The sequence below is a fragment of the Cupressus sempervirens genome, chromosome 6 (genome assembly GCF_028749045.1).
Source record: "Cupressus sempervirens isolate cs-2001-9-10 chromosome 6, ASM2874904v1, whole genome shotgun sequence".
Classification (NCBI taxonomy): Eukaryota; Viridiplantae; Streptophyta; class Pinopsida; order Cupressales; family Cupressaceae; genus Cupressus; species Cupressus sempervirens.
The window spans coordinates 220,814,951-220,887,039 of NC_143123.1; the positions used below are offsets into that span (position 1 = coordinate 220,814,951).

The 72,089-nt window shown below is 32.6% G+C and overlaps 1 pseudogene across 1 annotated transcript; it reads right to left on the reverse strand.

Moving 5' to 3' along the window:
- Window positions 1-16,671: 16,671 nt before the first annotated feature.
- Window positions 16,672-37,088, reverse strand: LOC149552062 (coniferin beta-glucosidase-like; annotated as a pseudogene). Its single transcript, XR_016353348.1, has 13 exons — window positions 36,752-37,088; window positions 36,589-36,654; window positions 36,436-36,494; window positions 36,271-36,346; window positions 36,016-36,175; window positions 35,654-35,906; window positions 35,441-35,554; window positions 33,446-33,447; window positions 29,494-29,746; window positions 29,303-29,405; window positions 29,095-29,189; window positions 24,514-24,527; window positions 16,672-17,122 (listed from the first exon to the last, which is right to left on the reverse strand). The product of XR_016353348.1 is annotated as a coniferin beta-glucosidase-like (transcript).
- Window positions 37,089-72,089: the final 35,001 nt, after the last annotated feature.

The window sequence follows — 72,089 nt, forward strand, 5'->3', positions numbered from 1 at the left end:
GAACTGGCATCCCCTATGTATCAAAAATGTAACTGATAATCTGCAACATATCCTCCAAAAAATATAGTGCCAAATCCATATGTGTCTGATGTTCTGAAAGAGCATGAACATCACCTAGTCAAGGTAGTCCAGTAGCTCTATATGCATAATCAGAGGAGGTTCCTGAAGTGCTACTAGATGCCTATGAAGATGGTCAACCAAGTGGATGAGGATGTCTACTATGAATATAATGACAAACATAATCAGATGAGATACTAGCGGCCACAAATGCAATGTGTCCAATAGTGTCAATTGCTCCCCTCTAGGAAGCAATGACAACTCTATCTGCAATAGGTGCATGTGCTAGAGTCATGAGAGGTAGTCTTTGTCCAACAAACTGTCTGACATCTAGAGGTGGTAGAAGATGTGCACTACAATACTAGTCATGATCTACGATCTGACCACGCCCCTGTCCGTAATAATTTGGAATGTCCAAGTAGTTGATAATGAGCCCCATGCGGAAGTCAACATACAACTACTATGCAAACTAAAGAGATATCTAGTGGTTATTATACCATGTATAGCTAAAAACTAAGGATAGATCATGCTAGCAATAATAGGATCTATGCATCGTGTGACTCGGTAGCCTCTCACCCTACCCTGTGCTCCCTCATATCTTGGAAAGAGATCTCTTTTGATGATGTCTTTGGGGGCCACCCTCTTGATGTCATCAAAAGATTGATCTCCTGAAATCTCAGCCCTAAGCTCCCTATATATGGAAGTTAATATGTTAGAAGTAAATGAATGGTGAGCTCTAAATCTAGCTGTCAGATCCTATAAACTCCTACATATAGTAGAACATATGTCTCTATAAAGACCATCATCAAAGCACAATATAGACTATTGTAGTCTAGCAACCTTCTACTCTAAAAATGCAAATAAAGTATTGATATTGATGCATAGAGGTGGTGCAACAAGACCCCTAGCAAGAGTTGCAATTGCAACTTGACCTAGAATAGGAGCCACACCAGAAGCCATGCGAGGACATAGACCACCTGGAGATGCACTAGGAGCCACACCAAGAGTCAGAACATGAGTTGCACGATGAGCCCTACCTTGAGGTACACCATGAGCCCCACCAAGAGCAACATGACGAGATGCATGAGGAGCTGGAATAGGAACTGCATCAGGTGTCATAGTAGGAGCCATAGTAGGAACTGCATCAGGTGCCGCACCAGGAGCCGCAACAAGTTGGTCGTGTGAAGCCATATGATCTGTATCTAAATGTATCAAGAGCTAAGTCTACTATACACCAATTTTTTATTTTTTATTAACAATTAAATACATGTAATTGAACATACATCACACATGTCTAGAGATAATTTGTAAAATGTACATATGATCTAATAAAATTTAAATATATGATTGAATGCATATACATACATACATGAGAGTTAGAGTTAGAGTTAGAGTTATTTAGGGATAATCGAAACTTGCTAATATGCAAAATTTAAAAGTTCAAATAATTCAAAATATTGCTCGATTTCATGTGATAATCTAAGTAAATTCATTTTGTTGAGACAAATCACGTGTGGTGTCACAAAGGTTGGTCATGTCTCCTTCTAAATTTAGTCTAAACATGTGTAATTAATTATAAATTTGAACACATTGGTCCATAAACCATCAATTAAAATATATATAAAAAGAGAGCATGATCTAAGGATATTAAATCTTGTTTTATCCCCTATATCAAATATTTGGAGTAGTTAAATTCTATTATATATATATATAGTTTTCCTAATATATTGTAGTTTGATTACTAAAATTGTATAAGAAATATAAAGGGTTCATCTTATTAGATATTTAAGTAATATGTTTTTTATAATTTTCTAAGAAGTGCAATTCAAAACATTGAGTTCTATACATATGAGACCAATTCAAGTTTTCTATTAAAATATATTAAATTATATATTATGAAATTGTGTTATTTCTATCAGGAATTAATCATATAGTTTATGAGCCAATCTCATTGACCCATGTTTCAAGAGAAGTGATTCACATGAATCCATTCCTCATGAGAATGTCTTCTAAGTTTATCAATATTATGACATGTTTTGAAAAGATTTTCTATATTTCATTTAACAATCATTTATTCACAATAAACTTTCAAACATGAAAATGTGTTAAATTAGCTATATATATTTACTTATATTAATTAAAAACTAGCTAAGTCTACTGTACACTTAAAATACATTATTATATATTATGACATTGTGTTATCTCTATAAGGAAAATATAGAAAATCTAACTAATTTAACACATTTTTAATTAATAATAAGTAAATATAATAAGTAAACTTAGATTTTCTATATTTCATTTAACAATAATTTATTCAAAATAAACTTTCAAACATATAATAAGAAAGTGCTAATATATTTACTTATTATTAATTAAAAATGTGTTAAATTAGCTAGATTTTCTATATTTTACTTAAATAGAAATAACACAATGTCATAATATATAATAATGTATTTTAATGTATGTTGTTTTCAAATAAGTGAAAATAGTATCAGTTGATTAAAGATGTTGTATTATAATTTAGATTTATGAAATAAAAAATGCATGTGCACTCAATTTTTTATCATACTAATTTTAACCATATCTCCAAATTTTCATAGATGTTCAAGTTTAGGTTAGATCTCAAGGAAAAAAAGTCAACTTTTTACACCTTTTTTAATCCTTATTTTCAAGCTTTTATCCAAACTAATTTTTAAATCATCTACAAGAATCTCAATCTTTTATCACGAGATATGTTGTCCAAGGTATAATATGATAGCTAAATAATTTTTTATTAATGTTTCTACTAATGTTCAAACAACCTCTGGGCTTTTATGATTTTGGTCCTTATGCCCTAAGAAATTCAATGTGCTTGCATATTTAAAACTTCAAGTTGACACAATGTTAGAGTTCATATCTAACTTAGTACTCAAATGCTTGTTGGGCTAGTATACCCATGGGAATTGTAACCCTAACAAGATATTGAGCTAGTGGATTAGGACTATTCATGTTAATATGATATCTTCACCTGAGATGGGATCCCTCATTTCAAACCTTAGCTAAATTGGGTTAGACTAGAAATTTCATAACAACCAATGACAAAGAAGATAAATAAATTGAATGCTATCCTCAAAACTAAAAATTTAATATCACATATTTTCCCTTGTTCTTCATTGATTTGGAGAGATAAATGGATTCACTCTAACCTTTGAACAATAAGAGAACATTTGACAGTAGACCAATTTGTAAATGCCCCAAGATAAAGAGACTTTGAAATTTATCCATTGTACAATGTAGGATAGGATGATGTAGCTGAACAGGTTAGAAAATTGAATAATAAGCCATGAGATTAGAACCTAACCTTCATGATTGCTTCTTGTGCTTCAAATCTAAGCAACTAGAGATCAACTCTCTCATTCAAGGTATCAAAGCATGAACTTACTGAATCTAGTTGAGCATTGAAGAAACTTATAGTAAGGAATTGTGAATTATGATCTTTGGTGAATGATCAGGTATATAAAATAAAACTCATGTGCATACTTCATTTTGACTATTATTTTTCTAGGGGCAACATAACACTGGTAACTTTAAACAAAATTGATCATTCAGAGCCATGGGTATGATGGTGATGACTAAGTTCTAGGTATAGATACAAAAGAATTAAAATGGATTGACAATGTTGTGAACCTTGCATGAACTTCTTGTATAATATCTTCAGGTTCTCTTTGTTAACATATTTAATAGAAGTAGATCTAGGTACCTCTCTTTGCTTTTGAACTAAGTTAGTGTGGACATTTATATATAATTGGTCTTAAGAAAGTGCACAAATATGTAGGAGTTTGAAATTAGGGTTAGCGTTAGAAATTAGGGTTACAATTTTCAAGTTAGGGTTAGAAATTAGGGTTAGAGTTTGAGTTAGGGTTAAAGGGTTACATGGTTAGAGTTATCTTTTAGCCTAGTTATAGTTAGTTTTAGGGTTATGTGTAGACATTGTTTATGTTTTCTTATGATCAAGTTAATGTTGTTATGTATATATATATATATATATATAATCTTTACATGTTCTTATATGATGTACATTCTTTATCTTTGTATATAATCAAGTTATGTTTTTGATTTGGAAAATAGGGTTTACAGGGATCCTGCAACTCAAAGTTTTACAGCATTAAACAACTTAAAGCATAATAGTCAGAAAAAAAAAAAACTGCCTCAGAAGGCCAGAAACAAAAAGGCCCGAAGCCTGGGAAACAAAGGCCAGGAATAGAGCTTGGCGGGCAGACTAGTGTCCCTTCTTCTCCATTTCCTACAGGATATCTGCAGCGTCACTTTCCTTCTGGATGGCCTCTTCCTCCTGGATCGTGGGGGGGGGAATGCATTTGGTCCCCCTGGCTTTCCTGGATTCTAGTCTCATTCTGAGGATCCTCCCGACTGGTTCCATGCTCTGTACTCTGGTGGACGGAATCTAGCCTTTGGACCTTCTGCTCGAGCCGGGTGATTCTGTCCTCCTGATTGTCACTGGGGTCCTTGCTTTTGTCTTTTTCTTGGCTTCCCACCTGGTCTTTACTACCTCTGGCCTCATGATCCTTGACTTCCCCCCTGTTGTTGGTCTAGTTGGACCTATCCTTCAGAGTCTCAATTTCCTGAAAAAGCCACTTAATGGAGCGAAAATTGTCAATCAGGTTGTTCTTTGCATTGTTGAGGAAGTTGAAACTCGTTTCTCGAGCATTATAAGAGAGAACCAAAAGAGTCAGGTCAAGGAGCTCGTCATAGTGGGTGCTACTGTCGAGATCCCCCAACACCTGGATTTTAGCAAGTTCTCTAACAATGCCCATACTAACACTATCTATATTGAAATTTTTCTAGGCTCTTCTCTTATATTTCCTGATGGCCTCCCCTCCCTTTTCAACCATAATTTCTATCATCTCTTCTGGGGGCAAAATGGGGACCTCCAAGGGGGAGGTGGGCGCAGTAGGGCTGGGGGGCAAATTAGCGTTATCGCTGAGATGATCATGGGTTGGGGTTTGGTCCAATTTTCTTTTCTTGGGGTTAACCTGGGTAACCAAGGGGGTCGCCTCCTTCTTGTCATTATCTTTTTCCTTGTCGTCTTCTAACTCACTTTCCTTCTCTGCCACCAAATCTGCCTCCTCTGACTCCTCACTAGACTCCTTAGGATGAGGGGTAGGGGGGTTAGGGGGAGGGCACCTGGGGCTCTTCCTGCTAGGGAAGCCGGGAGAGGGTTTGGCTTTTGGGGTTTTAGACTTGACAAATTTCACAATGCGCACTTCCCTTGAGTCTGAGCTAGCAGTATTAATCAAGTTATGTTCTTATAATTTACTTTTATTAATTAAATTTTGTAAAATGTATTCTTTAGGTCATATGTGTTCTTTATATGTTCTTATGTATGTATGTATGTTATATTCTTACCTATGCAAATTAATCTACATTAGATTATATATGTATAATTTAGGATCTCCCCTTAAGACGTGTCATTGAATATAGTTAATTATATACTTAGATTAAGGCATTAAAAATAATAACATATTTGAATATTAGAGAAGAAAGTTGATTTGTTCATGGTGAGTTGTGGGGTCTTACATATAGTTGCTTACAATTCAAAACAATGACAAGGGAGATGTTATAGGTACCTATCTCACTTAAAATTGAATGATTTACATTTATAGACACTAAGGGTTGTACATGTGGTGGAAGATGATTGGGTGGAGGTTGATTTTAGGGAAAGGAGGGCATGGGAATCCAATCGTGTGGGTAGTAAGTCCAATGATAAGCTACTCTATTTTGTTTAGTCCACATACTTGCTTATACATAAGCATTTCACATGTGAGATTCAAGAGGATATTGAATCCTTAGGCCTCTTTGATGTAGGGTCATCTGAAGTTGTATCTTTGTATCCTTAGGAGGTTGATTTCAATGTGAGGGCTTAATTCAATCTATTAGGTTAAATATAGTTAATTTTATATAGTTAATTATAATTAGATTAAATATAGTTAATTATACTTAGATTAAGGCATTAAAAATAGTAACATATACATAAACATGAATATTGAAAACATATAACATATACATGTCTACATTTAACATTCAAACATATGTATTTACATACATCTATGAAATAAAATATACATTCTTTATGTTTGTATTTAAAATCTAAGTTATGTTCTTATATGTATTAACTTAAATTATTAATTAAATGTTGTAACATGCATTCTTTAGGTCATAGTCTTTATATGTTCTGATGTACATGTATATGAACTATATTCTTACCTGTGCATTAGTCTAGACATTCTTATAACATATGGGTGAACCCACAATGATGGGTTCCACTTTAGTGGGACGAACAAAAATGAAAAAAATTGCAAAATGAGAAATTGAGTTTACCACATGTTCACGCGAACACACTTATTGTGTTCACGCAAACTTTTTTTTTAATTATGTTCGTGCAAACATATTTCGTATGTTCGCGCGAACATATGTGATATATATGTTCGCGCAAACATGATTTGCATGTTCGTGCGAACATACGTTCATGCAAACATGGTAAACGTGTTCGTGCGAACACCATGTTCGCACGAACATGCAAAATCACAAAAATTTTAACCTTTTTTTCTTTTTTCTTTTTTTTTGCTCTTTTGACTGCCATAATTGCAGGAGAATGATCTCCTACTGTAAAATAAAAAATTTCAAAATGTGCTACTTGGAGCAAGGTTTCCAACGACTATAATTTTATTACATAATTTAATCATTAAGACTTTCAAATATGAGTTTAACTCATTATAGGTTCATTACCGATTGAACATCAACCGACTTTGACACCTCAGGAAAATTAGTAAATTAGGTCAATTTTTTTTTGAAAAATATGGAGGCACTGGCTTATTGAGATACCTTTCTATTCAAAAAAAAAAAAATGGTTTATGATAAATTGACTTCAAATTATCTATGTCAAACGGAACGTATGTCTGAATTATGGTTCATGTCACTTCAAAACTTCATAAACTATACAATATTCAACAAAAATAAATCAAACCAAATGAAAACACTAGATATTGATGTTACAAATCTAGCGCCAAATGAATAACTTCATTATCATTTCTAGAAAAAAAAATTATGTGTGTCAAACGGACTGTCACTTTTTAAAATATTAAATTTTATTATGTACCACTTTTTGGAGGAGATTAAAAAAAATTGACATAATTTTTTTTTTTTTAAAGATTAAACAATATGGTTACAAAGTAGGAACAAAGTACTCAAAATCACTAGTTTATGTCATCTTGAAATTATTTATAGTTTTGGAGATATAGTCACTTAAACGTGACATTTGTTGCAAAAATATTGATTTCAGTGTCAAAATTGGTCAAAAAGTGGAACCCATTATTGTGGGATCACCCTTAAGTTTAGGATCTCCCCTTAAGGCATGTCATTAAATGTAGTTAATTATATACTTAGATTTTAAGGCATTAAAAATAATAACATATACATAAACATGATTAAATTGAAAACATACACATCTACATTTAACATGAACATATTTACATGTACATTTATGAAATAAAATATACATTAATCTACATTCTTATGTATAATTTAGGATCTCCTCTTAAGACATGTCATTAAATATAGTTAATTACACTTAGTTATAAGACAAATTAAGATCAATAGTTAACATATGTACATATAAAAATGTGAATATTGAAAAGATGTACATGTCTACTTTTAACCATGAACAAATATACATACATCTATGTTCAAAATAAAAAATACATTTTAATCTACATTCTTATGTACATAAACATGAATATTGAAAACATGAATAAGACATTAAGATGAATAACATATACAAAAACATGAATAAAACATATACGTAAACATAAAAGATTAAGATGTATTAAAAAATCAATAACATGTAAATTAACATTAATAAATTTATATGAATATTGAAAATATGTTTCTAAATTTCATTTTCTACACTATCATTTTTTTAATATTTTTAAATTGTTTTCTAATGTTTTCTAATTTTCAAGACTAATGTTTTTTAAAATATTTTCTAATGTTTTTTCTAATATTTTTCTAATATTTTCTAATGTTTAAATCCTAATTTATTTTCTCATAGTTTTCTAATATTAATTCTAAACTATTTTTTTAAAATATATTTTCTAATTTTTTCTAATATTTAAATTTAATGTTTTTTCGAATGTTTTTGTAAATTTTTTTTCTAATTTTTTTTTTAAAAAATCAAAAAGTGACATAACACTTATATAATATATTTATTAATAAACTAGTTCAAGGGCTCATCAGAGAAAGAACTAGTAAGAAAACTCTAAATCATTGCCGAAATACAAAAGTGTTAAAAACTGATATGTCATACTAGGCATACCTACAACAAAATACAATTTCCTTGCACTAAGCAAGAGTACCCAAAATATGATATATATCAATATTCAACAATGATCAGGGTCCAATTATGCCAATAAACCTTTCCTTCTGAAAGATTTAACTAAAATCAAGAGAGCTTTGAACCTCCTGTCTAATTGGAGCATTTGTGAACATGCACAAAGAATGTGCAAGCTAATAGCCATGTGTCGATCAAATATAGTACTAGTTTCTATTAAGCTTCATTCATCTTCTTTGTGTCCCAAATATGGCACTCTGTTAAGCATGGGAATTTCAAAAAAATAATCTCTGAATGGCAAGATTCAAATATGGAGCCTTCACAACCAAGATTAGCTAGACAAAATTTATTTTCTAATGTTATATTATTATAAATTTTCTAATTTTTTCTAATGTTTTTATAAATTTTATATTATTATAAATTTTCTAATGTTAAATTTCTAATATTTTTTTGTAATGTTTTTAAATTTTTTTTTTCTAAAATTTATATTATTATAAATTTTCTAATGTTTTTCTAATTTTTTTCTAATGTTTTTTCTAATATTTTTCTAAATTTTTTTTCTAAATTTTATATTATTATAAATTTTCTAATGTTTTCTAAATTTGTTTTTTAATTTTTTTTTATAATGTTTTTCTAATGTTTTCTAAATTTGTTTACTAATATTTTTTATATAATGTTTGTCTAATGTTTTCTAAATTAATATAATTAAGTTTAACATAAATAAATAATAAAAATATTAAATTAACATTAAAAAATGCTTTAAAAACATTAAAATCATAAAAAACATTAAAATAATAATATATAGACATACCTGAAGATGAGAATCTCAAGGAAAATGACAAGGCAATGTTGATGGAAAGCACACGTTCGCTCCAACCCTTGCTTCTACAGTAAACGTCGTAAATAATGAAAAAAATGGGTAAAAAATGACGTTTTAAAATGTCAAAAATTAATGTTTTATATGTTTACAGTGAACATATTTATTATGTATGTTCGCTACGAACATCCATCAATATTTTTAAATATGTTTGCTATGAACATATTTAAAAATATGTTCGCAGCGAACATATTAAGTATGTTCACAATGAACGTATGCTACATCCAATTTCACATTTTGAAATTTTTTTCCCTTTTTATTCGTCCCACTAAACTGGAACCCATTATTGTAGGTTCATCCTTCAATAAAATTTGAAATCTAAATGAATAGTATTAAAACCCTTATTATGTCTCCTTGTTGCTTAAGATTCTAATTTGATAGAATCTCTTGAGATTTACTCTTCAAATCCCTGATTTTTATCTTAGTTTTAACTGCAAGTGATATTTGATCATTCATATAGGTTGAAATTTGAGATATTCTTCTCTCATTCAAGTTTGTGACATTGAGAATGTTAGCATTCCCTTTAACTCCTTGTCTGATATTTATATGTGAATGGCTCTCTACAATATTGAGTTCTTGTTAGCTGCCTAGAAGCCTTTCAATGAGTCAAGCCAACAATATCCTCACCCTATCATCTAGTGTATCACCTCCTTTACCATTTTAGTATTTACTTTCAAGCAATCCTTCTATCTCTTTCCCCTTCAAGTTTATTTTCTTTTTCGAAGAAGTAAATCAGTCAAACATCAAGAGGAGTCAACCTATAAGTCGAAGGTTCACTCCTAACTTGGGTATTTCCCACTACCTAGGAGTGTTTCCATGTTACTTGAAGTTGACTGAGTTAGAATCCAGTCTAGGCGCAACTTTTAGAGATAATAGGGCCATCTGTAGATATGGTGATGATGTGGATCATTATGTGGATAAAGTGTCAAGAAATATAAAGTTTGTGCTCTCTTCTCCTTAATTGAAAATACTCATGATGTTGCTAGTCCTCATTAGTTGGGACATCATTTCCACTATGCACATTGTCATCATACATCCTTATTAAGAAAACAAAACCAAGCTTCCTCCTCTCAGGTGTATGGGAACTCTACTACTACTCTACAATGTGATGTTATGGATAAATAGCCATTGTATTTTGTTTTGTAGGTGATGGCTAATACTTCATTTTTGGGATGGTACTCTACTCTTCTTCAGTATATATATTTTTCCTTTTGTCTCGATGATGGTTATACTTTAGCAATATATGTAGTGCATATACTTCGCACCCCTACTCTTCTGCACGTCCCCTTCTTCTTCTAGTCTATAATTTTCTTCTTCTTTCTCTTAGGTTTCTAACTTTACTTATTCATCTTCCTATTTAGTTTATCGACTTTGATGTATTTAATCTGTGTGTGCGCGTGTGTGCGTGCGCGCGCGCGCGTGTAATTGTCCTTTGTGTTAAAAATAAATAAATAAAAATAAAAATAATTGTATATTTATTCTTATGCTATGATTATCTAATTTTTTTAATAAATTCATACTTTCAAATAAAATGATTTAAAAAAACATTGTTGATCTTATTTATTTTAGGTTATAAAATTGAAAATATTTGTGCTAAATAAGATTATAAATTTTTTTAAAATATATTGAAAATATTATCATATTTTTAACATAAAATATTATATACATGGTGACCTAAATGTGGAAAATTGATGATATATAGTGTAAAATGTGCATAAGGAAATTTTTGAAATATAATTTGATTTAAAAATAGTAGAAAATTTAAGAGAAAAAATGGTAGAAAATTTGATATAAATAAAATTTAGAGATTAAATTGTATATTATTGGATTGTTAAAAAGATTGTAACATTAAAAAAATTAAAAGAAAAAGTTAAAAGAATGAAATGTAACAATTTTATCTAGAAAAAAATTGGTACCTTTTTTTAGAAAATAGATTTGTCTTCAATTTAATAGTAACTCATCTCTACTTTACATATGATTTGGATAGTGTGAAAGACATGCTGCAAGAAAATTCATTGATTTAAAAAAATCTAGATACAATAAAATGTACAAAAAAATTGATTGCAAAAAGAGATAAATTTATAACAAAAAAATTGCAAATATTATTAAGAATAAAATAAAAACTATTGAATCTTATCTTATGGCTTATACAAACCCAAGGACAAAAACCTTATAATCATAGAATGTGAGCTTTCCAATATGAATAGTGAAGCTTGAAATTTTCAGACAAAAATTCTACATTTCCCACCCAAAATAATTCACAATGTCACCAAAATTTATGTAATATAATCATTCAACTGACAACCTTAAATTATCTACAAATTATGATAAACATTTAAACATAAGTGTCATTCACATATATATATATATATATATATATATATATATATATATATATATATATATATATATATATATATATATATATAGGGATGTATGACATTAACACAAAATTTTTTGTAATAAAATCATTCAACTGACAACCTTTATGATAAACATTTAAACATAAGTGTCATTCACAAGATTATATATATATGGATGTATGGCATTGACAAGTGGGTGGGGTATCAAATTTGTTGCCTCTATAGCCAACTTCACTTTGGAGGCTATACCACTGGAAATAAACTGAGACTAGAGAAAACTTTTTTCTATTCTGCATTGACGATAATGTCATTTCAAAGAAAGTGAAGGGCTCCCATGTGAAAGGATCCTCTTTCCACCTGATCATCCATGAGTTTACTACACTATTTGACAATATTTGAATTCTAGATCGATTTCTTCTTTAACTAGATGATAATAATATTTCTTTAATTTTCCCCTCTTCTTCCTCCTCATATATGGTATGAACCTCATAAAGCTCCTTTGTCTTTGACAGTCTCTTCATTGACTTTATTTATGCTAATTCCTTGGATACAATATCTGATGCCATGATTAAATTGAAGAAATAAGAAAGAAAGTCATAAAATTTCCTCTTCTAGAGAAATTCACTGATAGAGTAGAGTGAATGAATAAAATGAGATTCGGGCAAAAGCATATCAAGGCATGTGCACAAAATACTTGTACAAAATGTTTCTTCCCTGATGTTTTATTAGGCAGACGTTTTTAGTGCTCTAAAGTGGCAAAATAATAGTATTGGTGTATAATCTTAAAACTTCTAGAAATTAGGGACTTCTTGCCATTAGATTTAAGAAAAAATTTAGAACTCCAAAAAGAATAGAAGTACTTTGAAGTTGTTAGAGTTTGAAATATTAGAAGAATATTTATATTTTAAAATTGGTATATGTAAATTTAGAAAATCTATGTTTCAAAGGTTTATAGATTTTATTTTGTTTTGTTTCCAAGGATATGACTTTTCCTACTATGGACTGGTAGGGATTCCAAATTTTCTATTACCTTTCTTCTGTATTCAAATCTGTATTCAAATATACCAAAGCATCGCATGTGTTGTTGGTGATTTTGGCATTAAATAGAATGAATTCCTTTCTATTAATTAATTCATTAAATAATTTATATATTGATTCAACAGTATCACTCAAAAAATGACAGAGATGTAGGATTAAATATAACATAGAAGTGAAAGGAACATAGAAATGAGTAAAAAAATCTAAGTCCGACAAAGGTTGATATCAAGAAGATAGAAAACTCAAAGCTTGATCAAGACTAAACCAAAACATCTAAAAGAAAAGATATAAATTGAAGCAATGAAGTTGAAAAGTAGTAGGTATGAGGTTGGATCATTGTTCTTCTTCCCTATAATTATGCCTAAGAAGCCACTCGTGGACATAACCATTCATAGGAATACATTTTAATGGGATGTTGAATTTGATTGGTAGCTACTAGAGGCATTTGTTGGGATGTTGAATTTGATTTTTAGCTATTAGAGGCATTTATTGGAAGCTTCCAACTGATATGTTTATTAAATTCTTACCAATGTTATATGAACATATTTATCTACTATAATTATTTAGCATAGAAAAAACTAGAACTTTAATGTTGGGAGAGTTTTACTTTATAAATTATTATTTTTAAATTAATTTTTGATTTCTTATTGATTAGTGCTAATATTTCTTAAGTTAATTTATTTTAAGATTTTAATCAACATACATTAGAAAGAGAGAATTTAAATTTTAACTCATTATTTTTTTCTCATAAAAATTCTATCATAATCTATACATTATTAAAATTTAATTTCAAATCTAAATATGTAAGGTAGATACTATTGTGTTAAAAATCAATGTTTTTAAATGAGTTAAAAATATTTTTATTCTTTTTATCAATTGAATATTTTACTTAAAATATATCTAGATACAAATCATTTTACATGTTACATTTTTCTTTTAAATTTTAAATTATTTCTTTTTATAACTTAATTCAGGTTTAATTTAAATGAATTTAAATTATATTTGTCTTATATTTTAGTTGAATGAACATAATTCATTAATAAAACAAATTTTTAGATATTCAATAAATATATTTTTATTTAAACTAAATAAATATTAAATTAGTGGTATCAAAGAAAAGTTCAAAATAGATAAATTTGGGTCTTATAATAGATGTATTTGGTGGTTAGTTGAGAATACAAATGACATGTTTTGTTCTTTCTTGAATAAATACTTTTTATTTTAAGTATTGACAAATAAAAAATATTTAGTGAAGAATTATTGATCAAGTAGGTTGGATGCTATTCAAAATCATATTTATATATCTAAGAAAAAAATTGAGAATATTTTTGTTTGCTCACTTGTTTTTAAATTTTTTCCATGAGCAACTAAACATTGACATGTTAGAATTTCATGTCAAAGTTATATTAGAGTGATAGGGTCATTGTATGTTAATTATGATTAAATTGTTGTTTATTCATATAGAAAAAATATTAGTAATATTATAAATAGAGCAGTCATAATAAAGTTTAGTAGATTTTGCAAAGAAACATTAGAGCTTTGCATTTAAGCTTATATAGTCTTATGAAAAACTAAAATATTTAGCATCTAGTATGTTAAAGGGTTTAGGATTATTTTTAATTTTTAATTTTTGGATAAGTTGTATTTTTAGAAAATTATAGAATATATTAATGACTATTATAGAAAACCTTCCCCATAAATGCTCCCACAAGCATCTACCATCTATGAGCTACCATCATCTAAAATTTTTCTTTGTACAACACATAATTCATTATCATTTATAATAGATGATGAATATGTGCAAATTGCCACTCAAAAATATTATTTACCTTTGATTTAAGGGCACATCCTCTTTCTCTCATTTCTCAGAGGGCATACACAATCTCATGGCTTGGAAATAAGTCCGCTCTCCAATATCCAAGGAAAAATAACATTCATAGTAATATTGTACATTATAATTGATAACAATATCAAAAAAGTATCTATGTTGTCTAATAATCCACATTGATAGTAGGTGCTATCCAAGGAAAGTGGTCTACTAGAAATCCTCATTATAGAAAATATCCCTTAGTACAAACATCATTTGGAACTCTACAACTCATTCTACATTCCTATAGTACTATCATGGAAGTAGATGTGCACATATTGACATATTTGCACATTCATTTTGTAAAATTAGTCAATGCAAGTCCAAGGGCCACGGAAGTACCCCACTGCATACAATATATTCAAGACAATAAATGGACTATGGAACCCAATTCCAAAGATAACTAATTTTCTTTTTACATATTGTAGGTGTAATGTCCCTTATCTAGACAAAGAGCAGTGGATACACGACCGTATGTCAAACTTTTTGTGAATACGCAGGGATATATGAATTGTGGCATATGTACAGTGAAGAGGACCCTAGTATGGTGGTTGGTAGTGGAAGATCAAAATTGAAGTACGAAGGGAATGTGAAATGTATGGAATATGAAATGTAGAATATGGAAGTGTATGGAGGAGTTCAAAGGGGGTGGTATGAATGATAGATGGAGGGAGGAGTACCAATGGAGGAGGTATTACGATGGATGGAGGGGGAAGTACGAAAGGAGGGAGGAGTACAGATGGAAGGAGGTAGTATGACAGATGTGTGGGGGAAGTATGGATGGATGGAGGAGTACGGATGGAGGGAGGTAGTATGGCAGATGGAGGGAGGTAGTATAGTAGATGGAGGGAGGAGTACGAATGGAGGGAGGTAGTACTCCAGATGGAGGGAGGAATACTAATGGAGGGAGGTAGTGCAATAGATGGAGGGAGGAGTATGATTAGAGGGGGAGGTATAGAGGGAGGTGGACGGAGGAGTATGGATGGAGGTTGGCGGATGGAAGATGGAGACGAAAGTTGCAAGATGGAAGATGGTAGAAGGAGTACAAGGGGTAGGGAGGGATGGAGGAAGAAGTATAGAGGGGTGGAGGGAGGAGTACAGAGAGAGGTGGATGGAGGGAGGAGTACAGAGGGAAGAGTACGCAAGGTATTGTAATGGAAAGAGAATACAAACTCATATACAAGTAATATTAAAATACAACACCATCAAGCAAATGCAAAGCATAAATAGATACTGAATATTGATATTCTCCAATTAATACTCACAGAAAAAGATGGTGCGCTGATTTGCTAGATCCAAATAAAGTATTATAGTCAATAGAATAGGGTGAGGGTTGAATCCCATTGAAACCGGAAAGCCAAGTAGGGAAGATATTTCACTTTCAAAATGACAAACAATAGAGAACTCCAGCAAGAATTTGCAGTACAAAGAAAATAATCCAAATCTCATACCAACTACTACCTACAAGCCGTGCTTAAATACCCGTCGAGGAAACCTTTCTGAGGGTGTATAAAGATTGTCGACGATAATACTTACCAATAGAAACTAAAAATTAAAATAGGTCTGAAATATATAAAATCAATCGAAACCACAAATAGAAATATTAACTAGGGCTCATATTAATTAATTAAAGTAACTAACTAAAGATCTTTTTATATTATTTAAATTTTTGGACCATTTAATTAATTAATTTAATTTAATTATTACATTAAAAAATTTAGGAACATGACAATAGACTCTAGTTGCACCTTTTATTAATTAATTGTAATCAACTATATTTCTTAATTAAATATTCATTAGTTCACTTGTATTGAATTTTCGTATCGGCATAGTCATTTCATTTTGTAATTGTTCATCATATAAACAATAAAACAACCAATCACATTTGACTAGAATTATAACACTTTGTATTCATGATATTTATATATAAACTAATACAAATTGAATATACAAATCCTCATGCAACATCTAAACAGAAAAATAAAAATAATCAACCTGATTCTATTTACTTCTCTATCATCTAGTGCCTTCTCTGCCAGTGATTGCCGATAGCCAATAATGATGTTTTATTGCCAGAATTAGCACGTTACGAAGTAATGATAAAGTATATTTATACTTTAAATGGAATGATATTTGCTTCAATAATTGCTTGCCATATCTTACGCTTAAGTTGGCCCGCAATTTCTTATATATTCTCTTCAAATGGATTCACTTTTTAAAAAGTGATCAAACAATTGTTCTGTGTTGGTTGGGCTCACACTAATTGTCTAAATAGGATTATCTATTTCACTTACATGCATCTTAATATATTTCCATTTTCCAAGAGTTTAGCGGCTTGATAGTGTAGTTGTGCTTAATTTGTTCTGCTTTCGTCCTTTTGAAGAAATTGCTTTACCCATTGAGCGGATTTCTTGGGGTATCTATTCTGAGAATGCATATCCATGTAGTATAGCCCAAACCTCATTGTGTACCCAAATCGCCACTCAAAATTGTCTAGAAGAGACCACATGAAATATCCTTGCACATCTGATCCATTCCTGCCATACACAAACACGTCGCCTCAATTTCAGTAAACATCTCATGTTATTGAAATAATAAGCATACATATTAGGCCCCATTTGGTTGGGGAAGATGAATTTCTCTCATAACTAGGTTATCTGATAACCAGGTTTTTGAAAAATTGGTTATGTATTTTAGGAAGATAGTTGGACCGTTTGGTTGACACAGAAGATGAATTTTCAAATCCATATTCTGTGTTTGGTTGCCAATTTAGAAATTGGAATTGGAACGGAATATGACTGAGAATATCTTTTTCTTGTGTTTGGTTGTTCATTTGCAAATTGGAATTGGAATTTGATGTAAATTTTTCTAATCTTATTTAATTAGTGAAACACAAGAATTATAATGAGTAAAGTATTAATATTTATGATTTAATTTATTTATAATTAGACTGCACTATTATTATTTTTTATTCTTGAATATTCACAGTTTTATTTTGTTAGTCAAGAATAAATAAAATGATTATTATTTTTTATTTTAATTCTATTTATTAGCAAAGAAAAGTAAAAAATAATCATACATGCAATCATTTGTACAAAGTTATTTTTTGTCCCATTGTTGGAAATTGTGATCATATATATTATATATTTTTGAAAAATTATGTAAGACAAATTTATCGTCGAATTGAATTTATTGTCAAGTTCATCCGAACTTCATAATTGTCGAACTCAAACTCAAACTTGAACCTTGTGACTTAGCTGCTAAATATGTGTGTGTTTGTGTCCTCCCTCTATCCCTCCCTATGTTTGTGTTCATCCACGTGATTTGGCAGAAGGATTGGACACAATAAATGTTGTTTATGCAGATGAATTATTGCCTACACTATATGAGAATTCTCACATCTCTTAGGACCAGTTGCCGACATAGAGAGGGATTGTGAGGCGTGCTATGGCTCTTGGTCGGTATCTTCAAAATCCATTGGCCATGGTTGCAACATTATATAGTCTTGGCAAAGAAATATTATCATTGAAGCTTCATTCACTGGAACATTTCCTTACTCCAGATGAAAAGTATGAAGCTGTTGAGTAGGTAATGGTTACAGCAACCAACTATAGAGGCTATGAAGCGACTTGTCTTTATAAATGCTATTGGTTTTTTTAAGGGTTATAGAGAATGGACAAGCAGCATCTGGAAACCATGTTATGGATCCATTGGATGATACTAAAATTCATCCAAAGTCATATGAACTTGCCAAGAAAATGGCTAAGGACATATATTGTGAAGAAGCTAGACATGATATAGATGATATGGATGAGGAAACACAAGAAATGGCTGTTGAGCATGTCAAAAAGTATCCTGATCTATTAAATGCCCTTGATATTGATGAATATGCTAGAAGTGTGGAGCAACGGACATCCAATAAAAAGCAGGAAACCCTTGCTAACATAAAGAGTGAATTGTTACATGGATTTTAGGATTTGAGATCGCCATATAAAGAGCCATCCCAGGATGAGGAATTTTATCTACTGACTGGAGAAAATGAAGAGACCCTATCAGTGGGAAAAATTGTCCAAGCAACAGTCCATAGAGTCCAAAATCATCGTATAATTTTTGATCTGGAATTAGGCTTGACAGGAATAATATTGAAAGAGGAGCTTTCTGATGATCTAGATATAGATCCTGTAGAAAAAATTGTAGAAGGAAACATCCTTACCTGTTGGGTGAAAATTATGACAAAAGTGAAGTACCTAGTAGAGTTAACTTGCAAAGAGAGTTCACTGAAGAATGATAACTATTAGGGTGAACAGGATAAGGATAAGGAGGTTAAGGATCCATATTTTGTGGAAGAGGATTCCATTTCACGAAGTGAACAAGAGAATGAAACCATTAAGTTCCTAGCAGATAAAGAGCCAGGGGAGAGTATTATCCATCCAAGCTTGAAAGGGCCTACTCACTTGATTCTAACACTAAACATTTTCAATGGAGTTTATTATGCACACAAGGATATTGTGGAGGGAGGAAAAGACCAAAAGGATTTTGCTAGCTATCTTCGACTTGGAAAATACTTTCAATTGGGGAGGAGACATTTGAAGATTTTGATGAGGTCATAGACAGATATATATTCAAGAGAGGATAAGATATTTCAGTGTTTTGTTCTACTGTTTGGCGAGTCATAAAACACACATCAACAGACACCTTTCTACAAATGCAAGAACACACAAGCTCCTCTCTCTCTCTCTCTCTCTCTCTCTCTCTCTCTCTCTCCCTCCATCCCTCCCTCCTCCCTTCCTATCTCGCACTCTCTGCCCCTCTATGTATCTCTCCCTTTTAATAAATTTATTAAGTTATTTAATTATACAACAAAATATGCAACTAAAATTTTACGTGAAATATTATATAGGAAAAAATATACCATTTTACATTCACATACATTGAACATTTGATGATAACTTTAACAAGAAAAATGATGCTTTGTCAATAATTGCTCTTAAAAAAAGTGGAATTTTGCAACATAGATTTTACAAGCAATTTAAAAAAAAGATCATGAAAATCATTAATCATATAAATCATATTTTAACATCATGAAAGTCTGATAATGAATTTCACATAATTACTACAATATGAAAACTTGCTAACTTGATAGAACAATATCCATGATTTGAATGGCGGTGTGAAAACACACCGTTAAATATGAAAACACTGAGAAATCCATGATGTATCCCCTTACGCCCCACATTCGATGACACACTGTTAAATACGAAAACACTGAGAAATCCACGATGTATGCCCTTATGCCCCACATTCGATGACAACCCTCTCATGCTGCTCAATCTTCCCATTACCGTCTATATTGTTAGATGGTCAATCTTGCATATATGAACTAAACATGCTTGAAAAATTAAAACTTGATTATTTTTTTAATGGAATACACCAAGGAGTGGCATCAAAAATATTGATCATTTACAAACATAGTAAACAATCATCAGATAGCTCATTTTTTATTAGTATGTGTGGTCTTGCAATATCAGAAAATCAAGAGCAATAAAAAAATACAAGAGAAAGACACTTTATCAATACCGTTGACAATCTTGTCAAGAAGCATGTACATAGGAAACTAAATTGTGGAAAAAAAAAACAAGAAATTTAAAAAATATCCAAGCAAATTAGGAATATACATATAACATGGGACAGAATCATGACTGTACAATCATCTATCAGAAATCCTCAATACTTTTGATAATCTTGTCAACAAGAACATACATAGGAAATCAAATAAGGACAAAAAGACAAAAAATAAAAACATATGAAAGAAAATTAGGGCTATAGATATAACATAGGACAAAATCATGAACTATACAATCATCTAGCAAATCACATTTCTATATGCTTGCAAGTTCTACAATTGAGCATTCATCATTTGCCACTCCTTGTGTATTCCATGTATGTATGGCTCAAATATAACTCTAATTAACAATGCAATGAACAACTATACCAAATGTTTACGAGATCATAAACTATGTGTTGTGAGAGATCAATGCAATACCATTAAATAAAGCCAACTAACCATCTAGAATTATTTCACATGCCAATCGTGTGAATGCCAATGAAATGAACAACTAAACTATGTATTGACCAATGCCAATCATGTCAATGAAATGAATGACTAAACTATGCATAGATCAAGTATGTATACATACATACATACATGTGTGTACATACATATGCACAGACATACATACATATGCACATACATACATACATATAGACATACATACATGTGTACATACATACACACGTACATACATACATATGCACATACATACATACATGCTTAGCAAAATAGTAAAAATGTTCTTAGTAATGATTTCCAATATCGAGTTGTGACAGATCAATGCAATACCATTACACAAAGCCAATTAACCATCTGGAATGACTTCACATGCCAATTGTGTGAATGCCAATGAAATGAACAACTATCCTAAGTATTGACCAATGCCAATCATGTCAATAAAATGGATGACTAAGCTATGCATAGATCAAGTTTGTATACATATGTACATACATGTGTGTACATACATATGCACATACATACATACATACGTACATACATACATGTGTGTACATACATATGCACATACATACATACATATGCATATACATACATACATGCTTAGAAAAATAGTAAAAATATGCTCAGTAATGAGTTCCAGTATAGTGTTGTGAGAGATCAATGCAATGCATAGATCAAGTATGTATACATGCGTACATACATACGCACATACATATGTACGTACGTATGTACATACATACATGTGTGTACATACATACTATTTGTTTCAAATTTGTTTAGCAAAATAGTCAATATGTGCTCACTAATGAATTCCAGTATAGTGCTGTGACAGATCAATACCAGTGAAATGGACAACTAAACTTTGTAACAGTTTCTTGCTAGTAATGAGTTCTAGTATAGTGTTGTGACAGATGAATGCAATACCATATAAATAGAGCCAAGTCATAAACTATGTATAGATCAATGGCAATCATGGCTTTTATCTAGACATAATCAATATGTGCTCAATAATGAAATTTATAAGTATATCACTAGCTTTTATCTATACATAGCTGACCTATACATAGTTTATCATGGTTCTATTTCTATCTGCTATCTGCTTAGTATAGTCAATAGATGTGGTAACTATTTTTTTCAAATCTATTTAGCAAAATAGTCAATATGTGCTCACTAATAAATTCTAGTATGGTGCTGTGAGAAATCAATACCAGTGAAATGAATGACTAAACTTTGTAATAGTGTCTGGCTGTTTGTGTCAAATCTGTTTAGCAAAATAGTCAATATGTGCTCAATAATGAATTCCAGTATGTGCTCATGTGATTACCTGTATATATCATAATGCCAATTATAATAGCAAAAAATGGCAATCATGCTTTTATCTATACATAGTTGACCTATATGTAGTTTATTATGGTTCAAATCTGTTTAGCAAAACAATCTAATATATGCTGTAACAGTTTGTTTAGAATCGGTTTAACAAAATAGTAAATATATGCTCACTAATGACTTCCAGTATAGTGTTGTGAGAGATCAATGCAATACCATTAATCAAAGTGAATCATGCCAATGAAATGAACAACTAAACTATGGATATATCAAGTATGTATAGATCCATGCAAAATCATTCAACATACTTATGACGTCATAAACTATGTACAGATCAATGCAATACCATTAAACGTAGGCAACTCATAAACTATGTATGGATACATGGAAGATCAATGAAAATCATGGCTTTTATCTATACATAGTTGACATATACATAGTTTATCATGGTTCAAATATGTTTAGCAAAACAATCCAATACATGCTGTAACAGTTTGTTTATAATCTGTTTAACAAAATAGTAAATATATGCTCACTAATGACTTCCAGTATAGTGTTGTGAGAGATCAATGCAATACCATTAATCAAAGTGAATCATGCCAATGAAATGAACAACTAAACTATGGATATATCAAGTATGTATAGATCCATGCAAAATCATTCAACATACTTATGAGGTCATAAACTGTGTAGAAATAAATGAAATACCATTAAATGCAACCAAATCATAAACTATGTATGGATACATGGTAGATCAATGAAAATCATGGCTTTTATCTATACATAGTTGACATATACATAATTTATCATGGTTCAAATCTATTTAGCAAAACAGTCCAATACATGCTGTAATAATTTGTTTAGAATCTGTTTAACAAAATAGTAAATATATGCTCACTAATGACTTCCAGTATAGTGCTGTGAGAGATCACTAATTAAATAGTCAAAATGTGTTCAATAATGAGTTCCAATATAATGATGTGAGATCAATATAGTTTCAATTTAGTGCTATTAGAGATTAATGCAAAACCATTGAATAGAGTAATCATGCAGCATAAGTCATTACAATCCAATCAGTAGCTGAAATAGCTAAATGATACCAAATGTCATTGCAATCCACTCCACTCTCCCCACTTCATCCATCATCAAGAACCCTTTGGCTCTTTCACGTTGAAGCAAAAAGGTATCATGTGCTTTCACGAAAATTGCTCGACTCAGTTTAGGGATAGCTTTGAGAGCAGTATATGCAGTAGTCAAAATATTATCATCTTCAGATTTATCCACTTTTACAATCTAAGGCTTAATGAGGCCATCTCTCAGTTCCTTAATAGTTTTGCATATCACATCTAATGATGTACCCAAAGATGTCTTCTTCCTCTTTCCCCTCCTTGATGATGATGGTGGAGGAGTCCCTCTAGCACTTGCACTCGACTAATTGGAATGATATAACTCTTCATCAATATTTGGTTGGCTGTCAAGAGGTGTACCACAATTGGTATCATCATCATCAAGCTCATTAAATGCATCATTCATAGGGTGCCCTTCTTTAGCATCAAGGGGCATTGTAGATGTGAACCCTTTAGCAATGTCATTACCCACAATTACAACCAACTCATTGAAATATTCGAAAGGTGACCTCTTATACATTTTTGCATTTTTGAATCCTCTCCTCTCCATGTAAGCATTAATAGATGGATTAGGTTGTAATTTTTTCATTATTAAAATAAGAAGGGAAAATTTCTTCAATGAAAAGAGTACAAAGATCATCCTACCTTCAAAAGGTCATCCCACACTGAATCCTCAGCATCCACAGTTTGAGTTTCTTCATTCCAAGCTAACTCACTTGTATTTTTCAAGTCCTTCATTACTTTATATCCTACTTTCCACATTTTCAACTTGTTCTTAAAATGATCTCGTGACAGATTCAAGTTCATCACTGCATTGAATGTCCTCTCTATCGTAATCCATACCTCTTTTTTAAACCCACCTTCACCTTTCCGTCCGAGATGGACTTGTTCGAGGAGCAAGTCTAGAAACTTGCGTTCCATCGATTTTGTCTACATATTTTTTGCTCATAGCAAGGGATCCATCTATAGCACTCAAAGTAATGGGAGAACACATCTGGTTCACATGATCAGATCCATCCATGCTCATCATGAGCTTGGTATATGCCATTGTGTACTCCTTCCTATATTTCATATAAATTTGAAGGTGAAAATCTTTAACTATCGATTTGTAATACGTCATAATGGAATGAGGATAACATATTGAATAGGTAAACGTATTACAATTTAAAGTAATCATATGACTAAAATTGAAAGTTATTGCTCTTTAAATTTAAATGGAATGCAACAAGCAGTAACATCAGAAAAATAGGATTTTCAACGAATTCGTTGTTCTCTTCTTATTAGTAGGCTTATGATCTTCATCATTTGGCACTCCTTGCTGTATTTCATTTAAAATTGAAGACGATAAAATTTAAATATCATTTTTTAATACATCCTAATGCAATGAGGCTAACATTTAATAAACTTGAAAGCATTTAACTGAAGATGATACACATTTTAAGCAATAATTGATGATAATTGGTGATATCAATGGCAAGTAAATAGTCATGAGCCCCATTATGAAGCATGTTATTGTACTTTCTCAATGCAAATATGTATAATAATTGTGCTTTCTTGCATTTAAAACAATGTAATCTATATTTCAAGTTGGATTGTGTATTGCAGATATGATCAACAATTTTTGTACATAATGTAGGTGTGAAATTGAAAGTTAATGTTCTTTTTATTTAATTAGAATGTAGCAAAGACTGATATTAGAATAACGAAATCACACACCATCATTGTATATGCATACATCAATTTAATCATATAAAGCACATTGCCTTCTAATAAATCATTTATTCTCAAGATCTATAATCTTCCCACATCCTATTTGTTATATCTTCTCGAAATTGGGCCCACTCATTTCTATCCTCCTAAGACAACCCATATGTCTCAAGGAGTGGTACCTCTATCCCATCACGATCATCTTCCTCTTCAATAGCTTCTTCTGATGGAAGGCCATCCTCTATCATAATGAAATTGTGAAGTATGCAACATGCTAAAACAATATAGGATTGTGTCATGATATCATAAGAGGTTGCATGTCTTAAGATTGGAAAACACTGCTTCAGAATACCAAATGTACGTTCTATTGCATTTATAAGAGAGGAGTGTCGATGGTTGAACAACTCATGTGCAGAGTTTATTGGGTTTTCTCTTGACCACTCTTTCAAGTGGTAGCGTGTACATCGATAAGGAGCAAGAAATCTAGGTGCATTTGGATATCCAACATCCACGAGATAATATTTTCCTACATAAAGAAAGTATATTGTCAATACTTGAACCATTTAGCATAACCTTGAGTATGTTAAAATGTGATTTGGCTTACCAGGGGGAACTACAAGTGGATCTGATTTGGATAGAGCTGAGGCTAGAACACGGCTATCTGTAGCAGAGCCTTGCCAACCAGCAAGGCAATACTGAAACTTACAATCAAAGGAGCAGACACTCATAACATTTTGTGATAGGTTCCCTTTTCTATCACGATATTTACCTTGTATATCGACATCGACTCGCACTGCAATATGGGTTCCGTCGATGGCTCCAATGCAATCCTGTGGGATATGATACACTGATCAAATGTATGCTCAAGTAATAATAAGATAAGGACAAAATTCTAGACAATAAACTTGTAATAATGTGTGATTTACCTTGAAGAATGGTTCAAAATGATCCTTCCCACTAATTTCAGGAGGAGTGCCTGGACCAGGTGGTATGAAATAATCTCTATGAAGGGCTAAGACAGCCATCAAAACCTTGTGAAAGTACCGACTAACTATCTCTCCTGAGTGCCCAAAGTTATGGGCAATCTTGCGGTTCCTTAGATTGTACCCAAGGGTGTGGAGGAACATCACTAGTTGTTCCTCTAACTTCAAGTGGATCATATCTCTCAAGCTTCCTTTCAGCCTCAGAATATGAGCTAGAGAAAAGAAGGTTGCCTACTCATCCGAATTTGATCATGACAATCCACCTCATTTGAATGAATAATGTCTCTACAAAAGGAATTTCCTTTTCTTATTCATTTACCCATTTGACTTCCTTCTTGGGCTACCAGTACTTTGGCTATGCCAACAAAAGCAAAAAGAATTGTGAGAATGCGGGTGTATGTGGTCTTCCTAACTATGCTTCCTTGGACCTCTATACTCTCTATAGGATCCATCAGTGACCTGAAAGGTGGACAATTTAAACACTATCAATTATGAGATATCAACTATCACCTATCGAGATACAACATGATTATTTGCTAGCCTCATTGCATTAAGAAGTCAATTATTTATTCAAATACAACAAGAAGTACCAATTACTGAGGATCATAAGCCTATAAAGAACAAATTACAATAATGTGTCATTATACTCCATGTAATCTATCTATACCAATGAAAGCATAATACTGATTCCATTTGTCTATATGTATACACACATGTATGTATATATGTATGTGCACACACATGTATGTATGCATTTACGTACACACACACATGTATGCATGTATGTACGTACACACACACACATGTATGTATGCATGTACGTACGTACACACACATGTATGTATGTGTGTATGCACATACACACACATGAATGTATGTGTGTATGTACATACACACACATGAATGAATGTATGTATGTATGCATGTATGTACGTACACACACATGTATGCATGTATGTACGTACACACACATGTATGTATGTGTGTACGTACATACACACACATGTATGTATGCATGTATGCATGTACACACATGTATAAATGTACAGACACATGTATGTATGTACACATACACATGTACAAACTATAACCTAAATTTGGGCTTTTATGGATGTGTTTTAATAAACTGTCGGGTCCACTGAAACTGAGGCTCGTCTTTTAGAAGATGAAAAGTAGAATTGTTGGCAATGGGAATAGAGTTTCTTTCTGCATTGATCTATACATAGTTTGAAAGCATGGCTTTTATCTATACATAGTTTATGACCTCATAAATATGTTGAATGATTTTGCATGGATCAATACATACTTGATATATCCATAGTTTAGTTGTTCATTTCATTGGCATGATTCACTTTGATTAATGGTATTGCATTGATCTCTCACATCACTATACTGGAACTCATTGGACTGTTTTGCTAAACATATTTGAACCATGATAAACTATGTATAGGTCAACTATGTATAGATAAAAACATGATTGTCATATTTTTCTATTATGATTGGCACTATAATATATACAGGTAATCACATGATCACATAATGGAGTTCATTATTGAGCACATATTGATTATGTATAGATAAAAGCCATGATTTCCATTGATCTATACATAGTTGATCCATACATAGTTTATGACTTGGCTCTATTTAATGGTATTGCATTCATCTCTCACAACAGTATACTAGAACTTAGTACTGGCAAGAAACTGTTACGAAGTTTAGTTGTTCATTTCACTAGTATTGATCTCTCACAACACTATACTAGAAGTCATTAGTGAGCATATATTGACTATTTTGTCAAACAGATTCTAAACAAACTGTTACAGCATATATTGGACTGTTTTGCTAAACGAATTTGAACCATGATAAACTACGTATAGGTCAACTATGTATAGATAAAAGCCATGATTGCCATGTTTTGTTTGATTGGCACTATGATATATATAGGTAATCACATGAGCACATACTGGAATTCATTATTAAACACATATTGATTATGTATAGATAAAAGCCATGATTGCCATTGATCTATACATAGTTGATCCACATATAGTTTATGACTTGACTCTATTTAATAGTATTGCATTCATCTCTCACAGCAGTATACTAGAACTCATTACTGGCAAGAAACAGTTAGAAAGTTTAGTTATTCATTTCATTGGTATTGATCTCTCACAACAACATACTAGAACTCATTACTAGAAAGAAACTGTTACAAAGTTTGGTTGTTCATTTCACTGGTATTGATCTCTCACAACACTATAGTGGAATTTATTAGTGAGCACATATTGACTATTTTGCTAAACAGATTTGAAACAAATAGCCAAAAACTGTTACAAAGTTTAATTGTTCATTTCACTGGTATTGATCTCTCACAACACTATACTCGAATTTATTAGTGAGCACATATTGACTATTTTAAAAACAGATTTGAAACAAACAGTTACCACATATATTGACTAAATTGCTAAGCAGATAGTAGATAGAAATAGAACCATGATAAACTATGTATAGGTCAGCCATGTATAGATAAAAGCTATTGATATACTTGTAAATTTCATTGTTGAGTACAAAAAATTAAAACTTTAACTATGATATTTACAAGTAATCAGAGTTAAACATACTGGGACTCATTCCTGAGCATATATTTTAACTAGTTTTCTAAGCAAACCTACAACATGCAGTTACGTTCGAATGAACAAAAAAAACCTAAAAAAATCTAGTATGCAAAGGTGGGTGTGAGAAGAGAACTGTTTAAAGCCACCGCCGCTGTTCAAAGCGGAGAAACCCTAGCCACGACCATAGAGAAATCGCAGAAAATGCCACGGCCACAAGAAACCCAACAAACCCATAAAATGCCACGGCCAAAGAAAGCCCACAAACCTAGCAAACGTCCATAGCCCAAAAAACACCACGACCACAGTCCAACAAATGCAGCAATCCAGAAACCCTCGCCTTCGCACAACAGAGCACAAAAACAACACAACCGTCATCTTCCAAAAAACCCTATTTGTTCTTCCAAAAACCTAAGGTGGATTCGGCAGACCCAACGATTTATTCAAACACATTCATAAAAACTCAAAACCTATTTTTCATTTCAACTTCCACCTATTTCCTAGAAGAAATTTCTTCCAATTTTTGAGCGAAATTGGCAGATGAAACCCGAAACTGGGTTATGTGTTTGATGAACCAAACACCACTGTTTCCCTCCATAACCTAGTTTTGGCGCTAAAAACCCTATTCCACACCTGGTCTTCCCATAACCAAAAGGGGCCTTAGTTAAAATAAATGCCCTTTACCAAGTGATTTAGGTTATCACTGTGGAAATGTATTCTCCTCACGTCTTCCAATGCTTCTTGTAATGTGGCAGAGGAATCCTTGGATTTTGCATAGCCTGTTCAACCATATATGGATGCCTTGTCTCCTAGATTTTGTTTGTTGTAAAGGATTATATGCTGCCTCTTACATTTAAAGTTTGAATAGAACCTTATAAACAGATTAGTTTACCGTTTTCAGTGATGATAATTGGAGGACTATTGTAGATTTTTGTTACATATTCCACCATGCTCTAAATTCCTCGAGGCACAACATATAAACCACCTATTCCAGTCTAAAACAAAGAGTAGAGCCATATTAGACGTTTGGTCAAACATAGGCAAACCACGATATAAGTAAATGCAGAAATTTAGACTACTTACTGGTTCTCCAATGGGAATTCCTTGTCTTTCACTGGTCAAATAAACCATGGAGTCTGGATAAAAGCATGTAGTGGCATCGAGAGAAGGAGTAGGGGTAGCACTTGCATACAAGGTCATGTACTGGTTTATGCCGATGAAATCGAACGATCCTGCTAGCTTCTTTGACATTTCTGAATCAAATGCTAATAGCCACAATCCCAGTCATTCACGCATTTCACTTGGGTAATCTCCCAATAAAATTGGATCCAGAAACCTACATTCAATTTAGTAGTTTGCGATGGTCATCAGTTGGAAATAGTATCATTGTCACTATTTTTGCAAAGCACCAGATAAGTCTGATCTGAACAAAACACATTCTAGGCCAACATCTAACTAACCCACCGTCAGACTATGAAAAATCAACTATTGTAGTCACTGATTATTAATCTCCTATCATAAACAATTATTAAACTGCTGAAAATAAATTTCCAGCTAATATCAAAAAATAACACAACTGCAACTTCACTTATAAAATATGGAAAGAAATGCGCAACACAATGAACACAATATTTTTGGACAAATTGTCCTTGGAAAAACCCCTAAGGGAAAACCAGTTCTACAGATGAGAAATTATATTAAACTTCAGCAAATCAAGAGATACAAAATTTCTTGCCTCTTACTAGCAGAACTCCGACAACCTCCTAATTTCTCCCGCTGATATTCCCCACTGCTATCCCCATGCTAACACTGCGCCCTTGCTAACACTGCAAGACTGTTTGCTAACACTGCAAACGTTTCTCCAAAACTTCATGTTCTCCAAATGCCTCCCTGACCTCCTTTTATACTGCTCCTGTTGGTAAACCAATGGTCGAGATTGATTTACAATCGACGGTTGAGATTAAGACAACTCGACAGCCAACAATAGAATTGGTTGCAAGGTGTCCAAAAGGGAATCACTAAAATTAGTAAATAACTATCCTTGCAATAACTATTTACTAATTCTTGGCAAGTGGACAAACAACTGTCCAAACCACCCATAACTAATGCTGATATACATAGATAAGGATGAACAACTATCCAAGCTACCCATAAATACTACTGCTATTTCTGGGTTAGAAATAACAGCTATCCAACTAACAATAATTAACACTCCCTCTTAGCGAAGAAGTTGTTCTGCAGGACACTTAACTTATCTCTGAAGAAGATAAATTTTGTCTTCCCTAATGCCTTAGTCAAAATGTCTGCTACCTACTCCTCTGTAGGTATGTACTGTAGCTGAACAACTCCCCTTTGTACACAATCTTTGACGAAGTGATATCTGATATCTATATGTTTAGACCTATCATGAAACATTGGATTCTTAGACAACTTGATGCAACTCTGATTGTCACAATGTATCACAGTAGTCACAACCTTCTGACCAAACAAGGCTACTGACAACTTTCGAAGCCATATAGCTTCAAATGTTGCCATGCTAGCTGCTATGTATTCTGCTTCTGCTGAACTTAGAGCCACATACTTCTGCTTCCAGCTGAACCAAGATACAACTCCTGATTCCAAGCTGAAATAACACTCTGAAGTGCTCCTTTTGTTAGTTGTACTTCCTACCCAATCTGCATCAGTATAGCCTATCACCTTATACCTTCACCTCGAACATATCTGATCCCATACTTGACTGTACCACGCAAGTAACGTAGCACATGCTTAGCCGCTATCCAATGCATTCTCTTTGGTTCAACCATGAATTGACTAAAAGAGTTTACTGCAAATGCTATATCTGGTCTAGTGTTGACCAAATACATAAGCGAACCAATCAACTGTCTATATAAAGTGGGATCTACATCTTTCTCCTTAGTTGTATCTACCTTCCTCCAATTCGTGATCATGGGTGTAGACATGGCTTTACAATCCTCCATCCCAAATTTTTTCAAGATTTCAATGCAATATTTCCCTTAACCAAGGAAAATCTCCCCATTTGTCTACCACACTTCCAGGCCTAAAAAGTAGTGCATAATTCCTAAATCCTTCATCTCGAACTCTTCTACAAGGTTTCTCTTGCAATCCACTATGAGCCCTAGTGAACCTGTAAGAAATAGGTCGTCCACATAAAGAACAAGAATGAGAATGTCACCCCCAACCATCAAGTAGTAGAGGTTAGCATCTGCTTCACTCTTCACAAAGCCCATTTTCTGCAAGTATGTATCAATGCGCTCATACCACGCTCTAGGAGCCTGCTTGAGTCCGTACAATGCTTTCTTCAATCTGCACACGTGGGTCTCTTTGCTCTGTGCTACAAAGCCTTCTGGTTGTTCTATGTATACCTCCTCCTTCAACTCACCATTAAAGAATGTTGTCTTAACATCCATTTGATGGATTTTCCATCCCATCTGTGCTGCAAGTGAGATTATAGCTTGTATAGAAGTATACCTGACAATAGGAGCAAATGTCTCCTCATAGTCTATTCCCTCCTTCTGAGAGAACCCGTTTGCCACAAACCTTGCCTTGTATTTCTCGATGTTACCATCTCCACCGTGCTTTATCTTATAGATCCAACGTGATCCAACTATAGCCCTATTTGTTGGTCTAGGTACTACCTCCCACACATCATTCTGCATTATGGAAGAATATTCATCAACCATAGCATCTCGCCATACCTGATGTTTTGCAGCTTCCTAATAGCTAGAAGGCTCACTATCTACCAACTGACTAACTAATGCCACATAGTCATTGAACTTGGCTGGTTGTCTTCGCTGTCTAGTACTCTTCCTAGGAGCTCCCACAAACTCTTGAGTATCCCTTTGTGTATCTGGAACCACATGGTTCCTGCTGGCAACTGTAGAGGATGAAATGTCAACCTCTAAGTCTTCTAGATGCATTTCTTGTTGCACCTGTTGCTCTATACTCTGTGAATCTTCACTAACTGAGTCTACACTCGTACTGGTAACTGTACTTGAGCTTTGTTGCTCTTGACTTGGTCTTGGAGCTTCTGTTGGCTGCTCACTCTGATCATCTACTGGCAAATCTCTAGATCTCCTGAATGCCTTGTACTCTATGAACCTAACATCCCGTCTGACAATAATTCTTTTAGTCTCCAGAATGAAAATCTTGTATGCCTTTGAGGTCTCACTGTACCCAACAAAGTACCCCCTCTCTGTAGTCTGATCTAACTTTGTACGTGTATCTCCAGGAATATGACAATATGCCAAACTCCCAAATATCCTGAAGTGACTAACATCTGGCTTCTTCCCTGTGAAAGCCTCCTCTGGTGTCATCTTCCCTAGCACCTTGTGTGGAACTCTATTCTAAATGTAGACTGTTGTATTACATGCCTCTGCCCATAAGTAACAGGGCATGTCCTGGTCATGTAGCATAGCTCTTGCTGCCTCCGATATAGAATGGTTCTTCCTCTCAGCAACTCCATTTTGCTATGGATTGTAAGGAACAATCCATTCTCTCTTGATTCCTTCTTTGGTGCAGAACTCCTGGAAGACATTTCCTTTGTACTCGCCTCCATTGTCTGACCGAAGAACCTTTATCTTCTTTCCTGTCAAGTTCTCCACAAGAGCCTTGAACTCTTGGAATCGACTGAAAACTTCATCCTTAGTCTTCAAGAAGTATATCCAGGTCTTTCTAGAGAAATCATCAATAAAAGTAACATAGTACTCATATCCTCTAAGAGATTTCGTCGACATTGGTCCACAAACATCTGAATGTACTAGATCAAGAACACCCTTAAATATGGTGTCACTCCTTGGAAAAGATGCTTTTGCAAACTTCCCCAACACACATCCCTTACATACATCGTCATGCTCTGTGCTCAACTCTGGAACACCTGTCACTGTCTCACGAAGCAATCTAAGTGCTCCATGATGAATATGGCCCATCTTCCTATGCCATAGCTCTCCAAGATCTCTAGGATTACTGTTGCTCATAAGTGCCTTAGGAGTATCAAACTGCAATCTATAAAGGCGACCACTCCTAACTCCAATAGTTATGGGTGATTTCCAATCCTTGTGCTTAATCAACACATGTGTCCCTCTAAAGAGTACATTATACCCCCTATCCTGAAGAACAGATACATAAATCAAATTCATACCTAAGCCTGGCACATATAACACATCATGAAGTGGAATTATCTTTCCATTCTCCCTCTGAAATTGAACAGTCCCTTTCCCAACAGGGTTGAGTTTGGACAAGTTTTCCATAGAAATCTGGATGTTGGTGTCCTCCTCCTTGTAACTAGAGAAGTACTCTCTAACTCCTGTCATATGAAATGACGCCCCACTATCTATATACCAAACACACTGTGAGGTTGAGCTAACCATACAAGCTATGAGTGCAAACTCATCTTCCATTCTACTGGAGAGTTCTTTCGCACTTGCTGAAGCTGCCACCTGCTTCTTACCCTTCTTCCTCTCTGGGCAATCACTGACATAGCGGCCAAACTCATGACATCCAAAGCACTTGACCTTAGAAAGGCCCTTCTTCTTCTTTTCACTTTGTGAATTTGATCCTTTGCTAGATCCCTTCTTTGCTTTCCCTTTACCTGCTAGGGCAACGTTCTCTTGTTCCACCTCATTTTTTTGACTCTTGTTGGCCCCATTGACAAGACTTAGTCTAAACTCCTCCTGAGTGAAATCAATCCATAGTTGATCCCAACTCGGTAAAGTATCTCGTCCACTGACAACTTGAACAAAGACACTCCATTGTTTAGTAAACCCATTTAGGGCTATTCTCACTAGCTCATCATCACTAGGGCTATCTCCAACAGCTGCTAACTCATCCTTGACAAATCTGAGCCTGGTGAGGTAACTTGTGACGTCTTCTCTCTGATTCATCCAAGTATTCTTTAGCTTCTCTCTGAGAATCAACTTCCTGTTGGTGGTAGCATTCTGGTACAGATTCAGAATGGCGTCCCACATCTTCTTCGCCAAATCTAGCTCTGCGATATGTGGAACAATATGATCCTTTATACCATCAAGGATAATCCTTCTCACTTTGGCATCGTCCTTCCTATATGCTGCAAGCTGTGTTGCATCCATTGGTACAGGTACAACACTGGTAGCATAATCCTTGATACCATTCTCTTCCAACAATAAAGAAAATCTGGCCTTCCAGACACCAAAATTTGAGGCACCATCCAATCTATCCTGATCTCTCAAACCAGCTGAAGCCATCTCAAGGGTTTAAAGCAATAATAAATCTAAAGAGATCAAAATTTCTTTCCTAGGACAAAACTCTTCTACCCTTAACAATGCTCTGATACCATGTGAAAAATCAACTATTGCAGTCACTGATTATTAATCTCCTATCATAAACGATTATTAAACTGCTGAAAATAAATTCCCAGCTAATATCGAAAAATAAGACAACTGCAACTTCACTTATAAAATACGGAAAGAAATGCGCAACACAATGAACACAATATTTTCAGACAAATTGTCCTTGGAAAAACCCCTAAGGGAAAATCAGTTTTACAGATGAAAAATTATATTAAACTTCAGCAAATCAAGAGATACAAAATTCCTTGCCTCTTACTGGCAAAACTTCGACAACCTCCTAATTTCTCCCGCTGATATTCTCCACTGCTATCCCCATGCTAACACTGCAAGCGTTTCTCCAAAACTTCATGTTCTCCAAATGCCCCCCTGACCTCCTTTTATACTACTCCTCATGGTAAACCAACGACCGAGATTGATTTACAATTGACGATTGAGATTAAGACAACTCGACAGCCAACAATAGAATTGGTTGCAAGGTGTCCAAAAAGGAATTACTAAAATTAGTAAATAATTATCCTTGCAATAACTATTTACTAATTCTTGGCAAGTGGACAAACAGTTGTCCAAACAACCCATAACTAATGCTGCTATACATAGATAAGTACGAACAGCTGTCCAAGCTACCCATAAATACTACTGCTATTTCCGAGTGAAAAATAACAGCTGTCCAACTAACAATAATTAACACGGACACTGAATGGCAGGATTCTATCGACAGCTGATATGTCATCCGCAGTGTCTTCAAAGGGTTCATACCATGTTGCGCTAATCACAATTCCAATAGATCCGCCTTGAATTTTCTGGAAATCATCGACATAGATAGGGAAGCCTGAATTAGGATTCAGTAGTACTCAACAAACTAATTTGCATATGGGAGACCTGAAATTAATGAAAAATACCTGATATTTGGCCCTGTATGTGTTCACTGCAGCTGCATGCGCGAGCAAAACATTGTGTGCCGCAACATATGGCTCAGACATGGAATTACCAGAATCACACTTTCCGAAAGGCAAAGAACATCTTGTGGGAGGAAATAATCCAGCGGTGTAGCCCAGTGGAACAAAAAGATTTGGCTCGTTCACTGTAGCCCAGTACTTTACCCGATCACCGAAGGCTCTGAAACATATATCCGCGTAGGTTTGGAAGTCCGTTCTGCACACAAATAAAGCCGATGTATGTAAGCGACTTCTAGATTTGAACTCATCTGTTTTACTGTTTAAACTTTGAAATGGATGGGATAGAAATGTTAGAGATTGCATACATTATCTTTGGACTGAGCCATCCGCCGTAAGAGTCTTCAAGTGCGTTTGGAAGGTCGAAATGAAATAATGTAATAAATGGTTGAATCCCATTTCGAAGAAGAGCATTGATGAAGTCATTGTAATACTCAATCCCAGCCTGGTTGATATAACCGTTACCCTCTGTAAACATAGCAAGATAGCTTTCAAATTATATTGTCGTTGTTCAATCCTCTTCCTCATTTTGATTCAAATTATGGAGCCGAATAGCAATGTACCTGGCAGGATTCGAGACCAGGATATGGAGAATCTGTAAGAGTCTACCCCAAGTGATGCCATGAGCTCGATATCTTCCTGTTTTCATAAATCAGGGTCACTAAACATACAAGTGAGAGAGAATTGAAGGTCATAACAGATTGAAGATGCGATGATAATTTATTTACCAGGTATTTGTGATATTGATCATCCGCTACGTCTCCATTGCTTCCATCTTTTACATTTCCTGTAAGGCTCAAGTACCAAATTAATTTCAATAAACAGTTGTTATAAATGCACACTTAATATATATTGAACAAATAGTACTAGAGAGAGCAGACCTGGTGAATGTGTGAAGGCATCCCAGATGCTGAGACCTTACCCCCTTCTCTCCAAGCACCTTCATACTGTTTCAGCAATAAAAGGCTTTAGGGAAAAAAGAAAGGGTGGAGTAATAGAGAAGAATAAATGTGCATTGATGACAGGGGAGGATGTGAAGGAGACCTGATAGGCAGAGGAAGCAGTTCCAAACATGAAATCCGGAGGAAAGTCGCTCCTGTCCAGTCCATTACTCATAGAAACAATGCAGAATAGCAAGCACGAAAACAATATTTGAATAAATCCCATGTTTCCTGCCGAAAAAGGGTTTGTTAGTAGCAGGGCAGATACAAGGTCGCTCTTGCCCAGCCCACCATTCACGGAGACAATACTAAATAATAACAACCTAAGAAACCAAAGAATTCATAATTCCCATGTTTCCTGCCAAAGAAAGATTTGTTGGTAGCAGAGCAGACGCAAGGTCGGTGAGATGCATGAGAATGCAGAGAGAAATCGGATTGAATAGATTTGGAACTTGCGTGGTAAGAGTCAAGACAGAGTACATTATGCGGTGTTGGGGTGCTTATGGCACAAATTCCTTATGCTTAAATTCGGGTTTTTTTAATAAAGTGATTGTTTAAACAGGGTTTGATTGTGTAGGATAAAGTTGTCATCGACGAATCCTCTACAGATTAAAAGAACGTATTTCACTATAAAGTTTATAAGGAAAGAACTGAAAAGAAGAAAAGAGTATGCATACAAACTATTGACCCCGCTCATTTGCTTTATCTTGTAGGTTGGGACCCATGCTTATATATGATTCTCTCAGTCGTAATGACGAATGCAAACATAAATCCGCCACGATAAAGTAACCAAGTTACCGCTTCCAAATCCAATGATGAAGTCCGTCGTTTATCTTTATGTCGATGTCTTTGTTAAAGTGCGCGGGTCCTTTGGTCATCAATACCAATGAATGGTTTCGTTGGGCATTTTCGTGGGTAGTGGCCAGACAAAATGCAAATTATATAGAAAGGGAGTCTGAAAAAGAAAACTGAGTGGCGAGTGCCCCCTTCGTAAGATACCCGTTTTAGTTTGCTATTTAGAGGTTGCCATCGATGGGGTATTTTCGTTTAGAGCTTAGTTTTAAACGTACATTTCGCTATGCCTATTAAGACATGGAGAGACACGTAAAGACATAAAGGGATAGCGAGGGATAGATTTATAAGAAAAAAATAGGTAGAAAAAGGAAGACGGAGTAATAGGAAGAGGAGAAGTCAAAGGGAGTGATATAGATAGAGGGAGATACTGAGATAGATACTAGGAAGAAAGAGGGTCATGAAGATAGATAAGGTAAGAGAGTAAAAATATAATACAGATGAAAAATGAAGAAGGGGAGAGAGTATTAAGGTATTTTAACTTGGAGTCGTAATATTCATTGATTTTTAATTGATTATTTGGTGTAAATAATTGTTTCTATCGTAAGTTATTAATTTTGTGAAATTGACATTCACTTTAACGTCTTATATGATAGGTGATGAGATGACATAATTCCTATTTTCCAAGAAGTTGGCACCAACTTGAAAGATGTTTTATTTTGGAACGCTAACATCAGATATTCTCATTCTGGAGTTATGATTGATTTGACAATTTCTTATGTTGCCTAAAGAGTATTGTTAAATTGCAATTTCTATTATGGATTAAAGTTGCATTTTAGAAACTAATATTTGTCACAAATCTTAGATGTGTAACATGGAGAGTTGACATAAGAAGTGAGTTTTTGGTTGACATAACAAGTGACTATTTGGTGAATTGTTATTTTCACTTATTCCTACCTTTGACATCATGTCATGTTGAGCTCTTGTTCACATTCACGCATGAAAGTTAGTTTTGAGCATGTTTGGCACTTATTCTTTGTGCTAGAGTGGATGTCAATGTGTTATGTCTTAGCTCATTTTGAAAGATAGGTTGAATATTTTGACAAACATTATTATGTTGCTAGAATTATTCCAAAATTGTGTGATAGTATGAAGATTTTTCAAGAGCAAAGGTCTGAAAATATATCATAGTAGTAGTTGTTGTTGGTTAATAGAATTGGGCAAAGTGTTTAGAGTGTAATTTTTTGGAAAGGACTTTCTCATGTATATGAACATTGGTCTAGAAAAACATTTTGTGCTAGATATTATCTATACTTGTTTGAACACAAATTTGAATCTATAATTGTTAAAGGGTTTAAATAAATTTTTGGATTCACTCTCATATATTGGTAAGTATAGGGAGCTGTAATCCATCACATTGTTTCCTTTTTAAAAAGAGGGGAATATATAAATGGAAGATAATAGACATGAGGGGGAAATATGGAGTGTTTTTATATGAGTGAAAGAAGGAGAGAGAAGGAAAAGGGATATATATATATATATATATATATATAGAGAGAGAGAGAGAGAGAGAGAGAGAGAGAGAGAGAGGGGGGGGGGGGGGGGGGAGGGGTATGTTATATACATATATATGACTTGGGAAGATAGAGGGGCTAGGAGAGAGGGAAAGATGGAGACAATAGGAGATGGGGAGATGGATTTGTATGTAAAGATAATGATCTAGAAAGTGACACACACACACACACACACACACACACACACACACACAGATATATATATATATATATATATATATATATATCAAAGACTATATAAAATTTAAATGACTAAATATAATATATTAATAGTTAATTATTTATATATATAGAAAGAGTATAATAAACATTATATATTCAATTAACATAATCTATAATAATTCATATTGTTTAGATATTTATTTGATATACAAGAGGCGCATGTCAAACATATTGTATATCAGAAAAATAAATGGAAAAGCATTACATTAGCAAGGGAACATATTGCTACTATCAATCCAACACTTAAAAAAATACATATATAATAAAACCTCATAGGGCACCAAGTTCAAAGTGATCAAAAACATAAAAAGAAAAAGAAAAAACATAATCAGGGCTAGTTGCCCTCATTCTTTTCTAGTTCCTCTTTCTTCTTCTCTACAAGCTCATCCCTGTTCACGTCCAACACCTCCTCTTTGATAGGTTTGTCCAAGAGTATCTTCAACTAGTCCTCTGCCAAGAAGCCATAAATGGAATTAACTTTACTTCCTTCTTAAGATTTCACTTTCATGCATTTGCATTGGTCATATTTTATAATTATATTAATTATTAAATAATTTTACCTCTTAGGGTTTCCCTTTTAGGGTTTGGATCTCCTTCTATAACGATTGATCCATTGTATATTTACTCATTCTTTTAGTTTGATAATATAATCTTGTATATTTACTCATTCTTTTAGTTTAATATAATCTTACATATTGTCAAAGTCAAATCCTTGTCTTTTTTCTCTTTGCCTATCTATGATAGGTTCTTGCATGCAAGTGTTTTTCAAGGCTCTATGAATTTGTATTGCTCAAATTCTACAAAAATAAATAAAAAATTCCTTTCAAGAATATTAATGACAAGCCTATGTTCCCAAGTGCATGGCTCCATGTGCATTATGTGATGAGGGAGTTGATCATATAAAGGAATTTAAGTGTTTGCATCAAGTTAAGGAGAGAATTGTTAGATTGTGGTGACTAATCAGGGAAGTATTGTAAATACTCCATAATTCCTCACTAGGGTTTGGGGCTGGGTCGGGCCCTGAGTGGGGGTTTGGAGGCGGCAACCCCCAATACAATTGGGGCTGATAGGCCATGGTTGTCTAGGGATTCAGTGGTGGAGCCAAAAAATTTGGGCCCTATTTTATCAAGATTTTGGATCGACATATAATTATTAATTATAACCCTAAAGCGGTAAAAATACTTGTATAAAAGGACTTAGGGTTAGGGATTGTTTCATAATTGTGATGCAAAAATTAGTTCTTGTGGCAATATTGAGCTATAAGAGATTACAGATTGTAATCAGGTTGTAATCACTAGATCATAATAATATCGGACTTGATGTTTAGTGGACGTAGCCCAGGGATTGGGTGAACCATGTTAAATCTTAGTGTCTTGTGTTTTTTTCTATGTGATCTATTATTTGGTGATATTGGTTATGTTTACATGTAATTGTTATTTCTGTCTGTGGTTTAATCCTAACAAGAATTAGGTGAAGACTAGGATTAGACTTGGGAAAGAAGTGAGAGTATAAGAGGAAGTGAGTGAGAAGATTTGTTAAATAAATAGATTTATTTATTGAATTGGTTTGAAAGAAGGGGTAAAGCATGGACACATAGCTAAGGGTAATTAGTCACCTTTAGATTAGGAGCTAGGAAGATTAAATAAAAAATGAGTAAATATTTATTAAACAATAAGATTTTATTTAATAAATATTAATAATAGGAGATTAGATGAAATAATGCTAAATTCACTAAAGGTGATAAATTTTAGATATCTACAATAAATAATTAGCCATTGAAAATCATATTTCAAAAAAACATGCTTAATAATCTTTCAATTATTTTTTATATTACAGTAATTTAATTGTCCTACTAATATATAATGTTTCTCATAATATTGCATATGACAAGACTATTAAGATTTTCATTATATTTTATTTAACTAATGCAAATTGACTATAACTATAGTATTTCAACATCTTATCAAAACATGAATAAAGTCATGATGACAAATAAAAAATATACTAATTGTTGTATACTTTACTTTTGTGCTTACAATTATAAATTAATATATACTAGATAATCAAATTATATTTTAAACTAGCATTTGCATGCTTTTGTACATGTAACAAGTGCACTGATAGGAGATGAAATTTAAGAGAAAAATGTAGAATGAACATTAAATAATGTAAATATAAGTTTTTAAAAAATGAAAATACAAAAATAAAAAAGATTAAGATTAAAACATAGATATAAAATTTACAATATTCAAGAAATTTGAATATTGCTTAAGAAACCTATTCAATAATTTCAATATTTTACAATTAAATTCAATTTATCAAATATGAAAAAACAAATCATTTTAAAAAAAAATCCCATGAAAAAATTTATTACGAAAAATTAATAAGAGAAATACAAAAAAGGAAAAAGAAAAATAGTGACATCTCTCAAAAATATTTTATTGACTATTTAAATTATAGAAATTGAAAAACAATATTTAAAGAAAAAACTAAACTAATATAAAACCATAATTTAAAGTAATTTAAAAATTAAAACCTAAATCAATTTAAAAAATCAAAAGTTTAATAAATAAAGATCACAACATAATCTAATGTAGAGATAACAAGTAATTATTTTTTAAATAAATAAGAAAATAAAAACAGTAGTTAAAAGTGGATCTTTAAATTATAATATTATGTGAACAAATTAGATTATTAATTTTTTAAATTTAAATAACATAATATTTACTAAAAATAGATTAATACATATTATTTATTTAAATTAAATTTATCAAATATGAAAAAATAATCATTTTAAAAAAACCCATCAAAAACTCTTATGAAAAATTAATAAGAGAAATTAAAAAAAATAAAGTCTAATAAATATTCTATCGAATAAATAAATTATAGAAACTAAAAAATAATATTTAAAAAAATTAAACTAATATTTAAAAAAAAAATTAAAATTATTTAAAAACTAAAATCTAAATCAATTTTAAAAATCAAAAGTTGAATGAATAGATCACAATGAGCTAATGTGTGAGATCACAACTAATAAATAGAAAAAGAAAAACAATAGTTAAAAGTGGAGGTAACAACTAATAAATATCAAAACAAGAGTTAAAAGTGGAGGGACATAAACACTAGTTGGTAAATAATTAACGGGAAGGATTTTCAATTTTTTGGTCAAACTCTTGTAAATTTTTCATCTAAAATTTAATTTTCGGAAACAAAGTTCCCACAAATAGCCTATGCTAAAATATAATTTCACATAAATAAATAAAATAATTAATAATTTCTAATTTAAATAAAATAATATTTAAATAATAATAATAATGTTAGTTTCTATTATACATGAACCGATAAAGTGCATGTATTTTTCCATAAATTCTATTTACTTTCTCTATTACCATCTTATACCCACTTGATTGATTTCAATCTTCGCTTGCTAGGACGACCATTGAGGATGTTCTGTGGCCACAATAATCATGTTACAAACAAGAAATGTTTTCCTCCACTACAATCGACAAAGCATAAATTTAGCTTTGAATGGATTTTATATTCTGCTTGGTATATCTTCACCTTTAATTGTTTTCTTAGTAGTTATATTGGCCCACAATTATTAATAAATATTTTTTTTTCTTAATGGATTCTCCAAGCTCATATAATTGTATTGTATTGGTTGGGTTCGCACAGTGGATGTCTGAGACAATTATTTTTTGTTATTTTGCATTCTGATAAACAAGATCATAAAAATAAAGTAAATTTGTTTTTTATTAGTTATTATATCATAAAGATAAAAGTTTGATTCATATTGGTGTTGAGTTATTCCAATGAAACTTTTTAAGTACTGGAGAATTCTATTTTTAATGTAAATAGCAATTAATAATTATAGACGACCAAGAAATTTGTTTACTCTGATTCCTCTTTTTATATCATTGTGGTGTCAATTGCTTAAAAAATGTATGAAGGCAAAAATATATCAACTTAATTATTGTTGGATTATATGGTGTCGTGGATAACAATCTTTCTTCAGTATTATATCATTATATTTCACTAATTGGTGGTCAAGATGGATTTTACAGGGTGCAGAGATGTGGTATGCCACTGCATAGTATTTGTAACTTTTCATCATGAGAACATGGTCTCTCTGATGAAAACCCCACGTTATAATCTCCTAATTGAAAGATCAGTCCGTATGCCCATCAAAATTCATCACGTCCAACTTTACCTTTTTCATTTTAACAATATCACTTCGTTTGATTTCAGCATTCATAAGATGAAACTATAAATTTTCTTGCAAAGATAAATGTTTATCTGTCAATCTTTTCACCGATTAGTACTACCAAACCTTTTTCTATCTATAAGGAAATTATGATTTCTTTCTTTCTTAGGTTAGTAATTTATTTATTTATTTGATAAGTCAATGTTTCTATTTTGTTATTGAAGGTTTATATTTTTAAAATAGTAGGAATTAAAGATAAAAAGAATTTCATTATATTTTCATATATTCTAATTTTAGAATATTATTATTTTAAAAATATTTTCATATCAAATTTGAAATATGTTGATATAGAAATAATGAAGAGCATGGATTTTAAATTTTATTATTAAATTGATCTAAAAAATATTAATATAAATTTCATTTATTTTTTGTAATTGGTTGTGATAAAGTAATATAATGTTGGTAAAATAATATTATAATCTTTTTATTTGCAAGAATAATACTTTGATCTTTCTAATTATAATTTTTTAAATAAAAAGGTACATAATAAGATTCATGTTTATTCATATTACTCTATTATAGGTATTTATCATTGGTCAACATTTATATAGCATTCTATTTTTTATAAAATAAGTGAAACATACATTCAACATTCCAATAAGCCAAATAAATGATAGTACTATAGTTAAAAATATAATTCACAAAATTGATGATTTTTTTATATATCTAAAAATAATACATTCCATTATATCTTATGATTTAATATATCATTAGAAAATATGATATTACTAAAAAAATATAATTTAGTATGTAGCATTGAACGTATTTTATTTTTTAATTCATATTTATTATAATGTTAACATCTAATCTGGTCAATATTAAATAAATTTTAATACAATCTAAATTATTTATAACATTAAAATCCTTGTAAGCTAAACAATGTATATAATAAAACAATAGGGGAACTATTCCAAAGTCCAAAGCTCTACATTCCTAGCATCAAAGACAATGAATAAGTTTGAGTGTTTCAATTCTTCTAAAAATGACAAGTTTTCACAAGGGTGTTAGAAATACCTATGGAATATAGAGACCTTCAGTAATGGAATGCCTCATCAAGATAATCTAGTAGATCTAAGGAGTATATAGGTAATGTTAGCTACAAACCTAATCCATCTAGGGTTTCTATTGGCAACATTATGATTTTGGGTCTTCTTTTAAGCTCAATCAAAGTAAGATTCATCATAGATTCATGACACCTAACTAGTTTCCCTTTCATTGGTGGCCAAGATTGAATATCTAAGAAACCCATTTTTGATATATGTGAAGAGATAAGTGATATTCAATGAGATAAAAAGAAGTTCATTCCTTTCCAAAGGGAAGACGATCCATCTTATCTAGCTAGCTTTTATTAAAACACTAGTCAAGATTTTGCACATTAAAGTCTTAGAATACAAACATCTAGAAATATTTTGTCACTTCTAAGTATAAATTAAAGAGTTATCTAAGAAAGAATGTTCCTCAATTCACTTCTTCTAAATTGGGCATGAGGGACATGCCAAATCATTCATAAAATGATTATCACTCTCAAGCAACTCCAGATTACAAATGATATCTTCATTAAATTAAAAATAAGAGTCTACACTTACAAAAGGAGCAAGTTAAAGGAAGCTACAAGTTAAAAATGATCCGGCTTCAAAGGGAACATGAGAAAATTAGGAGGATCTAGATATCATACATAGAAATGGCATTAGTAAGAGTTCTTATGCTCCTAAACCTTAGGAAACCCACTTGAACCTTATTTGATGTAAGAAGCTTCAAACTATTAAAATTCAAATGGCCATACCTAAGATGCCATAACCAAATTTCATTCTCATAAGCCATATTGAAAAGTTAATTTTTATTTTCCGCAAACTTCAAAGGGAAGATCTCATTCTTTGTCATAGGAACAATTGTGATCACTCTATTTCCTCGATTCTTATCATAGATAGTGCATTTCAAATTCTCAAATATCACTCTACAATTCTTCTCACATAGTTTCCCAACACTTAATAAATTATTCTTTAACTTTGGAATAGAATAAATATCTTGAACACTTTTCATTCCTTCCTTTTTTTGAAAAATTCATGGCTCCATTGGTTGCAACCTCCAATGTATTATTCTTACAAACTGTAATATTGGATCTAAAATTGTCACCAAGTTTTCAAAATATCTCCTTATAATAAGATATCCTCAAGTCCTTAATACAATTTTTAACTTAGCACTTTCAACTTCCAATTAAAAAATTTGGTAACAAATCAAAACTTCACAATTATAACATATTCAATATTTGTCGGTAAACTATTAAATCTTATATACTGAGTATCAAAGTAAACTTCATTAACCTTTAAGTGTATTAAGATGCGGTACTAGACAATAAACATGAAATAAACATGCAACACAATAATTTACACATTTTGACACAAGTATTTTAAAGTGGAGACCCTATAAAGGGAAAAACCACCTAGGAACCGACAACCCAATATTTTTACTCTTCAAAAGTGAACTTTGTTAGGAGCCAGCCTAGTTAAAAGTTACATACTCATTGTTAATGTAACCTTGTTAGGGAATTTATACCAAAGTTCATTTAGACCCTATCACTCCTTAGTTGACTATCATTCTCTAAAGGGATTACAAATATTCAAAGGAATGTGACCATAAAAATTGATGTAGTGCAAGGTAGGAGAATCCCCAAAGGAGATGTCCTAGCCCCCAATAAATAAACACACAGTAGAAACACAACACAAGATAACAGTACAAGATCTGATACCAAATCACAACTCTTTATTCATATAATAGCTTTTTACATGCAATATGTCTGGCTGTAAGGCCTTTCAGGTTATGGCCAAATACAACAACAATTACAATGATAGGTCTACAAGATACCTCAAGATCCAACTCAATCCTAGCTAGTCTAGATTCATAACATAACAAAAATCTGGTAGAAACCTCCAAGATGTCAACTTGTGCTCACAAGCCACCTAGCAACCTCCTTGTTACTAAATTGTAGCAACTAGTTCTTCTCACAAACTCACAACTCCACCAAAATCCTATTGTAAACTACCTCACACTTGGTGCTTCAGCTACTCTCTAGACTCACTACTCTGAAATGAATGAATCAGTCCATCAATGAATGCCTAAAAGACTCAACAAGACTCCCTACTTATACCCAACTAAGCCACAAGTTGGCCTAGCAATTACAAATTAAATAAACCCCATGCATTAAATGCATATTTAAGCCACAAGTCGACTCACAACACACATTAAATACAAAATGTTAACCATCATGTTAACCTACATTTAACACATGATAACCACACAAAATACTTAGGACAAGCCCCAAGTTTACAACCAAGATTAAATGCACATAGGAGAGATAACCAAGACCACAAATAGGCCCACACAAAATCCTAGATCGATTCATGACAGGACCACATGCTACATGCATAAAATGTACCAAGAACTCCAGTTGACACCAACACACTATTGAGTGATAGGAAACTCCCAAGCATCGCCAAGCTCCCACAAGCATTGCTGAGTTCCAACATATGCTGAGCAGAAAAGACCATGCTAAGCTCTCAGAGCATGCCAAGAACCAGTCCTTCTTCGACAGAGTACCAGTCCAAGCACATCCAAAGAAACTACTAAGGCTCTTCCCATGAACTCCAAAGTAGTCACCGAGCAAACCCAAGATGCTCTTGCATTAGACTCCCTAGGTAAATAGAAATTTGTGTCCAACACTTTGATGCCCAATGAAAGATCAAAAACCATCCTCATCTTCACCAAAGGCTTCCATTCCAATAGGGACAAGAAAATTAACATGCAAATGATTCACATCTACATCATTCTATCAAACACCAGAATCTCAACTATCCAATCAACATGCTCACTCCCAAGAAAAAATTCAACATAATGCTTCAACATCAAATCCTCATCCACAACAGTAACTACTGAATCCACACTAGCAACAAAAAACTCCACATCAATAGTAATATGTAGATCTCTATCAACACATGCCAAACTCACAACACCAACAATCTCATTGCTCACAACAAGATGCTCTGCAACATACAACTCATCACCAATAGAAACTAGATCATCCATGACCGATTGCTCTACAATCTCCATGTTAGACTCAACCAACTAATCATGAAAAACAATCTCCATCCCAGCATGAACAAGGCTAGGAATATCCTCAGCAACAGCCTCAAGTTGCTCTGCAAGTTCTGTATCAGACTCCACAAACTGATCAACAAAACCAACCTCTTCCACCTTGACCTTTCTATGCCATCTTTTCTCTTGAAAAAAGTCTTCTAACCAGCCAGATAACTCTCTTCTAGGTCGGTAGACTCCAACTCCACAAACATCCATGGAATTCCTTCCTTAACCTGTCCTTAACTCGATCAACCAAGCTAGCTTCAAACCAAGCAAACATCTTAGAAAAGCTCCTCACCACCATATCACAAAGATTCAAAATCATCTCATGGTCCAATCCTCTCAGAGCCATCTTCTAAGATCTTCGTAAACCCTCTACATCAAATCCTTCCCACTCTCCTTGTGATAACTAAATTATTTTCAATTCAAATTGCAACCTGCTACCTTGCACAAACAATTAGGAACCACATCACAAGTCTAGGACCAGGGATGTGCAATCCAAAAACTCTCTACGATTATGCCTCAACAAGATTAGTCTTCCATATTTGCATCCATCAATCCATCTACAAGTCATTTGCAATTCACAAGTCAAAACAATGATTTTCCACCTCGCAACCAAGAGATCTAGTTTTCTAGAAAGAAAATCCACCACCAGATCAAGATCTTCTCATATCTACTTATCCAAAGAAACTCCTAGTGAAAACTACAACTTTGGCAATTTGTCTATACACTCAAGAACAACCTTCACTTTCATACCACTTGATGCAGTGCAAGGCCAGAGAATCTCCAAAGGAGATGTCCTAGCCCCCAACAAATAAACACACAATAGAAACACAACACAAGATAACAATAATGTAAGATCTAATACCAAATCACAACTCTTTATTCATATAATAATTTTTTACGTGCAATATGCTCGATTGTAAGGCCTTCTGGATTACAGCCAAATACAACAACAATTACAATAACACTTCTGCAAGATCCCTCAAGATCGAGCTCAATCCTAGCTAGTCCAGATTTGTAACATACCAACAATCTAGTAGAAACCTCCAAGATCTCAACTTGTGCTCGCAAGCCACCAAACAACCTCCTTGTTTTTAAACCACAACAATTAGCTCTTCTCACAAGCTCGCAAATCCACCACAATCCTGCTATAAACTACCTCACATTCGGTGCTCTGTCCATAGACTTAGGAAAAATTGCCCTTCAACTACTCACCAGACTCACTCCTTTGAAATGAATGAATCATTCCATTAATGAATGCCTAAAAGACTCCACAAGATCCTCTACTTATACCCAACTAAGCCACAAATTGGTCTAGCAATTACAAATTAAATAAATCTCATGCATTAAATGCATATTTAAGCCACAAGTTGGCTCACAACAAACATTAAATACCAAGTGTTAACCCTCATGTTAACTTGCAGTTAACACACAATAACCACAAAAAATACTTAGGACAAGCCCCAAGTTTACAACCAAGATTAAATGCACATATGAGAGATAACCAAGACCACAAATAGGTCCACACAAACTCCTAGATCAATCCACGACATGACCAAATACTACATGCATAAAATACACCATGAACTCTAGTCGGCACCAACACACTATTGAGTGATAGGAAACTCCAAAGCATCATTGAGCCCTCACAAGCATTGTTGAGTTCCAACACATGCCGAGCACAAAGATGATGCTGAGCTCCAAGATCATGCCAAGCTCCAAGACCATATTGAGCTCCATAGACAATGTTGAGCTCCATAGACCATGTCGAGCTCCTAGAGCATTTTGAGCACCGGTCCTTTGACCGAGTTCTAGTCCAAGCACCACACAAAGCAACTACTAAGCCTTCTCCCATGAACTCCAAAGTAGTCACTGAGAAAACCCAAGATGCTTCTGCATTAAAAATAGATTTACAAATAAGATTTTTAAGTCCACTCATTTAAGAGATTTTCTGCTACAATTGTTAAAGAGTAACAATGGAATGATCTGATAAGTAATGCAACTACCTTTTTTGTTTCAAATCTCCATTTTTCTCATTCTTTCTCCTTTTTTATTCCTCTTTCTTCTCTCTTTCTAATCCACTCACATACACATCAACTTTACACTTTACTTGTTAGATTTCACAATGTTGCTCTGCTCGATTTCACCTTCTATCTTCTCCTTGACAAATGACTTGATCAGAAACACTGAATATCTAGATCATCCTTTAAATAGATAGGTTATTTTTGCATCAATAGGTTCTTCAAAAAAAATTCATTTAATCATAACCATCAAAACATTCTTGAACTTAGATACATTGAATCTAGACACTCAGGTATCACATTTTCTCATTGAACATTGAGCTCCTCATCTAATTAATATATCTCTACCATCATATCTTCTTTAAATTTCTCCAGCCATAGATCTCATAAAAAAATTCATCCTTATCTTAAAAACTTCTCAAACAATCCATATTTTCATAAAATGTTGGCCTTCAATTGAATCTTCTTGAAAATGGTCTTCTTTCCCTTGCTCGGTTAACACTACACTTTCTCATCAATACTAAACTCAGTTTAACATTTTTTTTTCTTGATTAGTATTATTTATTCTTCATTCACTTTCTGATCAATACTAAACTCAGTTCAAACTATAGAGACGAATAGCAATGTACCTGGCAGGATTCGAGACCACGATATGGAGAATCTATAAGTATTTAGCCCAAGTGATGCCATTATCTCGATATCTTCCTGTTTTAGTAATCATGGTCACTAAACATACATATGATAGAATTGAAGATCATAACAGATTCAGTAAATGATGATTATCTATTTACCAGATATTTGTGATACTGATCATCAACTACGTCTTCGTTGCCTCCATCTTGTACACTTTCTGTATACCTCACGTTGATTAATAGCAACAAGTTATTATCAATATATAGCTTTTATAAGCGCACACTAAAATATATTTGAGAAAAAGTATAGAGAGCAGACCAGGCGAATGTGTGAAGGCATCCCAGTTGCTGAGACGTTTACCTCCTTCTCTCCAGGCACCTTCATACTGTTTCACCACTATACAGCATTAAAAAAACAATAGACAAAAATAACAGAGCATTCATACGGGAGGATGTGAACCTGGTAGGCAGAGGAAGCAGCTCCAAACATGAAATTCGGGGTAGAATCAGTCCTGTCCAGTCCATGACTTGTAGAGACAATGCAAAATAACAAGCAGAGCAACAACGGTTGAAATCTTGCCATGTTTCTTGGGAAAAAAAACTAATCTTGGTAACAGGACAGATGCGGTTTTGCTGAGATATAAGAGCATACATACAATGTATAATAATAGGAATGGAAGCTGTGAAGCAAGGGTGAGTACATCGATCAGTAGTTCATTATGTGGAAGAGCGTACTCTACACAATTGAAATGGGACCCTGCCGCATTCTCCTACTCTTTCGGGAGGCACGAAGGAGTTTGAAGTTTAAGGGATATTTAAATTAATGGCTTTTGGGCTAAGGAAAATTAGTTGGTCGTGCTTTTATCGCAATCAGCCATTTGAAGGTTGCTTAAATATTTAAAAAAGGCGTCACCCAATCCCACACTGAAAACATGGAAATTTTGATCCCGCTCACTCATAATAAATAGAGAGTAGAAAAGATACGAGTCCTTTCTCTCCCGCATTCTTGTGATTTACTCGCACACCTGGGTCTGAAGGTTAAAGAAACACCCCACTGTTGGAAGTTTTGAAATTGACCAGTGAGCCGAAAGTGTCATCCCAGGCGTCAGCGTTGCATATTCTTCGTATGTGAGCATATCATCCTTCACCTAATCCTTTATTCGTGTCAAATAGCTCAATCTCTTTCTCTTTGCTTGTTGACCGTCTCAAATGTGATACCAATCGACTGATATGTCCGCAGGCAAGAGGCGGACTGCACCCATCTAACACGAAGGGAGAGGGCTATGACAATGTCATAGCTTCATATGTATTTTGTGGAAACTTATAAACATATAAAATAAATTATGGCTTTTTTGAGGCAAAAGGCAGCATTGACAAGTAATGCAATCGAAGTAGTTCTTTGCCTATTGACTGCCACCTCACTCCTTGGTCACTTTAACATGTACTTTTATTTGTTATCTCCTCTCATCAGTTTGCCATTTTGTGCCCATTTAAACAAGAGTCTCTTTGAAATGGCTACCCACTTTGACAAAAGTGACATTTATTGTTATTATTTATCAATTATTTAAGAGTCATAAGTCATTTATATTATCATTTTAATTAATTTATTAAATAATAAATAAATCTTGAATCACAATCATTATGTTGGCTGGTTAGGCACTCCTAAGTTTCTGTTGATTGATGTAAGTTCAGAATCTTAAGTACTTTTACTTTTCAACAATTCATTCACACATTCACCAATTAACTTGTGCATATAAAACTTGTAATGATAAACTTGTTGTAACAAGTAAATCTGATCTATCACATGAATGGAAATAAACATATAACACAATATTTGTTACCTAGAAAACCTCCATGGTGAAGGTAAAATTGAGGTGGGGATGAAATCCACAAACCTTCACTACTAGAATAATAAAATTAACCTGTTAGGGTTACAATGTTTGATCATATTATATGATCTATCCGGTGAGGGGTTTGCCCTATTAAAAGCATTTGAGACTGCTAGGTCTCACCTTGTTAGAGGATTTAACACTTAAAATAAAGTAAGGACTCTGTTAGGAGATTTACAAAGATCTATTCAAAACACTCCGTTAAAAGATTTACCTTGATTCAAGTTGGTTAGAACTGATTTAGTACTTGACTCTGACCGGTATGCTCTATAAGCTGATGTCAAGTCTTATCCTTGCTAACTGATCCTCTCCTCTGATCTGATAATATTTTTCTTCCCCTTCACTCCTCTGATTAGGTCACTTTCTTTGTTAAAGAGAGAACATAACACTTTCATTGACTTCTGATCTGATCTTGATTTTTCACTTTACTATTCACATATTTCTCATTGTTCACATACACACTTTTTTCCTCTCATCTCCACGCCATATGATCTAGGTTATGATATTCTCTGTTTAAGGAGTTTCGTGAAGAGTTTTCTAGATGATTACATAATTAGCCTCTCCATCTTAATTGTTGATCACAAAACATAAGGATTTGTGATCCACATCATTAATGCGTAAAACTCTCTGAAATAACCTCTACATCTATTAAATGTTCATTCCATGTCATCTTGAAAATGATTTACCTTAAAATCTATACCATTCTTGACTTCCATGTAGACTCTGCATTGCTTGGCCTCTACTATTTTCTGATACTCGACATCAAGTTGTTGCTTGGTCTATATTGTACTCGGCACATACTATGTAACTTAGCACTAGTATGCTTTGAACTACTCGGTCGATGTTGAGCTCGCCTTGTATAGAAAATACTCGATGACCATACACTTACTCGGCCCTATAGAGCTTTTTACATACATACTTATGTATATGACTCAACCTATATAGAGTAGCTCGGTCGCAGTGATGACTGTTTGACTCTGCCTAGTAAATGACTAAGTGTTTGACACTAATAGACAACAATAGTTAGAGATACCAATAGTTTCTTTTGAGTTTAAGTACAACACTAGATTAATTGTTCTTGGCACATGAGGTCATCCATCAAGGGACCAATGATTGTGCACTTCAATTCTAACAACAAAAAGTGTTGATTCCACCCACTGATTTCTCAAAATCCTCTAGAGATTTGTCAAGTTTTTATGCTCAAATATCTTAAGTCAACCAATGAAGAAGAAATTATTAAAATTTTATTTTCTCTACACTTTCGGCTCTATAAGGCCAAGGAGTTTATCCCTTAACAACACCTGATGATACACTTATTTAACAATGTGGTTATTACAAAAAAAATATTGCTTCCAACCAATTAGACAAAGGAAACATTATAAATTTTTTAGAATTAGTAATCTTTCCTTGGTTGTATTTATTTATTATATGGGATAAACCAAGGTATCCTTATATTGTTTGTTCTCTAGTCCACATGTGGAGGAAATGTCATTTTCTTGTCCTATTATCCATGTGTAAGAACAACTCTTTTTTTGTAATTCCTTTATTAAGGAAAATAGTTATTCCTCCTTAAGAAGATCTTGACACTTTGCACACACTTATTATGAATGGTGGCATTCATAGAAATGAGAGTTACACATGCAACCACATGCAACTCCTTTATCATCTGTATAAAAGAGATGTCTCTCTCACATTCTTAAATACTTCTTCTACATATCATCTTGATGTTACTGTAATGAGCTATTTGTTCCACCTTCTTTCTTTGTCCTTTCTTAGGGCTTTTTCCTTCCATTCATAATATTACACAAGAGTTTTTTTTGCTTTCCCCTTTCAAAATATCTTGTCTCCATTCTTGTTGATCGATAATGAAGCTCATTTGGTTTATGATAGCATTCTTCATATCAAGCTCTCTTGGATTTTTTTATTAGTTTTCATTTTCCTCGATTTCTTACATGGTATTATAGCTTTCTAATCCTTGTTTTGAGCTTTTGTGAAGGTTACCATATCAAAGAACTTTGTTGAGAGGAGAAGTGCAGAAAAAAATTCATTCCTATTTTTTTTGCAGGTTTTTTATTCAACCTACAAGTTTAATTTTTTTTGTCCTAACACTTTTGGAAGGTTTTCCACCAAAGAGTTCTTTATATTATCATCTAAACTTTTTTCCTTTTTTTATCTACTTTCATTTCTCTAACGTTCTTCTTTGCAGGTTGCACTACTAATTTTCTTTTACATTTTAAAATTTTTGTTTTATTTGTTTTTAGATTTATTTGCAAAAAATACAACTAATCTATACTTGGTTTTTAAAATCTAAAATCTATATGCATTTGGAGAAGTCTTATTTATTTTAAATCTTAATTAATTCTTCCATATCATAAAAGTCATTTCAATATATTTGTATTTCTTTTGCTAATCTAATTCATACAAAGTTTATTTCTCACTACAAATCTTTTTGCTATAGGATAAAGGCTTATATTTATTCTCTTTTAAATTATAAGTTGTTATTTAAAAAAAATAAAATTCTAATATTCTACAATTTCTTTTTAATAATTATATCTCTACTAAATCTAGAAATACAATCTATCCTGCAAATAAGAATATATTCCTTGTCTGACTCCTTTATTTCATTCAAATAATAATGTTTCTTTTATCTATAACTATACAAAAGATTCTTCATTATTTATAATTAGTATATTCTTTCCTTCCGATACTTCATTATATTCTCTAATTTATAATCATTATATTCCTTCCTTCCGATACTTCATTATATTTCCCAATTTATAATCATTATATTCCTTCTGTCAGATACTTCATTATATTCCCCAACTTTTTTAATGCTTGCAGTTCCTTATTTCTGTAGAGCCATTGTCTTGATCTATTTTATTTATTTACATTAGTTTTGTTTTTTTCCCAACCTTTCATTTTGTCATTTACTTTAACAACCATTGCATTTAATAAATCTACATCACACATTTTGTCACACATAATAAATTCATCATAAATAAATCTATAGTTCATAGAACTTTTTATTAATTATTTCTTTTATTAAACTTTTCTTATCCAATTGTAGGTGTCTTTCCTTTTTCTTTCTATAATCATTTGAGTAACACATTCCTGTCTTGTATTTTTTTTCTTCAATTCAAATTAATTTGACCATATTTGTTTTGGTTTAAATTAAGAAGTCTAAAGTTTAAATTATTCTTATCTCAAGACTCTTGTTCTGTTTATTCATTTTATACATATTCATTTTTCAAAAAAGGGAGTCTTCTACCCTTCCTAATAATTCTTCTTTTTAAAAAATCTACACTGTAATTTTCTTCAAACTTATCTCAATTTTTTTACACATGGTTTTAAGGGAAGAAGTTTAAAAGTTTTTTCCATTTTTTTAAAAGTAATTCATACTAGTTTAAAATATTGATTTACTTTCATTCATTTAAGTATTTTTTGGTAACCTTTAAATCAAATTTCAGTTTTTTGAAAATAAAGAAAAGGGGTGTTTTTAAGAAACAAGTTTCTTTGATAATAAACTTTAAATTTATATAATAGTTTTTTTTAAAGTTTTGATTATAAATTTTTTTTTTTTTTGGTTTGTTTAATTGAATTATTGAACTTTAAATCAATACATTTTTTTCAAATTGAAAAGAGTGGTTATTCATAATTTTTTCTTATCAAGGTTTATTTTATTTTAAATTCATATAAAAGAGGGGTATATATCTTCTTAAATAATTTTATTTTTTAAATATATTTAATCAAAGAGGCTATTCTTTTTATTTATTAATCTTATAATTGTGTTGACTTCAATTCTTGATATTAAGTTGAATAACTCCAACTATCATGCTTGGAAAACACATCTCTCCTTCATTTTTTGATTTAAGCATATTTTAGATGTTTCTATTAATGCATCTTCAGTTCCTGGTGCTTTGGCTACACAAGATGAAAAAGATGCATGAGACACTAAAAATGAGGAAGCCCTTGGCCTCATCGATATCTCCCTTAACCCTAATTTATATGTTCTATTTGCTCATTGCACTACTGACCATGAAGCTTGGGATATTTTGAAGCAAACATATGACAGACCATCAAAATCATGCAAGATTCAATTGCAAGACAATTTGTAAGACTTAAGGTATACTAATTTTAAATCTATGGATGAATTTCTACTTAAGTTTGATTATATTAAAAGCCAACTTATTGGTCTAGGCATTACTCTCACCGATATTAGATTAATTACCATTATTTTAAAGAATTGTCTTCCTAGGCAATTTCAACAATTTATTACTAATATTCATTTTCAACTTTCTATTCCTACTTTGTCTACTCAATTAACTTATAGTATTTTTAAAAATTTGTTACGTCAAGAGGAAGCTAAGTTGTTGCAATTCGGTACTCTTAAATATACTGAACATGCCTTTGTGTCTAAAAGTCAAAACCCAAATTTTAAACCTTCTAATAATAATTCTTCCAATGATAATAATCAAAATCATAATTTTAATAATAATAATCAAAACACAAATCGCAATAATACTCATCCTAATCAATATAATAAAAAACCCCATTGTACTTATTGTGGGAAAGATGGTCATGTAACTAATAATTGTTTTAAAAGAAAAAAAGATAAGCAACCTATCAATAATAATAATAAAAAATCTCATCCATCTTGTCATGCTTTTACTATTAGTTACAATATTTCTAAACAATTATAATGGATCATTGATACGGGTGCATCTCAACATGTTACTTTTCATAAAAAAGTGTTTGACTCCTTTAAACTCGATCCTTCTAATATTCCAATTCAATTAGATAATAATCATAGTTGTAAAGTTGAAGGATTTGGTAATATTAGTATTCCAAATCAAAAATTACATGATGTCCTTTATGTTCCTGAGTTGAAATACAATCTTCTTTCTGTTGTTAAATTATGTCAAGATTATAAAATTGAGTTTTATAAGGATATGTGCTATGTTATTGATCCTAACACTAATGAAGTTGTTGCTAATGCTATGTTAGGCCATGATAACTTATTTAAATTTTTTGGGTTTACTTCTTTAAGACACTCTTTTCACGAAAATATTGCTTTTAATATGGAGCATAAAAGGCTTGCTCATTTGAATACTGACCATGTCTCATCTAATATGGATGAAAATTTACCTCCTATTCCTCCATCTAAGATTTCATGTACTAGGTACATGAGTGAAAAATAACAAAATACCAAAGGTTATCAAGGTTATAATCCTATTACTAACAAAGTGCGAATAGCATGAAATGTTTGTATTGTAGAAAATGATGCGCATGATTCTTCTAATGCTCAAAATGAACAATTTTGTGGAAGAAAAATTGTGTTAGTGGAGGACCAACCTCCTTCTCTAAACCCTACTTCTCATATATCTACCTTTATTTCTCCTATTCTTTCTTATAGTGGTAATGGTAATGATGCATTTATAGATCATGGTAATAATGGTAATAAAGCTAATGTTGAAACAAATGATGCATTCATACATCATGACTCTTCTTCTATTGATAAATTTGTTAAGGTAAAAACTAAATGGTTTCAAAAATTACTTAGTAAAAGAGATCAATTTTTAGAATGGGTGGACTTCAACCTAGGAGGATTAATTACTACAAATATCGTTTGATGTTAATATTCCCCATTCGTTATCTTTGGCATTTCTCTTTAGTATGTTGCCTATAAATTATGTTCTATTAACTATTTACATTATGATCTTAATTATATTTGCATGATTTCATACCTGATATGTTAGGTATATTGATTCGTGATTATATATGGGGGCCCAAATATATATCCCGATAAATATACAAATATATTGTGTCTTTGTGTCTTGTCAATTATGAGTGCATTGTTATATATTTCACATTTGTAAATTTATTTTTTTCACTCTTTCTTATTCCTTGGGATTATGAGTTATTATAAACTATTGCCTTCATCATTAATTTTTTTCTACTAATTGGCACATAAGTGCGGTTTATGCTTTTCTAGCATTATTTTATTGCCATATTGGCACTTTATGGTTTATACCATTTATTCTTGGAGTTTCCCTCCAATTTTAGTTAATTTGACCCATCTTGAAGGCATTTTCCTTATTTGAAGGCAATCTATTGTTAATACTCATAATCCTTTCCTTTGGTATCTTTAAAATCATAACGTATAATGTTCCGCATACTTCATTGCTTAAATAAGGAGTCGTGCATGTTATGGATTGATCACCCATTAATTTGTAGTGAGATGACTTAATAGTGAACTATGCATATCCATAGGATTGATGCATTTTTGATGTTGGATTCATTAGCTAGCCTTTTCTATGGTCCTTTCTTGAGAGTTTTGATAACATATTTGTTCTTTGTAGAATATGATTTATCTTGATTTCTTTGTGGTATGAAGTTACACTTATATTTATCACTCTATTTTAATTTACTCTATGAGAGTTTACTTATTCTTAAAAAATTTCTAACTTGAATATAAGATGAAATTATCCTTGTGGATAGTTGCCTTGCTTCTTGTTTCTATGTTTCAAGTAATCCATCAAGGCACATACAAGACATCATTATTTGTTGTACAAATCCTATGCCACATGAATCCACTTGAAGATGTAACACACTTGAAGGACTATCCACTTCTCTTGGCTCTCCAATGATACACCTGCACTAATAAGAGACCTCTTCCACAATGAAGATATTTCAAAAAATAAAGTTGTAATATTGTAAATTCGGTTTGACACCATTTGATAAGATCTCCCCAAGTAAATATTAAAGGGGGATGTTAGAATTAGTAATCTTTCCTTGGTTGTATTTATTTATTATATGGAATAAACCAAGGTATCCTTATATTGTTTGTCCTCTAGTCAACATGTGGAGGACATGCCATTTTCTTGTCCTATTGTCCATGTGTAAGCACAATTCATTTTTTGTAATTCCTTTATTAAGGAAAATAGTTATTCCTCCTTAAGAAGATCTTGACACTTTGCACACACTTATTATGAATGGTGGCATTCATAGAAATGGGAGTTACACATGCAACCACATGCAACTCCTTTCTCATCTCTATAAAAGATATGTCTCTCTTACATTCTTAAATACTTCTTCTACACATCATCTTGATGTTATTGTAATGAGCTATTTGCTCCACCTTCTTTATCTCTCCTTTCTTAGGGCTTTTGTCTTCCATTCATAATATTACACAAGGGATTTTCTTTGCTTTCCCCATTCAAAATATCTTGTCTTCATTCTTGTTGATCCATAGTGAAGCTCATTTGGTTTATGGTAACATTCTTCATATCAAGCTCTCTTGGATTATTTTATTAAGTTTCATTTTACTCGATTTTATACAAGATTCCACATACTTGGCTCAATTTTTTGAAAAAATACATTACTAATCCTTAGGGTACATATTCAACATCAAATAGGGAAACATACAAAAAGTAAATTTGTGATTTATCAAGATTATGTGTGATTCTCACTAATAGTAACAAAAATCATGAAAAGTGTCTATGTAGCCTTTTAAAATTAGTTTTAGAACAAAACTAACACATACATAGAAAAAATCATTTTAATTCTAGTGGGTTCATAACGTAATGTATTACATTAACACCACCAAATGAAATTTCATCACAATCCTTCTTTGAGATCCTTAGTATTTTATCCAAAACTTTATGTTCTACTCAAAGTAATTTAATATTCTATTTTTCAAAAAATAAAATGATAGAACATATCATTCATGAAAAAATCTCACATATGTGTAACATATAAATTTTGTAGAGTAAATATTGTAGTGTGAAATGATAAATCATTTCTTTATTTATGTATCACATAGGGAAAGTTAAAGGACCCTTAATCATAACCTTCCAAGGAAACTTGTACTAGATCAACATATCCCAAAGAAGATACAAGGGGTTCCAATGTTAAATCCAAGACCCTTTTCGAGATGTATGCTCAGAGGATTACTTTCTATAGAATATTCTTTCCCTCAATTATAATACTTTTGATTAAGTGAAAGTTGGTTTTGAAGGGACCTTGAAACCCTTTATAGGAAGATAACTAAAAGATAAACCATTAGGAACAACAAAATAGAGTTACAACACTAAATAACTTGGAGAAACAACAAAACCAACCAAGAGACCCCAAAAAACAAGAGACAACAACCCAAAGACAACAGACACAAAGAAAAAAAAAGAGTAGACACACACTAGAGACAAAAATCACACTAGACTAGAATTTTGAAAAGTTGCATAGATTCTACTTTAATTTTCTCCATATCTTGAGTAACCTTTTTAATTTCCTGAATTTCCTTGGGAAAAAGTTGGCCCTTCTTGCCGGTAGTGGCTCTAGCTCTTTTTTTGGGGCCAAAAGTAATGTCCCTAGGACTATCTTTGTCCTCAACAAATTGAACAATAACCTTGTCACTACATGAGCTCTCATGCTTGTCCACAAAGATTTTGAGATAAATGGAGGCCTTTAAGATTTTTTAGCTTTGATCCAATGCTACTAAGGGCATCGTCAATGCTAGTGTAACTATCATCCAAAGAGGAAATCCTATCCTCAATATCCTTGAATCTAGCATTATTAATTTATTTGATAATCTTCTCACCTTTTTCATCCATACCTAGGCTCATACTTTCCACTTTTTCTTTCCACATAACCTTGACGTTTAAGAGGTTAGGTTTTCTTTCCATTTCCCTTAGCAGTAAGTGGATATATTTTTTATTTCATGGAAGGACCATTTGATCACTCTATGCAATTATAACACCACATTCTTAATAGCTTGGAGGAAATATATGTCATGCTTACAACTAGATTCACTAAGGGTAATCATAGAAGGGTCAATGGAATACTCAAGGTTAACATTTACCCTATCAACTATAGCACTAGAAGAAAAAAAACATTCTTTTCCTAAGAACTCGGATGCCATAAGAGCTTTCTTGTCAATTGATCCCTTTACTCTCTCATCAAAAGGGGGATGACTATTGGATTCCTCAAAATCCTCCATATTGTAAGGAAACTTGCAAGAAGAATATAACTATTTCTACATAACTCATAATAGATCTGAAATAAATATGCAATTAAAATCTACATGCAAGAGAATAAACAACATACCCACAAAAATGTGACACAAGATATACCTTGGGAAACCCTCATTGAGGGAAATAACCTAGCCTCCAAAAGCATCCATCACCATGCATTATTAAAAGAAAAACACCATTGCAATACAACCATGGAAGCCTTCAAAGTCATAGCCACAACTGGGCAATCCATGTGAACAAGCATGAATCCACACATCCCATGCCATGCTTGCAACCTTCACAAATGCTCCCTTGGCTAACCTGTCAAGCGTTGTCTCGCTCAACTCTTTCCCTTTTTTTGAGTTTTGTCTTACTTACTTCTACAACTACCCTTGTGGTTGCTTATATAGTAGCAAGTCCCACAAAACCACCAATTGGTATTATAAACCATGTGCTACCTAACCCACTGACCCCATATTTAATATTGAAAATTTAATTCTTTTCCCCACTATTAAATAATTACATGAAATATTACACAATGTTACAATACAACTCATCAAGTATATCCCATGGAAATATTTACATGTTGCACATCCATTTAGGTGCAACATTACATAATAAAGTAAAATAATACAATATAACAATATTATGCAATGTGTGCAACACCCATTATCTCAACACATATCTCTACAAATAATCTTCATCCTTGAGAGGCAAGGGGAGGGGATCTTTTTAGTTAATCTACTTAGGGCTATTAGTCTTTCTTGAGAGCCTGGTTGTCTTTTGCTTGTTCTCTAATGTATGAGCATCTTGGTTGTAAGAGAAATCTTGCATCACCTAAAAATATTTTATGTGAGTTGTTTGAATTAGGGTTGTCTTAATGTAGAGTTGTTGTCTGTAGAGGCTTGCTACTTAATAAGTCATTCACACGAGCTCAGAATGTCCCAATTTTAGAGGTGGATGTTCATCTTGGATATATTAGCGTACTAGTTGAGGCTCAATACCATATCATGAGTATTCATATATTTATTACAAATTTTTGGTATGCAATTTTGGCATAAAAATTGTAGGCTCACCATTGAAGGCCTAAACCTACCTAAAGGAGGCCCAAAAACTCGACAAATGGTCACTTGCACGAATCTTAGCCTGTATATCAGAAGTTGAGGATTCTGAAAAGTGGTTATAATATCCAATCAGAGAAACAATTTGAAAATTATGGTCTTCCAAAGTTGGGCCAACCAAAACTTCCAAAATAAATGTCAAAGGTGTATTCAAGGCCTACTCTATATGTATTGTTAGGGTTTGTCGGCCCTAGGTATTAAGTTTGAGTTTCTAGAACCTTCTCGAGCAACATAAAATTGCCTATTTAAGAAATGCCTTTACATTGTCTAGGACATCTGTAGGTGAAAGTTCATAGCTTTCTCTTGTAGATTACTGCAATGAAGGTGCTAATATGGGTTAGCATATTGTAATTTTGAATTCTTTAATTGTGCATTTATGATGACAATAAGAAGCTCATTTTTTGTTTTTTGTAAATTGTTGTTATTTTTTCATTTATGTTATGTGTTTGATGTATTAAGGGGAGCACCCTTCAATAAGTGGTATTAGAGTAGGAGTTCCTAAGTGTGTAAATAAATCGTCGACTATGAGGTACTTATATTGGGACCATGGTTTGGGCTGAGTGTGTGCTGAGTGTGTAGATAGATCACTAATTGTGACGCATTTTTCACTAGGGTTTTAGTGGAAGTATGAAGATGCCTCCATAAAGAGAACATGGTGGGAGAGTTGTAGGTGTTACACCTAATGGTTATAGAGCACCCTAGAGGAATACAAGCATGGTATGAAAAAATGTGCAAAGGAATGAATCCTATCATAGGAGATGATGAAATTGAGGATGAAAGAGGAGAAGGAGGAAATACTAATCAAGTAGTAGTAGATGAAATTCTTAACCCAAAGGAGGAAAATTTATTTTTAAGGCTATTTCCAAGATTGGAAAAAGACCCAAGTTTGAAATTCTCACATTTTTTGGGAAATCTTAAACTAGAGGAATTGATTGAATAGATCAATAAATTGGAATAATTCTTTGAATATGAAGATATTGAATATCTAGATGGTGTCAAATTTGTGAATGCCAAACTGAAGGGTCATGTAAAGATCTGGTGGCAAGAGATCCAGTTGGAGAAAAATAGAAGAGGGAAAGAAAAATCACTAGATGCAATCAAATGATGGCTAAAATAATGTAAGAGTTCATTCCCATGGATTATGAGATTGATCTATTGAAGAAAATACAAGGGTTGAAGCAATTGGGAAGATCTATTTAAGAGTGTATTGAAGAGTTCTACCAAGTTCTCATCAGAACTGACCATGCAAGAGATGATAATGAGAAAGTTTCCCATTATCTTAAGGGGTTAAGGCTAAGCATTCAAAAGGAGATGATTATGGTTCAAATGACCATCTTTGAGGAGGCATATTATTTTTCCCTAAGAGTTGAGGAGAAGTTGAGCAAAAAGTTTGATAACAAGAATAATGGAAGAGGTTGTGGCTGAAGATCTGGAAAATGGTCTTTTAGAGGCTAAAATGATGATCAAAAGAACAAGGATAAGGCTAAAAATAGAAGTCAAAACCAGAGAGGAAATAATTCCAATCATTTTCATGATCAAAACAATAGAGATCAGAGAGGAGGAGGTTGAGGACAAGGATCTAGAAGCGGAGGTTTTCATGGAAAATACTTTCTCTATGGAGAAGAAGGACATAGAGAATTTGAGTGTTCTCAATGCCAAGGAAGGATAGATCAAAGAATTGAAGACCAAACAAGAGCTGTGCATGTTGATGAAAATTCCAAATCATCTGATTCTAAAGATGTTGAAAAAGAAGAACTCCTAGTTAATAGGAGAGTCTTGTTGAGTGGAGAGAATGAACTTGATCGAAGGAGGAGTTTATTTTTCACTAAGTAAAAATGTGAAGATAAGTGATGTGATGTGATCATTAATGGTGGAAGTATTGATAATATGGTATCTGAAAAGATGGTCAAAAAATAAAATCTCAAGAGGCCAAAACACTCGCGTCCATACCATATTTCTTGGGTGAAGGATGACCACAAGGTCACGGTTAATGAGTAGTGCCTAGTGAGGTTCAAGATTGGAAACTACCAGAATGAGGTGCTTTGTTAGATCATACCTATGGACATATGTCATATGTTGATGGGTATGCCATGGTAGTTTGACTAGCATATTGTACATGATGGATGACCAAATACCTACACTTTGACAAAGGATGGAATGAAAAATAAGTTGAAGCCATTGAAGGAGACAGAAGAAAAGGTATGTAGTGGTGCCAAAATATGTTTTGTTGATGGAAAGGAGTTTCTCCAAGGTATGAAGCATGACCATATGTGTTTTGATGTAATCCCAAAAGATGGTAACGAAGAATTAGAGGAGGTGCCTATAGAAGTTGTACATTTGTTGGAGAGTTTCATAATATTGTACCAAATAATGTACCTGATGTACTACCCCTAGTGAGGAAGGTTATTTACCAAATGAATTTTATTCTAGGATACATTTTTCCAAACAAGGCAACACATAGAATGACACCAACTAAAAGTGAAGAGTTGAATAGACAAGTTCATGAGTTATTATACAAGAGGTTGATTCAAGAGAGTTTGAGTCCTTGTGTTGTACCAGCAGTATTAGCACCAAAGAAGAATAGATAATGGAGGATGTGCATAGATTCATGGGCTATCAACAAGATCATAATTAGGTGCATATATCCATTTCCAAGGATGGATGATATTATGGACTATTTGAGTGGAGCTGTGTATTTCACAAAGATAGATATGAAGAGTGGGTACCATTAGATTCACATTAGAGAAGGAGAAGAGTGGAAGATTTCCTTCAAGACAAGGGAAGGATTGTACAAACAATTAGTCATGCCTTTTAGGATAACCAATGTAATGAGAAATTTCATGAGGTGCATGAATGAGGTACTAAAGGATTTTATAGGTAAGTTTTTCATTGTTTACCTAGATGATATATAGATCTTGTATGACATTGGAGGAGAATTTGATGCATATTTGAAAGGTGTTTGATAAGTTGAGGAAAGCAAAGTTGCTAATAAACTTGAAGAAGTGCAACTTTGTGAAGGAGTTGGTGTACCTAGGATTTTTAGTTTCAATATAAGGTTTAAAAATGGAACCAGAGAAAGTGAAGACTATCCTTGAGTGGCCTACCCAAAAGAGTGTTATATAGGTAAGAACTTTTCATGGACTAGCTAGTTTTTACAAACAAAATATAAGAGGTTTTAGCAGTATTTGTGGACAATTGACTAAAATAATGATAGGGGATAGAAAATAATTTAATTGGACTATAGGAGCATATAAGTGTTTTAAAGTTACAGAACATCCTATTTTAGCACTTCCAAATTTTAACAAGGTGTTTCAAATAGACTATGATGCTAGTGGTACTGCAATAGGAGTTGTTTTGAGCCAAGAAGGTAGACATGTTACTTATTTTTAGTGAGAAGTTGAATGATGCAAAAAGAAAATATTAGTTTTATGATCAAGAATTTTATGCTATATTTTAGGCATTGAAGAAGTGGAGACACTATTTTCTTCTTAATGAGTTTTTTTTGTATATTGATATCAAGCTTTGCAATATTTGAATAGTCAAGGAAAATTAAATGAAAGGAATTTGAAGTGGGTTGATTTTTTTGCAAAGTTATACATTTATTTTGAAACACAGGAATGGGAACTCTAACAAAGTTTAGATGATCTTAGGAAAAGAAATTTTTTTTTGACAAAATAAAAATTCAGGTTGTTGGGTTCAATGAACTTTATAGTTTGTAGCCAGAGGATGTTGATTTTGGTGAAGCATGGAAAGCTTGTATAGAATCTATTACACTTGATATGATGAAGTGGTTGGATTTCATAATCTAAGATAGTATGTTGTTCAAAGGAAGCTAGCTGTGCATTCCAATATGTTCAATGAGAGAGAATCTCATCAAGAAGAAGCACAATTGAGGATTGGCTAGACACTTTGGTAGAGATATTGCTTTGGTTGCTGAGAACTATTATTGGCTACAATTGTATCAAGATGTGAAGAACTTTGTGGAGCGTTGCAAAGTATGTCAAATGGAAAAAGGAGTGAAGAAGACTATGAGGTTGTATCAACCATTACCTATACCAGAGAAGTTGTGGGAGGATGTCAGCATGGACTTCATTCCTTGATTACCAAGGATTCAACAAGGTCATTATTCTATTTTTGTGGTGGTTGAAAGGTTTTAAAAGATGGCACATTTCATTCCCTGCAAGAAGACTAGTGACGTTATTCATGTGGAAAATTTGTTTTTTAGAGAAGTGGTGAAACTACATGGTCTACCAAATAGTATAGTTTCGTATCAAGATACCAATTTTTTTGGGTATTTCTAAAATACACCATGGAAGAAATTGAAGACAGATTTGAAATCTAGTTCATCACATCATCCATGGAATGATGGATAGAAAGAAGTTGTGAATCATAGTTTGGGAAACTTGTTGGGATGTTTGGTTGGGGATAAACCAAAAGGATGAGACTTGATTTTACCATAGGAAGAATTTGCATATAATAATTTTGTTAATAGGAGTATTGGCAAATCACCATTCCAGATTGTATATGGGAGTAGTCCAAGAAATTCTTCTAAATTGAGGAAATTAGATGAAGGAGAAATAAGTAGTGCTAAAGCAGAACAGTTTGTTGAACATTTGAAAAAATATCCATGAGGAGTTGTAGAAGAACACTATTAAGATGAAAACACAATATAGAGCTAAGGAAGATGTCAAAAGGAGGTATAAGGAATTCTAAATTGGAGATGAATTCATGGTTCAGTTGTAAAAGGAACATTTTCTAGTGGGTACATATAATAAGCTGAAAATGAAGAAGTTTGGACCATGCAAAATAGTGAAAAGTCATGATTCTAGAAATGCCTATGAAGTGGAGTTCTCTGCTGAATTGAATATTTCACTAGTATTTAAAATTTTAGATTTGGCAAAGTATCATGACACAAGTGATGGAGATGAAATTGTGGAAGCTTACTAGAGTATTCCAACAACTAGTACAACTACAAAATATATTGAGGAGATAGTAGACAATTGTGTTGGAAAAAGTACAAGGAATATAACTTATGAAGAATACCCAGTCAAATGGAAAGGGATGATCCTAGAAGATTCATCATGGCTAGTAAGGGAGGAGGTTAACCATCTTGGTTTTCCTCTAAACACCTAATATGTGATAGGTTCACTTCTCAAATTACCCCAGGTGTCTGATGTAGGAGCATCCTAAGTGTAAAGCAATCTTGCATCATGCAAAAATATTTTATTTTAACTGTTTGAATAAGGGTTATTTTAATGCAGAGTTGTTTTCTGTAGAGGCTTGCAACTTAGTAAGTCAGTCATATGAGCTCAGAATGTCCTAATTTCAAAGGTGGATGTTCATCTTGGATATATCAGCTTACCAGTTGAGTCTCAGTGCCATATCATGAGTAGTCATGGATTTATTATAGATTTTTGTTGTGCAATTATGGTATAAAAACTTTAGGCTTTTCGTAAAAGGCCTAAACATGCCTAGATGAGGCCCAAAAGCTTGACGTATGGGAACTTGCACAGATCCAAACCTATAGATCAGAAGCTAAGGATTCTAAAAAGTGGTTATAATAGTCAATCAAAGTAACCATTCAAAAGTTATGGCCTTCCAAAGTTGGGATGGCCAAAATTTCCAAAATAAATTTCAAAGGTGTATTTGTCCAACTCTATATGCATTTTTAGGGTCTATTAGCCCTGTGTATTAATTTTGAGTGTCTAGAACCTTCTCAAGTAGCATAAAATTTCCTATTTAAGAAATATCCATAAATTGTCTAGGACAAATCTCGGTGACACTTCACAACTTTGTCTTGCAAAGTATTGTAATGAAGGCACCCATATGGGTTAGCCTATTGAAATTTTGAATTCTATAATTATGCATTTGTGGTGAAAATAAGAAGCCTATTTTTTTTTTCTCACAAATTGTTGTTATTTCTTTATTTATGTTATGTGATTAAGGTATTATGGGGAGCACCCTTCATAATTCTCTCTTAAATTCTCCTTGACAATATACATTTCCTCACCATGTTTATTATATTCCTCTTTGGAAGAGACACCCCCTTTCTTTGTCTTTTTTATTTTTTGGTCCTTTATTAGAGGTTTCCAAGGTATTCTCCCTCTTTAAAGAAGAGACCATAGATTTTCCATTTTATGGATATGCTTTTGTTGGCAATATGGTCAGATGAATGTATTGGTGGTTGTCATTTATGGCAACATATATTCAACATTTCATTTATGCATTTAGAGATAGAAAATTATATAAGTGTTTGATAGTTTGCAACAACACAGAGAACAAATGTGATGTGTATGGATGTCTCATTGAGAATTAGCTTATGAAAAATTAAGGGAAGTTCTATGACACTGTAATGATGGTGTGTACCAGTGCATAGGTGTGTACAAACAATACAATGCAAATTATGGTTAAAATACCAGTATGAGCTTTTAATAGAGTAGAACATAGCATAGTAGAGAATTGGATTGTATGACTTGAGAAATTATTTTGGTGACCAAATAATTACTAAGTTATGATGAGCCAACTATGTGAATATCATTCCATAAGTTATTTTTATATTATGACAAGCATGCAAAGGCATGAAGGCCAAGGGAGCAAAGAATTATGAAGGTGCAAGGTTTAAGTAAAGATATGATCTTGTGAAGATAAGTCTACAAGGTATGTGCGATATATGATGTACTAATATGCAACATATGTATGATCTATGATTGATGTGAAGTCAATGATATGGGAACTACGTCTGATATTTGATCAGATCAAGTAAGAAGTACAATGGATAGAAAGTATTGTATGTATATTTATTCTTGTGAAGAACTATATTGTATAATTGCATGTTAGGGTAGTGGGCTCTTCTTAAGGGAAGTTCTATGACATTGTAATCATGATGTGTACTAGTGCGTAGGTGTGTATGGATAATACAACATGAGTTATGGTTAAAATACTAGTATGGGTATTTAAGAGAGTAGAATAGAACATAGCACAGAATTGGACTGTACAACTTGAGGAATTATTTTAGTGACAAAATAATTACTAAGTCATGATGAGCCAACCATATGAATATTATTCCATAAGATTTTTATATTATGACAAGAATGTGAAGGAATGAAGGTCGATGGAGCATAGAATTATGAAGATGCAAGGTTTAAGTAAAGATCTTATCTTGCAAAGATAAGTGTACAAGATATGTGTGATATATGATGTACTATGTGACATATGTATGATATATGATTGATGTGAAGTCAATGATATTTGAACTACATTTGATATTTGATTAGAGCATGTAAGAAGTATAATAGATAGAAAGTATTATATGTATATTTATTCTTGTGAAGAACTATATTGTTTAATTGCATGTTGTGGCAGTGGGCTCTTCTTGCATACATTGTATTATTCTACCAACTCCCAACAAGGTTGAGGCTTCTAATAAGGCCTAGTCATCTAACAAGACTTGAGATACTATATGTACTTCATAGACTCCTAACAGGTCCAATATCCTTAACATGACCCTATTGTTTAGTGAATCATCTAGTGGATATCATCCCCACTTTTCCTTGGTTAGGGTTTCCTTGGTTAACAATTAAAAGTGTTATGAGTTCTCTATGTGCATGGTTATATTTATTGTTCAACATTGTTGGTTTACTTTCATATGCAAGTTACAAAGTAATAAAAAATATTCAATTGTGGGAATTTTTTTTTGTAAAATACTGATTCAAACCCACCCCCCTGCTCCCCCCGCCCCCAACCCCTAGTATTATCTATTTATAAGAATTGGTATCAGAGCATAGTTACTCAGAATAATTTTAACATCTCGAGTAAGATCCCTTTAGATATGGAACATTTGAAGAGAAATCTTGAAGAAGTTCTTGATAAGATTGACCTTCTTATTAAAGAAAGAGATGACCTGAAAGATGGGTATGAAGATGTGAAAGTGTTTATTGGAAAGTTAAAGGATAAGATATATGATCCGAAACTTGGCAAAGGAATCATTTTCATAGACTAGTGATAATGATGAAGTAGGAAATCTCCAAAATTAAAATGAGATTTTGAAACATGAACTGAAAATAATTGAACTTAAGTTAAGTCTTAAGAAAAATGGTGGCAAGAATGAACTTGAACTAAAAACTAAGAATACAGACCTGAAATCCTTGTTAAGTCAAGTTACATCTAAACTAGATACTATCAAGATTGAAAATGCTGAAATTAGAAAAGTATAATTATATCATTATGAAAGGAGAATAGACACAAGCTAAGAAATAGTTAGAGAAACTTTATTCTAGTAGTGAGAAGATAGATCAATAGATATTTCACCAGAGACCTTCTTATGACAAGACAAGACTTGGATATTTGATTGGAGAAAAAATTGCCATGAAAGTTGAAATCAAAAGAGAACCAAATCCAGTTATTAAATCTGCAAAGGAATCTAATCGGAGTAAGGTAGAATCAAGACATCTACTAAAGTACCAAAGGAAGTAGAATTAATTGATTTGTTAGTGAAAGATGATGAACCTAAGAAAATGGAGCAAGTTGATAAACCTAAGAAAGATGAACCACCCAAGGACATAAGACTCAAGTTGAGAGGTAGATGCTTATGTGTAATGAAGTTGGACACATGAAAAGAGATTGAAAAAGTAAGTCTTTTAAATCTATTACTAAATTCTATTGTTATAATTGTCATGTTTATGGACATAAGGCAGTACAATGTAAGAAACCTAAGTTTGATGGTAATAATGCAAATAGTAGAATGTTTAGGAATACTAACCCTACAAGTAATGAAATATGAAGATCGCAAAACATATCCAATGATGGAGAGAAATCTAATGGAGATAATAATTGATTTGTGTGTTACAAGTTTAACAATCCTAGACACATTGCAAGGAATTCAAAGCACCTGAAAATCAGAATGGAACTAATTAAAGAAGAAATGCACATGTATGACAATTATGTAATAACTTCAGACACATGGCAAGATATTGTAGAATGGACAAAAGGAACTTTAATAGGAATCCTAATAATAGAAAGAAAAACATAAATGATAAAAGGAATGATAATGGTAGTAACAATAGTCAAAAGGAAGCAATTAAGGAACATGTTGATGAATTCAAAGAAGCATTTGTGATAGCTAAAGATCCATAAATCTCTTATATAGTTTTGGAGGAATTGTATTTTGATGCACCTGATAAGACATTGAAGACACAAATTATTTGTGACTCATCCTACTTGAATTAAGTAGTTTCAGTAGAGGTAGTGCATCAGTTGGCTAGAAGTGATGTTAGAGAGAGTTGGAAGTTGTGAAGTTAAGGACATAGAGAGAAGGCTATGGTCAAGTGTGCAAGTCTAGATATGATCACAGTGAGTGGAAATTGGGAAATCAAGCTTATTGGTAAACATAGGCAATATTTGAATCTATGGTAGATATGCATTTAATGTGTGGTGTGATTTAAAATGATTTAAGGATCGCAAGAAAGATTGTGTGTACTCTTTGTTCATGTGAAGTTTCTTGAGTGAATTGAAGAGCGATTTGATAGAGAATTGAATTTTGAAGTGAAGGTTGTGAAGTAGAAAGTTATAGAAGCCCTAAATCATGTTTTCAAGGTATTTTATAGAGTTTGAATCCAATTATTCAATATTTACAATTACAATTCAATGTCTAGTCAGAATGTGTATGATGTGAGTGATAGACCACAATATGTTTTCAAGAAGCATCTATTTGTGTTGCTATTGGATGACCTATTGGGCACCATTTCATAAGTTTGGAGAATGTGCTCCATGTTGAGGATGTCTAAAT